This window comes from Mercenaria mercenaria, chromosome 19 (assembly GCF_021730395.1).
Source record: "Mercenaria mercenaria strain notata chromosome 19, MADL_Memer_1, whole genome shotgun sequence".
Lineage (NCBI taxonomy): Eukaryota > Metazoa > Mollusca > Bivalvia > Venerida > Veneridae > Mercenaria > Mercenaria mercenaria.
Window position 1 is genome coordinate 40,236,691 of NC_069379.1, and position 57,613 is coordinate 40,294,303.

General features: G+C 35.3%; 2 protein-coding genes across 2 annotated transcripts; both read left to right on the forward strand.

The window, feature by feature from the left end:
• The first annotated feature begins 8,079 nt into the window (after positions 1-8,079).
• Positions 8,080-40,275, forward strand: LOC123541702 (uncharacterized). The gene is made up of 5 exons (XM_053531315.1): positions 8,080-8,303; positions 9,106-9,733; positions 24,614-24,670; positions 29,702-29,891; positions 40,262-40,275. Exons 2-5 carry the CDS (start codon positions 9,488-9,490, stop codon positions 40,273-40,275), a joined length of 507 nt encoding a protein of 168 aa, XP_053387290.1. The 5' UTR covers positions 8,080-8,303; positions 9,106-9,487.
• Positions 40,276-40,617: 342 nt separating this feature from the next.
• LOC128551039 (uncharacterized) lies at positions 40,618-41,775 on the forward strand. Its single transcript, XM_053531316.1, has one exon. It carries the CDS (start codon positions 40,618-40,620, stop codon positions 41,773-41,775), a length of 1,158 nt encoding a protein of 385 aa, XP_053387291.1.
• Positions 41,776-57,613: the final 15,838 nt, after the last annotated feature.

The window sequence follows — 57,613 nt, forward strand, 5'->3', positions numbered from 1 at the left end:
GACGATTTTTAATTTTATTTTGCATATAGCATCGAACCTTGTGACGAATTTGAACTTATTTTGCATATAGCGTTGAACATTGTGACGAATTTTATTTTATTTTGCATATAGCGTCGAACCTTGTGACGAATTTGAACTTATTTTGCATATAGCGTCGAACCTTGTGACGAATTTGAACTTATTTTGCATATAGCGTCGAACCTTGTGACGAATTTTAATTTTATTTGGCATATAGCGTTGAACATTGTGACGAATTTTAATTTTATTTGGCATATAGCGTTGAACATTGTGACGAATTTTATTTTGTTTTGCATATAGCGTCGAACCTTGTGACGAATTTGAACTTATTTTGCATATAGCGTTGAACATTGTGACGAATTTTAATTTTATTTTGCATATAGCGTTGAACATTGTGACGAATTTTAATTTTATTTTGCATATAGCGTCGAACCTTGTGACGAATTTGAACTTATTTTGCATATAGCGTTGAACATTGTGACGAATTTTAATTTTATTTGGCATATAGCGTTGAACATTGTGACGAATTTTAATTTTATTTTGCATATAGCGTCGAACATTGTGACGAATTTGAACTTGTTTTGCATACAACGTCGAACTTTGGAACAAAATTAACTTATTTTGCATATACCATCGAACCTGGAAAGAAACAGGAATTACTTTGCATACAAGATTGAACATTGGAACAAAGGTGTACTTGTGCATATTCGTGACTAACCTTGGGCTAAAAGTTACCTTTATTTTGCAGACTGCGCCGACCTCGGAGAAAACTTGAACTTATAATGCGTTGAACCTAGGACCAGAAGTAGTCTTATTGTGCATATTACGTCGAGCCTCGGAACAAAAGTGTCGCCGACAAGCTCTCAAAAGCAAATAAGAACGTTCTTTGAATGACAAGTTATTTTTAGACTTGGAAATTTTGATTTGATTATATCGCATGTACAAGTTTTGATTATATCGCATGTACAAGTTTTGATTATATCGCATGTACAAGTTTTGATTATATCGTATGTACAAGTTTTGATTATATCGCATGTACAAGTTTTGATTATATCGCATGTACAAGTTTTGATTATATCGCATGTACAAGTGAAGAACTGTTGCATTCTCAGGCTTTAATTAAAATGCTACTTTTTTTTTATTTTACATAAACAGCCCTTCAACATCAACACAATTGCTGATATCGTATCTGTACTCGTAAAAATATTTCCTTCATCATAATCAAAATAAGATTTAATGGCTAACCTGTATTGCAAGGCTCACTCCTAAACTTAAACTACAGAATCCAAGAAAATAAATCATGTCATCTAGCAGGCAAAGCCGGAGTCGTCTGCTACACTGAAACCTGTGAAAACAGCTCAGTTTTTCTTTGATAATCAAACTTATCAGGGATTCTGAGACGAGCCATATCCAGAAACCTGATCGTAGGTATTCAAAACCGACAGTGTCCAGCTAGGTTGAGGGCGTCTGGACTGTGGTTTCCAGAAAACCTGATCGTAGGTATTCAAAACCGACAGTGTCCAGCTAGGTTGAGGGCGTCTGGACTGTGGTTTCCAAAAAACCTGATTGTAGGGATTCAAAACCGACAGTGTCCAGCTAGGTTGAGGGCGTCTGGACTGTCGTTTTCAAAAACCTGATCGTAGGGATTCAAAACCGGCAGTGTCCAGCTAGGTTAAGGGCGTCTGGACTGTGGTTTCCAGAAAACCTGATCGTAGGGATTCAAAACCGACAGTGTCCAGCTAGGTTGAGGGCGTCTGGACTGTGGTTTCCAGAAAACCTGATCGTAGGGATTCAAAACCGACAGTGTCCAGCTAGGTTAAGGGCGTCTGGACTGTCGTTTTCAAAAACCTGATCGTAGGTATTCAAAACCGACAGTGTCCAGCTAGGTTAAGGGCGTCTGGACTGTGGTTTCCAGAAACCTGATCGTAGGTATTCAAAACCGACAGTGTCCAGCTAGGTTGAGGGCGTCTGGACTGTGGTTTCCAGAAAACCTGATCGTAGGTATTCAAAACCGACAGTGTCCAGCTAGGTAGAAACCTAATCGTAAGTATTCAAAACAGACTGTCCAGCTAGGTTGAGGGCGTCTGGACTGTCGTTTCCAGAAACCCGGTCGTAGGTATTCAAGACGACAGTCTCCAGTCAAGATGGGCTGTCGAATCTAGAAACATACCAGTCAATAACAATTCCTTCCTAAAATCAAATTACAACTGGTCAATCTTGGGTCAAAATTATAGAGAAAGAAGCACGACGTACACACTTCAGCTCCTTTTTAAAAAGCCAAATGAAAATAGCCAAGAAACCCTTTCAGAGATATGGTCACGCGTCAGCAAAATTCACGGTATTATCTGAAAATAATGTGACCTCAACATTCCCGATATGTCCTTCCGGTGTCTCAGTCTTTAAGGTCAACTGCAGTATAGCTTTCTTCTGGATAACCTTATGCCACTGTATAGAACTTGAATATTAAAACGAGGAGAAAATGTGTAGGCGGTCGGATAGCTCAGTCGGTAGAGCATCTGGCTGCATCTTTTTCTCCCCGTTTTTCTATTCAAGTTCGATACCGTGACATATTTCCCCACTGTCTTAATATTAAAACGGGGAGAAAAATATGCAGTTAGACAGGGACTCGAACCCGGGGCCTCGAAATACCGTTCTGATGTTCTACCGACTGAGCTACATGGCCGCTTACACACTTCCTCCCCGTTTTAATATTCAAGTTCTATACCTTGACTATTTCCCCACCAATTTGAAATACGTCCTCGAATTTCAGCAGGTACTTTATATACAAGCAATTACAGGCGCAGGAGACAAATCAGTGTAATGCCTTCTCGGCCCCACGTTGGGTGCCAAATGTCATAGGGTGAGAAAAATGTGCAGCCAGACAGGGATTCGAACCCGGGGCCTCGAAATATCGTTCCGATGGTCTACCGACTGAGCTACCCGGCCGCCTATACAATTTCTTCCAGTTTTGATATTCAAGTTCTATACCGTGACACCTGAACTTAGATTAGCCTTTCTCCTATGACAGTTGATCAGAAACCCATTTGGAAATAAAACATGAAGTCTAGATATTTTCGGCCTAAGTCGGTATCTCATTGTACTTCGTGAATTGAACATCAACACGGGAAATCCAGTCCAGCCCACACAAGGTAATCAATTGTTCAGTACTAATTTGTCCTAACTGAGTTTGGAACTTATTTCTCCACTTCTCTACTTCACACCATACAGACCTCAACACCGAATGGAACATGTTTATAGCAGAAATAAACTTACCGATATAAGTAAGATGTTATACCAGCAAAAATGTGCATGTTACCCCATATCGTGCTGGAGACGACTGATAAGTGTAGATCATGATCAGCCTGCACATTCAACAGTCTGATCAAGATCTGCACTGTTCACCATTCTGTCAATATCTTTTTGATAAGATCCCCTTCTAACCCACAGTTAATGGTAATGTCCCAATTGAAAGATGGACAAGTTCGTTGTAGAAATTCAGCAGGGTTAGCGTTAATTAAGGGTGCATGACCTTTATTTACATTCGGCTTTCTCAGACTTATAAGAAATCGAAACAAAATATATTAAAACATGAAACAGCTAGGTAACATACCAACGACCGAGCAAACATTTAAGACCCTTGCGACTCCCAACCAGGCAGTAAAAAAAAGTTCTGCTTGTAGATTAAATTTAACAAAAGTGAGATCCCGCTGTAGTATAACCTTGCGTCTGGCTCATACCGACGCGGTTACGAAGGCAAACATCCTCGACGCACAGATTGAAAACGATTGTCCAAGTCCCAAAGCTTGACAAATAAGCTAGAAAACAATTAATTTCCAGTCAGCATAACATATATCAATGATCCTCATATTTGTTGAGGGAGGGTTTCAGAAGGGTCTTTTCTGAAATAAAGTGTCTGCATGGTTCCCCCAAGACAGTCTGGTTCCCCAAGACATCTAACTTATGATGAACTCCGCTAAGAGGTAGCCCCATCCATAACAAATCTCTTAAAACTGATTAAGTCACAAAAGACAGGAAGTGGAAGAGAGCAACCATTTCACCAGCCCAAATGAGAGTTTTATTTTTCCCGGTGGGGACCTCCGTTGCCGAATGGTTAAGGTTGCTGACTTCGAATCACTTGCCCATTACCGCTTTGGATTCGAACACACAAACAGACAGTGATGACAAAAAGAACACTGTTGGCACCGCCATGGAAGGGGCAGTGGTAACAACTTCGATGTTTTTCTTCAGTCTAAATTATATAAAGAAACAATTTTATTGATGAAAGCTAGTCCTAGTTTCCCCCCAGGTGCTCTTCCTTGCATTATCTTATCACGGGCGGACACCCGGTAGAACCAACGACCTTCCGTAAGCCAGCTGGATGGTTTCTTCATATGAAAACGACCCGAATGAGGCTCGAGTTCACATCTGTGAGGTGCAAGTGATTCAAAGTTAGCGACCTTAAATAACCACCCGGCCATAGAGGCCCCGAGTAAAGCATGCAAAGGGAGAACAAAAAAAGTCGCTTTAATATAACGTCAATATCGATGTGCAATTCAATCTAGTTCTGGTTTTGCACTAGGGCCTAGATCATTCTATTCCGTTTTAAAATATAATAAAAGATGAGCCAAAGGAAGCCTGCATAATCCACGGGAGACAACTCTTCAGGCCTTCTCTAAATTTAAAATTCGCGGGAAAATCTGTGTCTACGAATGCTTGAATCACTGATGCGAGGCGTTGATAAACAAAAGGCGAGTGAAAGTGAGAGCAGCCTTTTTTGGAGTTAATTTCTAAGTAAGGAGGTAATTTTGAATTTGACAGCTGATATTTTGATATGTATCCGGTATTACCAGCATTTTTTGGTAGTTATAAATTACGTAAGTCTAAAAATATGCTAGTTTGAAATCTTTTAAAACTTTCCTTTCATCTCGGTCAGCAAGGCGCTCATTAGCCTTACATATAAATTTGGCTTATCGGGATGACTTATTTTTATGATCTTCTTATAGTTGTCATCCCTATAAGCCTTACGTATCTGCATTTTATTGCTAGGAAAACTAAGACATTGAAAAATAGAAAAAAAAACACGTCTTAATATACTGGTCAGACCACAGGGGTCCGGCTCATGCCCAGGTCCAGGCCCTGCCTTATGTTTTTTTATAGGCAGTGGCTACAATTACGGTACCGTAACCCTAGCCTCCGGTTCTAGGATTACGGAAGTTCCGTATTCCTAGACAACCCAATGAGGATAGGCTAGGATTACGGAAGTATTTAAGAGGCATCAAATATATGTTAGGTTATGCAGAAATGACGTTGTAAACTTACTTATTTCACTATTATTTCGTGCTATCTATCTGCTGTTTTGGGTTAGAATAATCTAAATGGCGGCGCGAGGAAATATTATAGAATTATCTCTGTTTCGTATATACCTGCATTTTTTTTCATCAAATCAACACAAATGGTCTTTAATAAAATACAATATGGTTATAAATAAAAAAAAAATCAAGTATAGAATATTTTTTTAAACCTAACTTTGACACTCGTATTTCTGTAATATTTCCGCGCGCCGCTATTAATATAGCGTTTAAGATTATACTAACCCAAAATGGCGGATAGATAACACGAAAAAATAAGGCAGGCATGAAAAATCGCTATTGTAATTAAGTGAAATAAGAAGTTTTCAGCATCATTTATGCATAACCTAATATATATTTGATGCCTCTTAAATATTTCCGTAATCCTAGCCTATCCTCATAGGGTTGTCTAGGAATACGGAACTTCCATAATCCTAGAACCGGAGGCTAGGATTACGGTACCATAATCGTAGCCACTGCCTTTTTTATAGGGTAGGGCCTGGACCTAGGCATGAGCCGAACCCCTATGGGTCAGACTTACTTCCTTTTATAAATTAAACATTAGACAGTGGCTAGAGAACCAGAATTGGTTCCCTAGTCCAAATAATTGTACTTGAGAGTCAAATATCGTTTTATTTTTTGACTGGTCGATTATCTCAGTATCCTTCCTCTAGACATGCTAGACAACGTAAAATATCAAAATGTAAAATCGGTCTACCCAAGGTCTCATTATTTAGACTATCGGTTCCCTAGAGGCTAGACAGCAAACTAACTCGTCTGGAACTGATTCTGTAGCCAAGGTACCATGCATAGGCTACATGTAGGGAACCGGAGTTTTATTTCTATGCATAATACTGCCGAAATTCACTTTGTTTCTTTTGGAAGGTATCATGCATATTATTATCTTAAATAATTTTACCATTTCAGCAAGCCATGCCCTTGCATTTATCTGCTTTTACTGTGTCTCAAAAAGTGTACTCGACACATACTGTCTGCTATATTGGAATGATATAAACTAGTACTCGTGAGTGAATGCGGAAATCGTTGTAGGGGTCGGAGCAAGCTGAAATAATCTTACAAAAAAAGAAACAAAACAAATTAAGTAATTTCTGTTAATTAGTATCTCCATTATTCATTGTTATTAGTGGAGTAAATTAATTTTGTTAAAAAATGTTGAAAAGTTCCTGCGTTCAGCAATCAGCATTTTTTTCCCTTTCAGTTTTCATATAATATAAATTCCAGATTTTTTCACCCGTTTCATGATTTTCAATTTGTCATAACTTCTTTATTTATCAAGATATTTTCAAAATTTAAACTGTTATGGAAAATTGAAGATCTGCTCTTTCAGCTTATTTAAACATTTTGAATGCAGGTCTATTTTGAAAAATCAGTCGAAGTTGCTACTTTAAGTCAGTTGATATCATAGGAAGAATCCATTATATTCTGCGATAATATTTATTTTTGTTTTTTCTTACATCTCTTTTATACCAAACCATTTAGTAATTGCTTCTTCCAATTTTGTACTGGATCTAGGACACTGTCTTGATATAATAATAATGTAAGTGCAAGGTAAGCTGAGGCCAAAAAAACAAGTTCAGACAAAAATGACAGAACAGCAACCTTGCCTTTGAAGTCTGCAAGGCCCAGTGCTGTGACCAGGTGGGCTTGAAGTTTATTCCACAGTTGAATTCATACTGGAAGAGAAGATAGATGATTGGATGATAAAATTGTTTATTCAAGGATATAAATTAGCAGGGGCCCAGTAGCCCATGGTCCCTAGATTTTGGGCTTGGCCCCTAAATTGTTGAAGAAAATGCACATATACCTAATGTTAAACATTTATTTTTGACTGTCTAGGTCCCTAAATAAAAGCAGCTAGTTAATAACCCTGTTTATGTAAAATGAAACTTTTTGAAATGGAAATAGTGCCATATATGATTTCATATTTGCCTATTATATATCCTGTCATACTCTTATAACATTACTTTTAATTGCTTGCCCAAGTCTCGTAATTTATTTTTTAAGTTACCTTAAAAGTCTTAAGCTACAGTAACTAAGTAAAATACAAAATAGAAGGTAGATATTACAGTTAATAGAGTAATTGTGGAGAAAACTTATAAAGTGTAAACAAAAGTTTAAACACGACAAATGAAGATTTATTCTATTTCTGCATGGTACCGATATATAATATCAAGAATCAGCAAACAAATCTTGAAAAATAAATTCTATAATTTTCAGTAGCGGAAACTTCAAACTTGTTATCGATATGAATGTCTACCAGTAAAACTTAAAACCTATATGAATAAATATTCATATTCACAATTTTAAGTTTATTTGTTGATACATTTTTTCCCAATTTTGTCAATTTATCGTGTAAAAAAATTCCCAATTTGACCAGTTGCCTTCTTCCCAAAAAACATACAAAAAGCCCTGATAAAGCATAATCGTTGTAATGAATCGATGGCCACACTTTTAGGCAAGTGTACAGCTGTCTCACAATGTTTGATGGTAGCAGTATAGGAGCGTGGAGGTATTGAAGCTGTGCGCTTTTTTGATAAGGGTCGTTAAATTCAAGTTCAAAGTTCATTCAGGCAGCATGTGTGTTGAGGGAGATAAAAAAATAATTGCTAAGGTATGTTTTATATTTGTGTGAAAGATAAGAAATGTTTATAAAAAAGTGTTTGACATGTCTAAGACTTGGAATCAATTTAAATGTGTTGAATAAAATATTAAATAATAAATTAGACTAATTTTGATACATGACATACAAAAAGTTGGGTTTTTTTTTTTTATATAAGCACGTCATTTTGAGGATTTAAGTTTAGAACTAGGAGAAAGTTCTCAAGGAGTTGTATTGTTTTGAGAGACTGTGATTTCAGGAGCATTGAAATAGGAATACATATGAGCCGCGCCATGAGAAAACCAACATAGTAGAGGGTTAGCTGTAGTTAATTTCTTGGTTAAACTTTATTTATTACTAATAAGTTTATGGATGCAATGGGAAAGATGGCCAGATATTGTGTACAGGAGTAATTTATTTCATTCAAAGTGATGGGGGTATAATATTATATTTTTTTCATGTTCTTGAAAAAAAATATAAAAAAATTTATGGAACATAGCAAGTTTAAGGGTAAGGGCTCATTTTTTTGTCATGGACGTAAAACATGTCTATTTCTTGTTAAAAACCTATCTAAAGTTATTAATTTCTCATATGATTCCAAAAAGATTGAATGGTGATTAACACATAGTAGAAAATATTACTAAATCCATTGTTTATGATTACCTCCCTTTATGACCCTAACATTTACTGTAAAAGCTAGTTCATTGTGAAATATTGTAAGTAGTTATTTTTTAATGATAAAATAATTATGCAAAACATCTATTTTGACATGAAGTTAAAAGCCCTATATGGAACTTTAAATGAGCCATGCCATGAGAAAACCAACATCCCCGCAGTCTGGTCAGGATCCATGCTGTTCGCTTTAAAAGTCTATTGCAATCAGAGAAATTGTAGGCAAACAGCATGGATTCTGATGCGCAGGCTGGTCTGGATCCATGCTGGTCGCAAATGCTCTATGTTGGTTTTCTCATGATGCGGCTCAAATATGAAAAATGGTCTTTCTGATAATTCATTTATGAGATATATAGCATGTTTGATTGTAATTTTTTCCCTGGAACATGATATTGTTGAAATATAATTTTGTAAATTGTTTAAAGTGTTTTTTTGTTTTTTTTTCAGAAAACTGAGGTAGACCAGTATGGTATACTATTTTTAATCTGGACGAGGCTGGAGTTTAGCTGATAATCATGATAATAAAATTACCATTCGGAGGTTAATAGAGAAAATAATTCAAGGTTAATAGTTACGGTAAAGATTTTAGAGGAAATAATTTGAAGTTAATAGTTATTATACTAATTTAGAGGAAATAATTTGTAAGCAAAATAGATGGAAGATAGTTAACTCTTTGCTATGTTGAATACAATTAGTTGGATTAAAATACATTTGGACAGCTGTTGTGCCAACTTCAGGAAATGCAGGGATTAATTATAACGTAACTCTGTTCAAGGACTTGAAATATATTAATTCTAGGAATAATGATCAAACTTTTCAAATTTACAACATGGCAGTATCTAACGGCTACCCATATCCAGGCTTTACAAATCCCTACGTACGTGGAAAGTTACCTTCAGTGAAAACCCAGCGCAATCGGAAAATGTGTGCAGGACGAATTTTCATCTTTCTTATCCTTGGAGTAATTCTGTTTGTCCTCGGGCTCGTGTCTATGGGCGTTTACCTGAATGTAAATGGATCAACAAGTTCCAGCCAGTATACAGAGATCATGCCTTTATACATCACCTCTGGAGCAGTAAGTATATTTAAAATGTTTTGACTGTAATTTTTTCTGTTTATATTTTTTCTTTTAGCTCACCTGAGCCAAAGGCTCATGGTGAGCTTTTGTAACCGCTCAATATCAGTGGTGTGTCCGTCAACATTTTCTAAAAAAAAGGGTAAAATCGTTCTCAGTTTTTAGGCAATTTTTTTTTTCTCTTGAAAATCATTATGTTGGTGCTATGAAAGTGACTAGGTGAACAAACTTAATGACGTATGAATTTTGCAAGATATTCTTTAAAAAAATGTCAAAATAAGTGCACTGAAGGAAGTAAAATAATTGAAACGCTTCGGAAATAATGGAGAAAACGTTCTTCTTGCAGTTCTACCTACATGTATATCTAACACAGGGTCATTTACTGTGAAATCATTAATATTTGTGGGGGACTAATTTTCGTTGATTTCGTGGTTGAGTCAATCCACGAAATTTCATCCCAATGAACAAGTAAAATTCTTATTCTCATTTTATGTTCAGAAGTTGAAATCCACGAATTCATATCCCTTTGAAATTACTGTTTTTACCAAAACCACGAAATTTCATGCCCACGAAATTAAATGATTTCACAGTATACATTCTTTGCGAAGTTTGGTGGAAATGAACATGTTGAAAAGTTTCACCCCAGCTATGGGCAAGTAGTAGCTTTAAAAGAATTGGTTAAAGCCACATGGACTCATCTCTAGATCTTTACAAAATGAGGAGGGTCTTGTCACTTGATTCCCACTGAGTTGAATGGCATTACTACAGGCCTTTTTTCATCATTTTGGGAATACAACCAGCACTGTATTTGGGAAAAAGTGCTCAGAATTTGTCTTCATTGGGAAAAACTGAAACATAATAATACATATTAAGACATTTTTGTGGGGATCAAATTTGCAAAATGTGAATTTTTTTGGCTTTGGGACTGCCTCCATTTTTGCACAGTCGGCTATATAGGGAAAAACCCTGACCTGTTACGACAGTTAATTGATATCTAAACCTTCCTGCTAATTTATCATATAAAATTCTAAATTTAAATGGAAAATACGGAAGTGAATGAATAAAAAGAAACATTATTTATATGTTGTCCAGAGGAAGTTAAAAAGCAATAATTATCATGATTATTCTGTATAAAATTCTATTTAACATCCTCGTTCTGAATTCTTTTCTTAATGGTCCTGAAGCATGCAGATAAAACAAAGTGAACACAAACAAAGGGACTTGTCTATACTGCAGTCATTTGTGTAAAGAGACTTCCTGAAATGGCTTTGAAACTGTTGAAATTAACCACTTGGCTTCACAAAAAAATGATCTTTTCTTGCCAAACAATCTGTGCATGGCTTTCTCACACACCCACTTGAAGACTAATTCAACAACTATTTTCCCACGCTCTCAAGTCAGAGAAATACTGCAAGTTCTTAAACATGAGGGGGTGGTTCAAAAGTATCCATATATTGAAGAACACCAATTTTACATTTTCCTGTCCATGTTTTGTAATATGTTCATTTGTAAAAGGCTTGTGTGGAAGGCTGTGTCAGCTCCATACTGTGAAATCATTCATATTCCCGGGGGGACTAATTTAGTGGATTTCATGGTTGAGTCAATCCACGAAATTTAATCCCAACCAACAAGTAAAATTCCCATTCATTAATCTTTCTATGTTCGAAATTTGAAATCCACGAATTCATATCACCATGAAATTGCCATTTTGACCAAAACCACGAAATTAAATGATTTTACAGTAATTAGGGTATTTCTTCTTTTACTGTGTAAGTGGATATATTCACGGGTCAGAAAGTTAAGCAAATTGCCATTTCCAGATATTTTGTGTGCAGAAATATTAGCAAATCACCAAAAAAGCTTGGTTTATATGTCTTTACTTGACCAGGGCACTAGACAACTCTTGGGGACAGGTACCCATACCCTTAGGAAGGGGAATTTTTGGTCATTTTAAGACAAAAAAGGGGAATATAAAATTATGTTACAACTTTTCACACTTTTTAATACTGTTTTTAATCATTTCTAACTAATGCAGCAATAACCTTCCTTGGAGGCACTATAATATAACTTGAAAGGGAGTTCATATCTAGTTGTGTCAAACAACCCGTTATCGGGAATTTTCTTCTGAGAAAGGGGGAAAAAACATATTATTCTATGAGGGGAATTGGGCCCATATTCGGCCACAAAAATGGTCAAACGAGTGCCCAGTTGACAATAATGAAATGTCTTTGTGACTATAGAAATTTACGCAGGCTGATATATTCGCGAATTTCTTTAGTTGTGAAATTGGACGACATTTCTGCAGGCTGATCTTAGTATGAACTGTCCGCTATTTAGTCAGGAGATTTCAGTGAACACCCCTTAATATGCGGTACTACTGCCCAAATTGAATGATGGATCGGTCCATTTTAGAAATTTATTAAGGTAAAGGTTAAACAAAATGGGCAAGTCAGACAATTGTTTTTTCCACCTCTGATCTTTTTATGTATTGCATGTTGGCCCTCATTGGCCTGGACTCAACCATTTAGGACTGCTCTATTACACAGGGCAGGTAAAAGCGAAATGTGGGCAGGCAAAAAAATCATACGCAGTTGACTGTTAGGTGAGTGAAATTTATGAATAGTTCCAAGAAATACTTCTTAGAAAATCATGTACTACTGTTTTTTGATGTTATCATGTGTTGCAATATCTCATCACAATGTTCATGTTACATTTTGGGCAACCAGAAATTGGGTTCGTGCAGTTAAAAATATAGTTGAAGTTCCCCTATGGGCAAGATTACCCGTGCTCTTCAGAGTTCAAAGTCGAGTCCTTTTGGCTCAGGAACTGTACAGATTATTCATACGTTAACCCTTACCCTGCTAAATTTCTGAAATGGACTGGTCCATCATTCAGTTTGGGCAGCATCACTTACTGTTTAAAGGGGTGTTCACAGAAAATTTACTGTCTGAGTAGTGATCGGTGCAGACCATGACGTTCAGGCTGATCTTGGTCTTAAAGGCAAAATCACTTGCCGCCAGCTGGCTAATGGTATAGGAGAGAACTCTGCTGACCAGCCCTCACACAGTAGTAGATTTATTTCAAGGCCAGATGTTGGTCTGCACTGGTCTTAAAGGCAAAATCACTTGCCACCAGCAGGCTAATGGTTTGTAGGAGAGAACTCTGTTGACCAGCCCTCACACGGTATTAGATTTATTTCAAGGCCAGATGTTGGTCTGCACTGGTCGCAAAGGCAAAGTCACTTGCCGTCAGGAGGCTGAGAACTCTATTGACCAGCCCTCGCACAGTACTAGATTTATTTCAAGGCCAGATGTATGTTGTTCTGTTGCCTTCAGACAGATAGAAAATTAAGTTTTAGATTTCCCACAAGGAACAGTTGCTTCATTTCTCAAGAAATTGTTTTAATTGCTGAAACTATCAAATCACACAGAGAAGACTTTTGATTGCTGACACAAGGCTTTTAAGTGATTTCTTCTCCAATTTTTTTGCTTTTTAAAAGGGCAGTGAAGGAAATTATATTGGAGAGGAAATTTTTTTCCTCCAAGGCTATCATTAAAAAATAAACAACAGTTGTTTGTCGTAACATGAACTACCCGTGAATATCACTGCAACCCAACTTTTATTTCCTGGCCGTTCAGATGAAATCATTTTCTTCTCTACTGGTATATGGTTATAATAATATGCCTACCTACAAAATGTACCTACCTACCCACACCCAAAAAAACAACAATCTTTTAATTATGGCCAAAGTTGAAAATTAAACATGCTGCTAGTGACCAGTTTGTTGCATTCCCCTTGGGTGCTGCACAGCTTTATGGGACCTTGTAAAAAGAAAAAAAAACAACATCAACAATGCAGCCCTGAAAACCTTAGCAGATTTTTTCTTTCCTTCTATAATTGGGGCCGTTAAACAGGCTCCAATGTCAACTCAGAATTTTTTTTCTAAATCATGCAATTTTCTCCAGAAATTGACTTTACATCAGGGTTTTATCCCTTTGCCCAAATACCGAGCTATTTTTTCCCCAAATCACAGGCCTGGGCCTCTTTGACAAAGTGAATACTTTTGTGTTGATCGACTGAAAATATTACATTCTGTCCTCATAATATGAGTCGTGCCATGAGAAAACCAACATAGTGGGTTTGCGACCAGCATGGATCCAGACCAGCCTAAAGTTCCCATTCATTTTTTTAGCTCGACTATTTAAAGAATAGGGGAGCTATCCTACTCGCCCCGGCGTCGGCGTTAGAGTGAACGTCACACAAATGTTAAAGTTTGCGTACCACCCCAAATATTTTCAATGTCCATTGAGATATTGCTTTCATATTTTGCATACATGTACTTGTTTACCATCATGACCCCAGTCTGTAAACAGGAGCAGGCAACTCTATCAAGCATTTTGACTGAATTATGGCCCCTTTTCGACTTAGAATATTGTAATGTTAAAGTTTTACTCATAGCTTATATTATTTTTGGTAATCACCACTTTAAACAGTTAATGGTACTTGTGATACTATCATGAAACTATACAAATTACCTGACATTTAAATGATAGTAAGTTGACAAAAGCAAAGTGGCTTTTAAATTACCATAATGCAACAGAAAATTTAATATAAAATTTTGGGAATTTTTTTTTCTTAGTTTTAGCACTTAATCATCTACAATTTTTTTTGCAATATTATTCTCTTTATTTATTTTTCAGGATCCATACTGTTCGCTAACGGTTTCTCTAATTGCAATAGGCTTTGAAAGTGAACAAAATGGATTCTGACCAGACTGCGTGGATATGCAGGTTTGTCTGGATCCATGCTGGTTGCAAAGCCATTATGTTAGTTTTCTCATGGCACAGCTCATATATGAATTCATGGATTTCAACTTTTGAACAAAAAAAAAAATGAATGGGAACTTTACTTGTTCACTGGGATTAAATTTCGTGGATTGTCTCAACCGCAAAAAATCCACAAAATTTAGTTCCCCACGAATATTAATGCTTTCACAGAAAGTTGGGCAAGTTTTACAGTAATTATGTCTCCCACCACACAGTGGTGTGGGAGGCATATTGATTTACTCCAGTCTGTGTGTGTCTGTCTGTGTGTGTGTCTGTCACAAAGCTTGTCCGCACTCTTAAGTTGAACATTTCTCATCCAATTTTCACCAAACTTGAACAAAATGTGTTTGACCATAAGAGCTCGGCCAAGTTCGATAACTAGCCAAATCGGTCGAGGCGTCTTGGAGTTATGGCCCTTGAGTTACCAAAAATTGGCAGTTTTACTCTTGTCCGCACTCGAAGTCGAACATTTCTCATCCGATCTTACCCAAACTTGAACAAAATGTGTTTGACCATGAGACCTCGGCCAAGTTCGATAACTAGCCAAATCAGTCCAGGCATTTTGGAGTTACGGCCCTTGAATTACCGAAAAATCTGCCTTTTTACACTTGTCCACTTTCTTAATCCAACATTTCTCATCCGATCTTCACTAAACTTGAACAAAATGCATTTGGCCATAAGACCTTAGCCAAGTTCGATAACTAGCCAAATCCGCCCAAGCACTTTTGATTTATGGCCCTTGAATTACTGATTGGATCCACTCATCCGTCTACCATATAAATGGATCCACTCGTCTAAACCGTCTAAAGAAACTAGACATTTTACATAGGGGCAGTTGTGGGAGACATGCGCTTTTCTCAAAAGCATCTCTAGTTTTGATTTTGTCACCCCTGTCTGGTAACAGAAATACAATACCAGAGATATCTCAGGTGTTTTTTTTCGGTTGTTTTTAGTCCCCTACTGGTTGAAAACCAGTTTCGGGGACTATAGGAATGCGCTTTTCCGTCATTCCGTCCGTCCGCAATTTCGTGTCCGGTCCATAACTCTTTTATCCATGAAGGGATTTTATTATTACTTGGCACAAATGTTCCCCATGATGAGACGACGTGTCATATGCAAAACCTGGACCCCTAGCTTAAAGGTCAAGGTCACAATTGGAGATCAAAGGTCAACAGGGCTTTTTTCCTGTCTGGTCCATAACTCTCCCATCCATGAAGGGATTTTAATATCACTTGGCACAATTGTACCTCATAATAAGACGATGTGTCATGCACAACTTTCAGACCCCTAGCTCAAAGGTCAAGGTCACACTTAGTAGTCAAATGTTAACATGGCATGAACAGGGTCTGTTTCGTGTCCGGTCCATAACTCTTTCATCCATGAAGGGATTTTAATATTACTTGACACAAATGTTCCCCATGATGTGACGACGTGTCATGCGCAAACCTGCACCCCTAACTCAGAGGTCAAGGTCACAATTGGAGGTCAAAGGTCAACAGGGTTTTTTTCCTGTCCGGTCCATAACTCTCCCATCCATGAAGGGATTTTAATATCAATTGACAAAATTTTATGTCATAATAAGACGATTTGTCATGCACAACTTTCAGACCCCTAGCTCACAGGTCAAGGTCACACTTAGTAGTCAAATGTTAACATGGCATGAACAGGGTCTGTTTCATGCCCGGTCCATAACTCTGTCATTCATTAAGGGATTTCAATATTACTTGGCACAGATGTTCTCCATGATGAGACAACGTGTCGTGCGCAAATTCCGGAGCCCTTGTCAAAGGTCAAGGTCATACTTAGAGGTCAAAGGTCTAATTCAAGAAGGACTTTGTCTGGAGCATTTCTTCTTTATGCATGGAGGGATTTTAATGTAACTTGGCACAAATGTTCACCACCATAAGACAAATTGTCTTGCGCCAGAACCAGGTCGCTAGGTCTAAGGTCAAGGTCATACTTAGAGGTCAGAATGACTTTGTTCAGAGCATTTCTTCTTTATGCATGGAGAGATTTTGATGTAACTTGGCATAAATGTTCACCACCATGAGGCACACTTTTTTAGAATTACGTCCCTTTGTTGTTACTATAAATAGATTACATTGTAACTTTTTTATTACTGGCCGTAGGGAAAAATCGAGACCGCTTTTCTGTGGTACAACATGCATGTTACATCCAGTATTTAGGTGTATTTTGATCTATCTCTACCTGGTAAAGATTTTCTTGTGGACTTACATTTTATAGATTTTTTTTTTTTTTTTTTTTTGTAGGATTAATTTCACTTTGTTGTTACTATAAATAACTTTTATGATAACTTTTTGTATAATCGGCCAAAAAAATTCCAAATGAAAACAACTGTACGTTTTTATATATGCAAATTTTAATCCAAGTGCTTTGTTATATTATATTGTATATATAGTACAATATTGTTTATACATCATTGACAAATATCAGTTCATTATGTTATACTGCAGTAGAGAAAATTAGGTGCCTTCCAGTAGGGGACTTTGTATTGCATGGCAGTACTTCATTCACTTGTTATAGCTGTTATTCGGCTATATTCCCAATGCCAAAAAGTATGTATTTTTCCCAAAAAGAGTGCAAAAATTCCCAATCTAGCTACGTTCTGAAAAAAAAAATCATCAAAATTGTACAAACATTGACCAAATTATGGACAATTTTGTAATGGAAGTATGTTAAAGAGGTTCTACAATGTGAAACGAGTGTATGAGAAAATGCTTAAACACATCCTTACTATATCCTATGGGACAAAATATTTCCTAGTTCGGAACATTTACCCATCAAAATTCCCAATTTTTGGGCTATAGGCTGTTTCCAAAACAGCAAGAAAAAACTGTATCTAAATTCAATTCTGGCCTATTAAACGCATTATTTAGAACTATCAAATTCTGAGACGGGATAGATTGATTTTCAAGAGCTTTTTAGTGTTAGTGCATTCAAAGAGGGTTATAAAGTTGCTTCCAAAATTCTGTGAGAAAAACTCAGAAAGTGGTTTCTCAGAATCAGTTTTTTTGGTAATTGATGGAAATCTAACACCGAAGGTTTATATGCTTAGAAAGTTTTTGAGGTATGAATCATGAAACTTCTGATATAGTGGCAGAAATGAGATAAGCTAATATTTACTTGAGCATGGGGAATGGAATAATAAATTGTTTGTTTAATTTAATAATATAAAGATATTGTGTTTCACTTGTTTTTGTATTTGTTTTTTTTTCGCTGTTTTTATTTTTGTTTTATCAGGTTTTAAATGTTAAATGTTGAAGATAAAGTTACTGCATTTCAGTTTTGCCATGAAATGTTATGTCTTAAGTGGTCTAGATAAAATTAATTAGATTTATAAAATGAATATGATTAATGTATTTCCATTCATGGGCTATTAAACTGAATTCATTGTTTAAGTTTCAGTTTTATTCAATTAACCCTTGTCCTGCTAAATTTCTATATTGAACTTGTCCATTTTTCAATTTGGACAGTACCATTAACTGTTGAAAAGAATACTAATTAACCAAAAAGTTACCGACTGCGTGGCGAACAGTGCAGATCATGGTCAGACTGCACAGATGTATGATCTACACTGGCCGCAAAAGCAGAATGATAAGGGTTAAATTATACAAGTTTCTAACACCGAAGCAAATAATTAAGTTTCTTTCCCCCGTCTTTTTCAAAATTACCTGCAAACATACAAATCAAAACATAAATTAAATGTGTTTACAAGTCATACCTCTTTAAACTTAAATTTTTATGGTGTATGATACATAAAAGAAAAAAAAAATTCTAGGGTTAGGGTTAGGTGTTTTTCTCCGTAATCTTGTCATTACAATGTGAAAGGCCCTGTCCCTAGCTATTCCCCCAAAACTGAAGAAAAAAAAACTACTGGGTGTACAATCATGTATTTTGTTTGTGTCAAGGTATTTAATCTTAAATTGTCGATCCTGTCACCCATTTAAACGCACCAACAAAAGACGGACAAAAGGCACAATTATCTTATGGCTGCATACTGATGTTAACTTCCGACAGTTGAAAAAATGCGACAGTATTTGATTTCAAGATTTTGAAGATGCTTGCTTAATTTTGTATTAAAGCTGTTTTAAGATTGTAAGGTTGAATAAAGCTATTATATATCTTAAATGACTGTTGATGAAACAATAGTTTTATCTAAAGTTATTAATCGTTTTATTTTATTTTTTCGACAATAAGTTTGTCTTACATTAAATGATATAATGATTTTAAGATATTTTGATATCTTACTGTGGCTTAATTAATCTGGCGGTAGCAATGTTTACATTAAAGGCTCGTTATGAATTTGTTGATAATGTAGCTGCATTTTTTGACATTTTTGTTAGGAACATTTAATACATGGAGTTTTTGATAAATCTTTCTTTCAATAGTTATTTTCTCAAATATTTGTCATGTTTGTCAGAGGTTTGAATATTCAGTTCAATGAATAGGGAGTATAATTCAATCTTTTGTTTTTAATTACCTCCCTTTATTGTGCTGTAGATAATGTGCGATATTGGAGGTGGTATAAATTTATCACGATACTATACAAATTACCTGACATTTAAATGATTTTAAGTTGACAAAAACAAAGTGGCTTTTGAATTACCATAATGCAACAGAAAATTTAATATAAAATTTTGGGAAGTTTTTTTTTTTACTTGGTTTTAGTACTTAAATCATCTACAATTTTTTTTTGCAATAATTCTCTTTTTATTTATTTTCGCTCTGTGCCTTGTTATACTTAAAAGTTGTTATGATGATGTACATTTTTGTATTTATCTTTTGAAGCATTTTGGGCAATTACTTTTATCATGTAAATAACACAAAATATTTCTGCCTTTGTCAAATGCACCTGCTGTTGGCTTGGTCATGTGATCAGTAATTTTAAAGGTGCGTTACCTGTGTTTAACCCTTACCTTGCTAAATTTCTATAATGAACTTGTCCATCTTTCAGTTAGGACAGTACCATTTAATTTAACTGTTAAAAGGGGTGCTTACCGAAAAAGATACTGACTGAATGGCGAACAGTGCAGATCTTGATCAGACTGCATGGACATGCAGGCTGATCATTATCTACACTGGTCACAAAGGCAGAATCAGTCATGTCCAGCATGGTTAACACTAAAAATGAAATTGCTAAATAAAGTCAACAGAAAAATGACCTAGATATTGACTGAATGGTCAGCAGTGCAGATCTTGATCAGACTGCATGGATGTCCAGACTTATCATGATCTACACTGGTCGTAAAGGTAGAATTAGTCGTTTCCAGCATTATATTTTAAAACACAACATATTTGATATAACTTGTGACTTTGTTGATCTACCCCAGTGTACTTGAATCAGTTACAATTTTGATTAAACAATATATTCCCTAAGGCGCAAAAAAATGTTTGTTTCCGGTATCCCAACCTACCGTAAATTTCTGGCCCGATCCTAAATGTTTTCTGGACTTGGAGAATATTTTTTTTCAAATTTTTAACAAAAACTTGCAAAACTGCACAATTTATGCTTTAAACATGCTCAGTGATGTTAGAAATCAACTTACTAATGCTCTAAAGGCATAACCCCCTTATATGTATTCATTTTTTTGACACAAAAATAATTTCGGAAAAGTCTCACTTAATAAAAAAAAACCCAAAACATTTTCCGACCTACCTACCTTAATTTTTAGCTCACCTGTCACATAGTGACAAGGTGAGCTTTTGTGATCACCCTTCGTCCGTCGTGTGTCCGTGCGTCCGTCCGTCAACAATTTCTTGTCTGCACGATAGTGGTTTCATTTATGATTTTATTTTAACTAAACTTGCACACAACTTGTATCACCATAAGATCTCGGTTCCTTTCTTGAACTGGCCAGATCCCATTATGGGTTCCAGAGTTATGGCCCCTGAAAGGGCCAAAATCAGCTATTTTGACCTTGTTTGCACAATAGCAGCTTTATTTATGATTTGATTTTTACCAAACTGGCACACAACTTGTATCACCATAAGATCTTGGTTCCTTTCTTGAACTGGCCAGATCCCGCTATGGGTTCCAGAGTTATGGCCCCTGAAAGGGCCTGAATTAGCTATTTTGACTTTGTCTGCACAATAGCAGCTTCATTTTTTATGATTTGATTTTAACCAAACTTGCACACAACTTGTATCACTATAAGATCTTGGTTCCTTTCTTGAACTGGCTAGATTCCGTTTTGGGTTCCAGAGTTATGGCCCCTGAAAGGGCCAGCATTAGCTATTTTGACTTTGTCTGCACAATAGCAGCTTCATTTATGATTTGATTTTAACCAAACTTGCACACAACTTGTATCACTATAAGATCTTGGTTCCTTTTTTGAACTGGCTAGATTCCGTTTTGGGTTCCAGAGTTATGGCCCCTGAAAGGGCCAGAATTAGCTATTTTGACCTTGTCTGCACAATAGCAGCTTCATTTATGATTTGAATTTAATCAAACTTGAACAAAACTTGTGTTGCCATAAGATCTCAGTTCCTTTGTTGAACCGGCCAGATCCCATAATGGGTTCCAGAGTTATGGCCCCTGAAAGGGCCAAAATTAGCTATTTTGACCTTGTCTGCACAATAGCAACTTCATTTATGATTTGATTTTAACCAAACTTACACACAACTTGTATCACCACAAGATCTTGGTTCCTTTCTTGAACTGGCCAGATTCCATCATGGGTTCCAGAGTTATGGCCCCTTGAAGGTCCAAAATTGGCTATTTTGGCTTTTGCAGCCATATAGAGACTTCATTTATGGTTTTATTTGATACAAACTTCCAAAATATCTTCAACAACAATAAATCTTGGATTCCATGACAAATCAGATCCAATCGTAGGTTCCAGAGTTATTTTATATCTGATTACCTCCCCTGATTGTAGTCAAAATGGATTTATATCAGTAAGTTCTTATAGGACTTATTTGAAATTTCATTATTATCATTAGTTGGACTGAGTCAATCAGGGTAGATAACTGTGGACTGATTTTATGTCAAATTACCTCCCTTTATTTCAAATTAAAATGGGTATATCTCCGTAACTAATGAAGATACTGATCTGAAATTTCATTTATGTCAACAGATTTATTTGGCAGATCCTTCTTTTGTTCACTTACAATAATTTTCTTTTTAATTACTTCCCTTTTACGTTAATATAAATAGCTTATTTTTAGTAACTTTTTTATTATTGGCCGTAGGGAAAAACCGAGACCACTTTTCTGTGGTACAACATGGATGGTACCTCCAATTTTTAGGTGTATTTTGACATATCTGTACCTTGTAAGAATTTTTCTTTTCTTTTTGGTTAAATTTCTTTCCTTTGTTGTTCCTGTCCTTTGGACTTAGATATTTTTTCTGAGGACCTTCTTGTCCTCAAGTGCAGTGATAACAGGTGAGCGATATAGGACCATCATGGCCCTCTTGTTTTTAGCATGTTACCAGAAACAAAGAATTTTTTTAGGGCTAATTAATGCTCACCATGTTAAACACCAGAAAAAATGTGCAGAGGTAATTAAAGTGTTTTTCACAAAATATGGTTTTTGTTTTCATAGACCTGTTACCTTTTGGCCACGATTAAGCCAAATGGATAGCACTTGCACTATACGACTTGAGGTGACCAGAACAAAAAAAAAACTGAACACATTTTGGTTGCACACCTTTATACAGAAGTCAGACTTATCCAAAATTATTTTATGGGAGAAGATGAAATTTTATCTCATCTGGCAACAGGTTTTTTATTAGCCACGCTTCAGTTCCCATCCAAAATGTTTGACTATTTGATACTCTATACTTCTTACAAAAAAAATGTGGCAAAGTAGAATTCATCAGTTGGAAGTAGTACCACTTATGATCGAAGTATGTAACAAATCATAACACACATCCAAGGTAGCACAACACTGGAAACTGCTTTAAAGTTGACGGTTAGCCCCATATCTTTAATCCTTATCCTGCTAAATTTCTATAATGAACTTGTCCATCTTTCAATTTGGATGGTACCATTAACTGTTAAAAGGGGAGCTTACCAAAAGATTCTGACTGAATAGCGAACGGTGCAGATCATGATCAGACTGCATGGATGTGCAGGCTGATCATGATCTGTACTGGTTGCAAAGGCATAATCAGTCGTGACCAGCATTATGAGTTAAGGAAACAATTCAAACAACACCAAATCAAAGTAAGTAAGGATTGTTGTTTGAATTTTGTTTTTTTACATGACAAGTGAACAGAATATTTTATAAAACATGTTGCTACTCAGCCTGTTGTTAATTTTGCTTTAAAATGTCATTAATTCATTGTTACTCGGGCAGCCTTCGTTATACTGGGGATTGTAAGCCAGGGCCCTAGGGCCCAGTAGGAGGGTAAAAATACTAAAATTGTGTCATAACAACTAAAATAGGAGAAAAAACATGTTGTATTATTGAAAAAGTTTTTGATAGAAATGTGTTTATGGTATTGTTTGAATATATACTAACAGTTTGAGTTGGAAAAGGCATATTTCTAACTTTTTCTTTAGGTGTGTGGGGGTTGGGGTGGAGGAGTATTGTCCAAAACAGTGAGGAAAAATACATACCTTTTGGAGAGGGGAAAGATACTTCCAAATTTAGCAGCTTATTTTTGTAATGAAGAATAATGCATACACTGTAAGTTTTCTATTCGCGTGCTTGACACGCTCAGTTCATGTGCCATTTTACTCTATATGGTAATGTCGTAAACGACATTGATAAAATTCACATTAAACTTTAACAGAGATATTATGTATGATCTGTCATGCATAGAAGCTACCAAGATGAAAAGTAATTATATATTTACCTTTGCGTTTAAAAGAAAAATACTTAAAAAAGAGTCGTATAACATGTATTTATGTCCCTTACAGTGTCTTGTTTTGACGTATAATGCTGTCTGTAATTTCAAAGAGTCTGTAATGTTTATGCTTATTAGCCATTTATACCAATATTAAACAAAGATATTTCATTAATTCATGTCATTTGAATAAGTTATCTTATTTTATTAATTTTCATACCATTGAGTGAGAGGTTTGTAGAAAAAAGGTTTATTTCATACAGTCAAATCTGTATTAACCCAAGGTTATCATGCTGGATACGACTGATTCTGCCTTTGTGACCAGTGCAGCATATTATGACCTGCACTGTTCGCCATTCAGTCAGTGTCTTTTTGGTATGCATCCCTTTTAACAGTTAATGGTACTGTCCAGATTGACAGATGGACAAGTTCATTATAGAAATTAAGCAGGGTATTAGGGTTAAGATAGAGGACCAGTTATGATGCTTGGCAATTTCCTTGCAAATATAATGTAATCTCTAAATCCTTCTTCGGCCATTAAAGTAGCTCAGACAAATGCTCCACTTTCTGTACCAGCTGAGAAATGCTTAAGTTGCATTGTGGGGGGCACATTACCAATTAGTGGTACGAAAGTACTGATTGATGTACAGTACCTTGCGCCATCAGCCTTGGGAACAACATAGATTCAGGGCCTCCCTTGGGTCTTGTAAAGTTGTAGCCACTTTTTGAAAGAAAGTTCCAGATTGAATCTGAATTGCTGAAACTTGGCTACATTTTTAATAAAATTATTTAGTAGTCACTTTCAAAGATCTATACTAAGCCAATTCTTTGAAGTTGTAGCATTTGGCTACATTGGCGGCATAGCAGAGGCGACCCAGAGATTAAGGAATGGGTACATTCATCTGGCAGCTAATAAAACCCCTGCTAAATTATTGGAACTGAAAGATTTGTTCCTTTATATTTTGTTGACTGTTTCTCTTTGTGTGGTGGCTGATTTCTGCCAACATTACCTTTTCCTTTTGTCATCTTTTTTTTGCCTGCAAAGAATATGACGTTTTGTTGTCATTTCATCTTTTTGTTCTGTTGTTGTTTTGCATGAAAAGATGACTATTATCAAGCCATTATTATAAAAGACAATTTTGGCAGAAATCAACTACCAGACTTTGTTTAAGTATTAAAGATATTTGTATTGGTATTATTGAGAAGGAATGAATAAATTTTTTGTATGTTTTATTTAAGGTGATACTGGCTGGGATGTGTGTGTGTGTCTTATTCTGGAAAAGATTGAAAGCATTGGTAAGTTTTGAACTCCATATCGTCTTATTTGTGTATTTGTGTTACCTCAACATTCATTGAATTGGTAGAATTACTGCACTTGCACATTTTTCAGCATTTGCAGCCCAAAATTATTAACCTTTTTCAACTGAGTAATTTTCGGTTGAGTTTGTATGTGTAAGCTGATATCTCAGTGCCAACTTGTTGGAATGTATTAAAACATCACATACATGTCGGCTGTGATGAGCCGACTTGCAGTGCATTAGATAACATACAAATTTTATAGAATTATATTGCTTTTTATGCCTTCGTTTGTTCTTCACAACCTTAACTTTTTGCATGAAGGCACTTTACTTGTGAACCACTACACCCAGGACCTTCAAACTTCACATGCTGATAGTACTTATTGACTACACGACCCCTACTGACTTAGGGATCACCAGGTCAAGGTCACAGGTGCCAATGTTAACTTCTTGCGTGAAGGTTCTTTACTCACAGGACCCAGGACCTTCAAACTTCACAAGCTGATTGTACTTATTGACTACACGACCCCTACTGACTTCGGGGTCACCATGTCAAAGGTCAAGGTCACAGGTGCCAATGTTAACTTTTTGCCTGAAGGCACTTTACTCCTGAACCACTGCACCCAGGATCTTCAAACTTCACGTGCTGATAGTACTTATTGACTGCACGACCCCTACTGACTTCGGGGTCACCATGTCAAAGGTCAAGGTCACAGGTGCCAATGTTAACTTTTTGCCTGAAGGCACTTTACTCCTGAACCACTGCACCCAGGATCTTCAAACTTCACGTGCTGATAGTACTTATTAACTGCACAACCCCTACTGACTTTGGGGTCACCAGGTCAAAGGTCAAGGTCACAGGGGCCAATGTTAACTTTTTGCATGAAGGCGCTTTACTCGCAAACCACTGCACCCAGGACCTTCAGACTTCACATGCTAATAGCACTTATTGAGTACATGACCCCTATTGACTTTTGGGGAACCAGGTCAAGGTCACCAGGTCAGAGGTCAAGGCGCTGTGGGGCATTTGTCACCATTAGTGACAGCTCTTGTTTGAATTATTTATTAGTCCAGTTAACTTTTCTTCAGTGTCAGAAAAAGTGAGTGGAAAACAGAGTAAATGTAATTTAATGGTTACAGCTGAAGTCAGGAGTAACTGAAATGTAATGGTTACAGTTGAAGCCAGGAGTAATTGTTACATGTAAGTAATGGTTACAGCTGAAGCCAAGAGTAATTATAATGTAATGGTTACAGTTGAAGCCATGCATAATTGTAATGTAATTGTAATAGTTGAAGGCAGGTGTAATTGTAATGTAATGGTTACAGTTGAAGACAGGAGTAATTGTAATATTTAAATACATTTAGTAATGGGTGTAATTGTAATGTAATGATTGCAGTTACATGACAGGAGGAATTGTAATGTTGATGAATTCAGAACTTTGAAGAACAGAAATGTTTGTAATGTTAATGTATACAACTGAAACCAGGAGAAATTGTAATGTTAATTATAATGATTACAGTTGAAGCCAGGAGCAGTTGTAATGTAATGATTACAGCCTTAGCCAGGAGTAATTGTAATGTAATGAATATAAGAAATGGGAGTAATTATAATGTAATGATTACATTTAAAAAACAGGAGTTAATATAGTAATACAATAATTACATTTGAAAGCAAGAGTATATAATTGCAGGGCTGGACAAGTCCAGTCATCTGCTCATTAATGCGAGTAAAAATCAGCTCCAGGCAAATAGAACTTGCTGTAATCAGTCAGGGGTGTAACTGTTTCAAGTTATTGCAGTTTATAACCCATTTGAGTTATTGGTTAAACTTTGATAACTTGTTTCAGTTATCATAAAATATTACAAAGCCCTCCTGTGCCAATTCCTCATTTTGAATGAGGCTAATGCAATTATTTCCTGAATCCTTGACCTTTTATCTTTCCAGCTATGCAGTAAAAAAAATTACAGCAAGGCTGATAAAGTTTTACGCAAAAGCTTTAAAGTTATAAAACTCTTAATATCTCATTATTATCCCATTATGCTTATCAGGTCATGCTCAGACTAAAAGAGAATTTGATTAACCATAGTTTGCTACTAATTTGACTTTAAAGGTCACTTTGTGAGAACAGCAAAAAGACTTTTTTTGAATAACTTACCTGAGTTAACTATATCTTATAACTAATACAGGTTATAAAATGCTTGAAAAAGTAACTGAAATAGGTTACATAACTTAAAACAGTTACACCCCTGACTGGTAATGCTCATTGTACAAAACAAAATGTAATTTTGACCAAAAATAAATAAATCTCATTCAGATGGAGCCGTGAAAAAGCTGGATAGCTAAAAGGTCTATACGAAAATTAATTTGTTGTTCACAACTCTAAAATCCATCTGATTGGGGTAAGATAGTATCTTTAACAGAAAGCAGACAATTTATTTTCTTTATTGTAATGAGGGGCCAGCGAAAAAAAAAAGAAAATACATAAAGAGACATTTAATGCTAAGTACTTTGATAAATGGATAAATAAATTGAAGGCAACAGATCTACCATCTTTTAAAATGGAGAAATGTGATAACCAGTCGTTTAATTCACTTTAAATACTTTTGTGATTGCAGGACAACAAAAAGTCAGGTCATATGGCGAGCATCCAATTTTGTCACAGTTTTGTGGGTTTAGGTTTTGTTGCCATGGGAACCAAACTGGCTTTATAAAGATTTAATTAAATCGTCTTAAAAACTTGTAATTTGTTTGAGAAGATTTATGGCTTTCTTCAGAAACTGTCCTTTGTGTAGGGTTGAAAAGCGTTTTGTGTTGGGATAACTTTGTGAATTTGAAAATAAAATGATGATGATATTAGTCAAATACATAGAAATTTCATTAAAAGAATTTTGACTAGATATATTATTATGTGATTAAAGATGTAAAATTAATGTCTTGTTGTGTGTGTGAGGGGGTGGGGAAGGGGTGGGGTAGCAGACATTCAACCCTTACTCTGCTAAATTTTTATAATGAACTTGTCCATCTTTCACACACACCACTAACTGTTAAAAGTGGTGATTACCAGAAATATACTGACGGAATAAGGAACGGTGCAGATCATGATCAGACTGCACAGATGTGCAGACTGATTATGATCTATACTGGTCGCATAGGCAGAATCAATGTTCAGAGTCAGGGGCAGTAAAATTTTAATGCAGAAACAACCTGTTTCTGTTAGGAAGCTGTCCAGATGGCTTACGGAAGGACAGTGGTTCTATGCAGTTGCCAACCCGTGATGAAATAGTCCATGGAGGTGCATCTGGGGTCTCCCTCCACTGTCTTTAAGTTGGAAAGTCTCTTTATGATCTATAATTGTGTAAATGTGACGGTATTTAACCCTAGGTATGTCTTCAAAATGGTTGCAAAAAACAGTATGTCGGTAAAACAAAACACAAATTCTAAACTAGACTATAAAGGCATCTGAGGGATATTCGTCTTAACTAAGTTGCCAAACACTTAATACAGTAAACCACAATCGGAAATGTACCATATCAAATTACTATGATCATAGAATTACGCTGTGATCTAAGCACAGAAAAAAGCACAAACATAAAATGCAGTGGAGAATTTTGATGGGTCAGCCAGCTTCACACACTCCACCTTAGGCATTGCAGGGAATCTTGTCGATCGTCCTTGCCGCCAAGCAAATCACTTGTCGATAAGAAAACCATGTGATCGTAAAGCAAACCAACTAGTTAACAGTCAGGGGTGTAACTGTTTCAAGTTATCGCAGTTTATAACCCATTCGAGTTATTGGTTAAACTTTCATAACTTGTTTCAGTTATCATGAAATATTACAAAGCCCTCCTGTGCCAATTCCTTATTTTGAATGAGACTAATGCAATTATTTCCTGAATCCTTGACCTTTTATCTTTCCAGCTATGCAGTAAAAATTTTTACGCAAGGCTGATAAAGTCTTACGCAAAAGCTTTAAAGCTATAAAACTCTTAATATCTCATTATTATCTCATTATGCTTATATGGTCATGCTCAGACTAAAAGAGAATTTGATTAACCTCAGTTTGCTACTAATTTCACTTTAAAGGTCACTTTGTGAGAACAGCAAAAAGACTTTTTTTGAATAACTTACCTGAGTTAACTATATTTTATAACTAATACAGGTTATAAAATGCTTGAAAAAGTAACTGAAATAGGTTACATAACTTAAAACAGTTACACCCCTGACTGGTTAAGATCCCTGACTTCGGTTCACTTTCCCGTCACCGATGTGGGTTGATTTGAGCCTCACTTAGGGTATAGAATTTTCCATGTGAGGATGCCATCCAGCTGGCTGACAGAAGGTCAGTGGTTCCACTACCCAGGTGCCTGTCCAGGATGAAATAATGCAAGGAGGGGCACAGTCCTAGTGTCTTCCTCCACCATGAAAGCTGGAAAGTGGCTCTTTGAACTATAATTGTCAGTGTATAATTATGTTATTTTTCCGAATGTGCAGTGCTCAAACTTGTTTTCATCAAATTTTACTTTAAATATGCTGAACAGATTTTTTTTACAAGATCTTTGATATATAATACACAAAATTATGAAAGATATGTTTTAAGTTAGGTTTTAATTTCAGTCTACATTTTAGTCTGTTGTAAATAATACCGTTGACAAGGAAAAGTATACGTTACACTTTTCATCACCAGGATGTTTTGTAAATATACATTATTAAAGGTTATACCTAAAATTTATGTAAGGGAAACAACCAGTTTTGATAGTAAGTGTATCACAAGAGTCCTCTCCCTTTAGCATCTTTGTCAGTATTTCTGATGCTGGTTGTATTGTCTTTGTGTATATATCTTGCGTGTATTGTCATTCAGAGGTGTATTAAAATAAATTGCAAATTGTGTTTGAAAGAGGACAACAGGAAATTGAGCAAATTATGATGATGATGATTATTATTATGATTATTATTACTCCCTATATTAAAATGTAAACAAATTGTTGAGGATCCATTATCCATGTACAATTTTCTTTCTTGTATTTTCAGGTTTTTGTGTCAGTGATTATCTGTGTAGCCACAGGATTTCTGTGCGGGATCACAGCTGTTCTTACCTGCACGCATGTTCTTCAGCCGCTTCAAACATTCCGAACCTGCCGCTACTATATGTCGCAGAAACTGTGCCAGTGCTTATCGCCGTATAAGCGAGATATGCTTACTTTAGAATACTCTGAAAAAGGTTTGTTGTACCCTCGACAACAAAGTTATAAGAGGGGTATACTGGTTTCAGGTTGTCTGTCTGTCTGTCCGTAGACGCAATCTTGTGTGCACCATCTCTCCTTATCCCCTTGACAGAATTTAATGAAACTTCACACAAGTGATCAGTACCAACAGTAGTTGTGCATGGGGCATGTTAGGTTCTTTTAGAAAAAAAAATTTGCAGAGTTTCGGGACTTTGTTTTTTTGTTACTATACTATATACATAGACACAATCTTGTGCACACCATCTCTCCTCATCCCCTTGACACAATTTAATGAAACTTCACACAAGTGATCAGTACCAACAGTAGTTGTGCATGGGGCATGTAAGGTTCTTTCTGCGACAAAAATTGCACAGTTATGGGTCTTTGTTTTTTTGTTACTATACTATATACATAGACACAATCTTGTGCGCACCATCTCTCCTCATCCCCTTGACACAATTTAATGAAACTTCACACAAGTGATCAGTACCAACAGTAGTTGTGCATGGGGCATGTTAGGTTCTTTCAGAAAAAAAATTTGCAGAGTTATGGGACTTTGTTAGCTCACCTGTCACAAAGTGACAAGGTGAGCTTTTGTGATCGCGTGGCGTCCGTCGTCCGTCGTCCGTGCGTGCGTGCGTGCGTGCGTTCGTGCGTGCGTAAACTTTTGCTTGTGACCACTCTAGAGGTCACATTTTTCATGGGATCTTTATGAAAGTTGGTCAGAATGTTCATCTTGATGATATCTAGGTCAAGTTCGAAACTGGGTCACGTGCGGTCAAAAACTAGGTCAGTAGGTCTAAAAATAGAAAAACCTTGTGACCTCTCTAGAGGCCATATTTTTCAATGAGATCTTCATGAAAATTGGTCAGAATGTTCACCTTGATGATGTCTAGGTCAAGTTCGAAACTGGGTCACATGGGGTCAAAAACTAGGTCAGTAGGTCTAAAAATAGAAAAACCTTGTGACCTCTCTAGAGGCCATATTTCTCAATGGATCTTCATGAAAATTAGTCAGAATGTTAACCTTGATGATATCTAGGTCAAGTTCGAAACTGGGTCACGTGGGGTCAAAAACTAGGTCAGTAGGTCTAAAAATAGAAAAATCTTGTGACCTCTCTAGAGGCCATATTTCTCAATGGATCTTCATGAAAATTGGTCAGAATGTTCACCTTGATGATATCTAGGTCAATTTCGAAACTGGGTCACGTGGGGTCAAAAACTAGGTCAGTAGGTCTAAAAATAGAAAAACCTTGTGATCTCTTTAGAGGCCATATTTCTCAATGGATCTTCATGAAAATTGGTCAGAATGTTCACCTTGATGATGTCTAGGTCAAGTTCGAAACTGGGTCACGTGCGGTCAAAAACTAGGTCAGTAGGTCTAAAAATAGAAAAACCTTGTGACCTCTCTAGAGGCCATATTTCTCAATGAATCTTCATGAAAATTGGTGAGAATGTTCATCTTGATGATATCTAGGTCAGTTTTGAAACTGGGTTACGTGCGGTCAAAAACTAGGTCAGTAGGTCTAAAAATAGAAAAACCTTGTGACGTCTCTAGAGGCCATGTTTCTCAATGGATCTTCATGAAAATTGATCAGAATGTTCCTCTTGATGATATCTAGGTCAAGTTCGAAACTGGGTCACGTGCGGTCAAAAACTAGGTCAGTAGGTCTAAAAATAGAAAAACCTTGTGACGTCTCTAGAGGCCATGTTTCTCAATGGATCTTCATGAAAATTGGTGAGAGTGTTCAGCTTGATGATATCTAGGTCAAGTTCGTAACTGGGTCATGTGCGGTGAAAAACTAGGTCAGTAGGTCGAAAAATAGAAAAACCTTGTGACCTCTCTAGAGGCCATATTTTTCATGAGATCTTCATGAAAATTGGTGAGAATGTTCACCTTGATGATATCTAGGTCAGATTCAGAAGTAGGTCACGTGCCTTCAAAAACTAGGCCATTAGGTCAAATAATAGAAAAACCTTGTGACCTCTCTAGAGGTCATATTTTTCAATGGATCTTCATGAAAATTGGTCAGAATTTTTTATCTTGATGATATCTAGGTCACATGTGTTCAAAAACTAGGTTACTATGTCAAATAATAGAAATAAAGACGTCGTACTCAGTTCAACACTGGGTCATGTGGGGATAGGTGAGCGATTCAGGACCATCATGGTCCTCTTGTTTTTTTGTTACTATACTATATACATAGACACAATCTTGTGCGCACCATCTCTCCTCATCCCCTCGACACAATTTAATGAAACTTCACACAAGTGATCAGTACCAACAGTAGTTGTGCATGGGGCATGTTAGGTTCTTTCAGAAAAAAATTTGCAGAGTTATGGGACCTTGTTTTTTTGTTACTATACTATATACATAGACACAATCTTGTGCACACCATCTCTCCTCATCCCCTTGACACAACTTAATGAAACTTCACACAAGTGATCAGTAACAACAGTAGTTGTGCATGGGGCATGTTAGATTCTTTCAGAAAAAAATTTGCAGAGTTATGGGACTTTGTTTTTTTGTTACTATACTATATACATAGACACAATCTTGTGCGCACCATCTCTCCTCATCCCCTTGACACAATTTAATGAAACTTCACACAAGTGATCAGTAACAACAGTAGTTGTGCTTGGGGCATGTTAGGTTCTTTCAGCGACAAAAATTGTAGAGTTATGGGACTTTGTTTCTTGTTAACATACTATGTACATACAGTCTGCATATGCAATCTTGTGCGTGCCTAATCTACCAAACCCTTGCACACAATTTAATGAAACTTCACACAAGTGATCAGTACCAACCCTAGTTGTGCATGGTGCATGTTACATTCTTTTTGATAAATATTCTGCATAGTTATGGGACTTTGTTTTTGTTACTATACTGTATACATACAGTCTATATACATACAGTCCACATAATTATGCAATCTTGTGTGCGTCATATTGCAATGTACTGTGTCAGTGCATGCAGGGGGTACATTCATCACCTTTAGTGATAGCTCTAGTTTTGTTAGTTTGTTTTCATTGTGTTGGTGCCATTCTTAAGCAGGATTTACTGGGTACCATATATTTTCGCTTATTAGACGCACCCGCTTATAAGACACACCCACACCCTGTACCTATCCACACAAAAAAGTTTGGATCGCATTACCACAAACACACTTCTTAAATTCTTTTTTTAATTATGGCCTGATATAAAAATATATATTATTAATAACATTTTCAGTATTTTGACATGGTTTTAAAATTCTTCTCATAGATTTTGAAATGCAACTGAAGTTTGTTTTATTTAAGTTAGTTTTTTTTATGCCCCCAAAGGGAGGCATATAGTTTTTGAACCGTCTGTCCGTCTGTCCGCAATTTTCGTGTCCGGTCCATATCTTTGTCATCAATGGATGGATTTTCAAATAACTTGGCATGAATGTGTACCACAGTAAGACGACGTGTCGCGCGCAAGACCCAGGTCCATAGCTCAAAGGTCAAGGTCACACTTAGACATTAAAGGATAGTGCATTGATGGGCGTGTCCGGTCCATATCTTTGTCATGGATGGATGGATTTTCAAATAACATGGCATAATTATGTACCACAGTAAGACGACATGTCGCGCGCAAGACCCAGGTCCGTAGCTCAAAGGTCAAGGTCACACTTAGACATTAAAGGATAGTGCATTGATTGGCATGTCCGGTCCATATCTTTGTCATCGATGGATGGATTTTCAAATAACTTGGCTTGAATGTGTACCACAGTAAGACGACGTGTCGCGCGCAAGACCAGGTCCGTAGCTCAAAGGTCAAGGTCACACTTAGGCGTTAAAAGATATTGCATTGATGGGCGTGTCCGGTCCATATCTTTGTCATCCATGGATGGATTTTCAAATAACTTGGCATGAATGTGTACCACAGTAAGACGATATGTCGTAGGCAAGACCCAGGTCCATAGCTCAAAGGTCAAGGTCACACTTAGACGTTAAAGGTCATTTTTCATGATATTGCATTGATGGGCGTGTCCGGTCCATATCTTTGTCATTCATGCATGGATTTTAAAATAACTACGCATGAATGTGTGACACAGTAAGACGACGTGTCACGCGCAAGACCCAGTTCCATAGGTCAAAGGTCCTAAACTCTAACATCGGCCATAACTATATATTCATTCAAGTACCATCGGGGGCATGTGTCATCCGATGGAGACAGCTCTTGTTTTTAGCTCACCTGTCACAAAGTGACAAGGTGAGCTTTTGTGATCGTGCGGTGTCCGTCGTCCGTCGTCCGTGCGTGCGTCCGTGCGTGCGTCCGTAAACTTTAGAGGTCACATTTTTCATGGGATCTTTATGAAAGTTGGTCAGAATGTTAATCTTGATGATATCTAGGTCAAGTTCGAAACTGGGTCACGTGCGGTCAAAAACTAGGTCAGTAGGTCTAAAAATAGAAAAACCTTGTGACCACTCTAGAGGTCACATTTTTCATGGGATCTTCATGAAAGTTGGTCAGAATGTTCATCTTGATGATATCTAGGTCAAGTTCGAAACTGGGTCACGTGCGGTCAAAAACTAGGTCAGTAGGTCTAAAAATAGAAAAACCTTGTGACCACTCTAGAGGTCACATTTTTCATGGGATCTTTATGAAAGTTGGTCAGAATGTTCATCTTGATGATATCTAGGTCAAGTTCGAAACTGGGTCACGTGCCTTCAAAAACTAGGTCAGTAGGTCTAAAAATAGAAAAACCTTGTGACCTCTCTAGAGGCCATATATTTCAAAAGATCTTCATGAAAATTGGTCAGAACGTTCACCTTGATGATATCTAGGTCAAGTTCGAAACTCGGTCACGTGCCATCAAAAACTAGGTCAGTAGGTCAAATAATAGAAAAACCTTGTGACCTCTCTAAAGGCCATATTTTTCATGGGATCTGTATGAAAGTTGGTCTGAATGTTCATCTTGATGATATCTAGGTCAAGTTCGAAACTGGGTCACGTGCTGTCAAAAACTAGGTCAGTAGGTCTAAAAATAGAAAAACCTTGTGACCTCTCTAGAGGCCATATATTTCATGACATCTTCATGAAAATTGGTCAGAACGTTCACCTTGATGATATCTAGGTCAAGTTCGAAAGTGGGTCACGTGCCGTCAAAAACTAGGTCAGTAGGTCAAATAATAGAAAAACCTTGTGACCACTCTAGAGGCCATATGTTTCATGGGATCTGTATGAAAGTTAATCTGAATGTTCATCTTGATGATATCTAGGTCAAGTTCGAAAGTGGGTCACGTGCCGTCAAAAACTAGGTCAGTAGGTCAAATAATAGAAAAACCTTGTGACCTCTCTAGAGGCCATACTTGTGAATAGATCTCCATAAAAATTGGTCAGAATGTTCATCTTGATGATATCTAGGTCAAGTTTGAAACTGGGTCACGTGCCATAAAAAACTAGGTCAGTAGGTCAAATAATAAAAAACCTTGTGACCTCTCTAGAGGCCATACTTTTCATGGGATCTGTATGAAAGTTGGTCTGAATGTTCATCTTGATGATATCTAGGTCAAGTTTGAAACTGAGTCAACTGCGGTCAAAAACTAGGTCAGTAGGTCTAAAATTATTAAAATCTTTTGACCTCTCTAGAGGCCATATTTTTCAATGGATCTTCATGAAAATTGATCTGAATGTTCACCTTGATGATATCTAGGTCAGTTTCGAAACTGGGTCATGTGCGGTCAAAAACTAGGCCAGTAGGTATAAAAATAGAAAAACCTTGTGACCTCTCTAGAGGCCATATTTAATGAGATCTTCATGAAAATTAGTGAGAATGTTCACCTTGATGATATCTACGTAAAGTTCAAAACAGGGTCACGTACCTTCGAAAACTAGGTCAATAGGTCAAATAATAGAAAAACCTAGAGACCATATTTTTCAATGGATCTTCATGAAAATTGGTCAGAATTTTTATCTTGATAATATCTAGGTCAAGTTCAAAACTGGGTCACATGAGCTCAAAAACTAGGTCACTATGTCAAATAATAGAAAAAACGACGTCATACTCAAAACTGGGTCATGTGGGAAGAGGTGAGCGATTCAGGACCATTATGGTCCTCTTGTTTTTTTAAGTTATGCAGTACTTTCCTGGAATAACTAAAACACACAAAGACATGAGGATAACTAGTACTTTCAAACCATTAATATCATGGAGTCCTAATTTCACGAATTTGATGGTCGCAGTGATCCATAAATATTTAATCCCATTGAACAATTAGAAATCTCAGGAAATGAAACAGATAAAAACATTAATTTTCTTATTTATTCCAGTTCTCTTTTACCAAAAACCCATCAAAATAAATATATTTAAAAGGTGGTTTTGATATACAGTATGTGAAGAGAATAATTTTTTGTCCTTCAAATCTTTCTAGCAATATTGATTGGTTACAAATTGTGCAACTGATTTTGATAAACAGGAGTATGTAGAGAACAAATTTATCCTGCAGATTTATTCTCCCATTTTAATTGGGTGCTAATTATGCAACTGACTTTGATTAACAATATGTGAAGATTACAATTTTATCCTGCAGATCTATTTACCCATATTGATTTGTGAAACCCTATTGCAGAAGAATTGTGTCCTAATGAATTATTTACAACAGTGATTTTCTTATAGACAGATGTTGTTTAAGTCCTTCAATATACCGTAGTTATCCTACATAAAACACTGATGATAGAATGAGGATCTGAAAAAAATTAATTTCATGGCCACAAAGAAAATCCACAACCTGCCATTTTCATGGGGAAATAATTTCCTGGATTTTAACCTTTGATGTGGCCAAGTGGTTTAGGTTGCTGACTTCAAATCACTTGCCCCTCACCAGTGTGGGTTTGAGCCTCACTTGGGGTGTTGAATTTTTCTTGTAAGAAAGCCATCCATTAATGGTTCTGCGTGATGAAATAATGCATGAGGGGCACCTGGGGTCTTCTTCCACCATCAAAGCTTGAAAGTCACCTTACAACTTATAATTGTGTCAGTGCTCTGTTAAACCCAACACACAAAAAAAAATAGATAAAAATAAATCTTTGAGCATAAAATGAATGGGAATTTTGCTGCCTTGTTAGAAGAGAATTTCACAGATTGACTGAACCACTAAATTCACAAAAATGAGTCATCAAATAAAATTACTGAATTCACAGTATTTCTTAATAAAGGATGAAGTGTCATAGAAAGTACTGTGAAATCATTAATATTCGTGGGGGACTAATTTTCGTGGATTTCGTGGTTGAGCCAATCCACGAAATTTAATCCCAACGAACAAGTAAATTTCCATTCATTTTATGCTCAAAAGCTGAAATCCACAAATTCATATCCCCACGAAATTGCCGTTTTGACCAAAACCACGAAATTTCATGCCCACGAAATTAAATGATTTCACAGTATGGGATTTAATGCTACCAAGGTGCCCACCAGTGCCATTAACCTTGAGCCTGCTGGTGGCAATTGATTCTGCCTTTGCTACCAGTGCATACCATGCCGGCTGATCATGGTCTGCATTGTTTGCTATTCAGTCAGTAAATTTTCAGTAAACACCCCTTCAAATGATAAATGGTACTGCCCAAATGGAATGATGAACCAGTCCATTTTAGAAATTAAGCAGGGTGAAGGTTAATAATTCCCAGAAGGACACCTTGGGATCTTCCTCTGCCACCACAAGCCGGAAAGTCACAATATTACCTATATATTTGTGTTGGTGTGATATTATATAGCAAACAGGATAAACAAACAATTTCCTATTACCGTCCTACAGAAGCTTTTACTGAGATTTGATTGGTACAGTCAGATTTTAATGGTGGTCATTCAGTTAGTAGACATTTTGGTTCTGGTCAATGAATGGAAGGCTAGGGTCTTCACTTGTCAGGCTGATTACCTGTGGTCAGTAGATGAACCCTATAGTGTTTGGATATTCAGGTCTTAAAATCAAGGTCATAGAAGAGACTGAATTACACACACAGCAGTTCCATGCCATTAAATAGGAATTTATTTCTACTCTATACAATGAAAAATACTATTTAATTTACTTAAAACTGGTAAGAAATTAGATCTGAATAGTGTTTAAATAGGCTTGTTTCACCTACTGTATAGATATCAGACAAAGAAAGTGCAATTTTTGTCTACAAATGGCACACATTATAAGGAATGTGTACGGTAATTGATTGTTACAACATAATTCAATTAACTACCTGTGTTTTACTGTTTGTTGATTAACTCTTTCTCAAACTGTTTAGTTTGTTTTGAAGAGCCTATTTGTGGATTTATATACTGGATATTTTTCTAATCTAAACCAAAATAAGAATTGTGTTTGACGTTTTCTGTTGATATCATTAAACTACATTACTGACAAGATAAATGAGGATCAGAAGGTGTCCAAAGAAGTTCACCTTCATAGGAAAAACTTGGCACCATCTGTGACAGAATGTTTTGCTAGGATCATATTTCTTTATAATGATAATAATTGGAAAAGTGTTTATTTAGGGATGGATTACATAACTTTAGGTCCATTAAGCTCCAAAATAAACTTTAGAAGATAATTTTTGTTGGATAATATCAATGGTTGAACACAAAACCTAAGTAAAGGAGTGATTACCGTTTTGGCTCAAACCACGAAAAAGAAGAAGAAAAAAGTATTTTCATCATCATAACCTGCTAATATTGTGAAATCATTAATATTGGTGGGGGACTAATTTTCGTGGTTGAGGTAAGCCACAGAATTTAATCTCAACAAAGAAGAAAAATTCCCACTCATTTTCTTTTCAAAAGTTTAAATCCCCACGAAATTGTCGTTTTGACCAAAAACCACGAAATTTCATGCCCACGAAATGAAATGATTTTACAGTACACATGTTGATACCCTCCTTCTAAGAAGAGGAGCAGCTGTTGTGTTATATTGTTTTACTCATTGTCTCTCAGTTGGTCCGTCTGTCTGTCAATCTAAAAAGCTGATTTGTTCCCCTGAATAACGTTATGTTTACAGCTCATTATGTTGATGAAGTACTACGGTTTCTTCCTCGTGAAATAGAGGTATTATGCTCTTGATTATCTTAAAGAAAGTTCAATTTTTGTCACAGGTCTAGTAGTAGCTTCAGTAATAATAAATGCAGAAAAATAAATAAATATATCAATAAAAAATAAAACAATAATTTTGATAAAGGTTTATGTAAAAGTAAAATGATGTTTAAAACGATAAAGCCAATCACACAAAAGCTGTCTTTGTAAAAATATTTCGATTGCTCATAATCTTCCGGGTTCAGATTTTACAAAGTTTAACGTTATTTTTTTTTGTAATTGTAGTTGCGTAGACATTGGAGATTGTGATTTAGAGGCTGCTGTTGCCGAGCTGTCAAGATATTTTTACTTTGCCATTTATTAATATATGGTGCAATTTGGAAGTGGGCCGTATTTTTAAAACTGACAATATATTTATAAAAAAGTTTAACAATTTTTTGAAGTGTTTGAATGATGATCTGAAAACAGAAATTAAACCATAAAAGAGATATAAAACTTTCAAATTATATCTAAAAAGATAAAAAAAATAAGATAACAAAGCGCGACCGGTCACCAGTAAGGGTAAACTTGAGATATTTCAAGGTGACAAATAAAGGTAAGCATAAATAGCTTCACAATAGTTTTTGCTGCAAATATATGTTCAAAATTAATAGTTATATTATGCGCTTATTAATTTTTTGCATCAACACCCCGCACTTAAGGCGGACACGTCGCTTTATAAACTAGCTAACATAGCAAGACATTGCGATTATATTAGCCTACTACACAATTAAGTTATCACTGGTAAAGTTAGCTGACGGTAAATTAATTTAAAATTGCATGAAACTCAACAAATGTGTTGGTTATATATATCATATATAAAGCCAAAGAAATAAAAAGAAATAACAGAAACATATTCCTTGTATAGACCTTTCTTCATTTTGTTCAAGCGGTCCCGATTAACTGCACTAGACATTACTACCAGAATTGAAAAAGAAATACATTTATAAGACTTTTAATGAACTCTTTGATGAATATTTACCTATCCTTCCTTCCACCAAATTGTTCACATGATATTTTTTTTACTGCCTCTTTTTTGCAGGTTAGGTCATAGTCCGAAACAATAGTGTGATATTTTTTAACTAAATAAATGTATATTCTTCGAACAATGTGTTATGGCATGTATTCAAGGTCAAAATGGCCAGTTGAGGTGAGGTGAGCGACTAAGGGTTATGATGACACTTTCTTAGTGTTGCATATTGTGTTGCTAAAGTCTTGTGAGAAAACAGTTATCACTAAGGGTTTTCTTACTCAGAATACGGAAAAATAACAGTATATATTCTTATTCTGTAGGTAAGGAGGTCTAATGACGAATGAATGTTTGTTTCATGTCAGTCTTGTCCTAATGTAGGTGTTAAAGTGTATAAAAACTGTTGTTTATAATATTTGTCGGTAACGATGTATAATACAGGAAATAGTTCCCTATTTCTTTAGGCCTAATTTATTAAACGCAGTGCATACATTTTGATGAAGAAATTCCAGTACTCAGAGCAAACATTTACCTAGTGTAATTTTCGGCAGTGTCTCACTGCCTTCTTCAGCATGACTGACCGGTTATGGTAGTAAACTGATACTGGTAATTAGTATCATATGACGTTTCTGCACTTTTTACCAGTATACCTGTAGAAAAGGCACTTGAAGTCATTAGAATGAGACTAGAGAAAGATAAGAACTTGAATGACAGATGCGAACTCAATGTTGATCAGGTCAGTGAACTTTTAGAACTTTGTCTTACAAGTACGTACTTTGTATACCAAGGCAAGTACTACCAACAGAAACAGGGAGCGGCCATGGGGTCTCCAGTCTCCCCTATAGTTGCTAATCTGTACATGGAGTTCTTTGAACGCCAGGCACTAGACCGAGCCAAGAACCCCCCATCACTGTGGGTAAGATATGTTGATGATACCATGACAAAGATACATGAGTATGACATTGACCAGTTCACGGAACATCTGAATTCCATAGACCCGCACATAAAGTTCACTTCAGAACAAGAAGAGGATGGGAAGATACCATTTTTAGATACTTGTATTCATGTAGAGGACGATGGCTCAACAAGAGTAACAGTTTACAGAAAGCCCACAAATACTGACCAATATCTTAATTTCAATTCAAACCACCACTTGGAACACAAAAGGTCAGTGGTAAGAACCTTGTTACACAGGGCCAACACACTTGTGACTAACGAATCAGACAAGAAGAAGGAAATTGAACACGTAAAAACAGCGTTACGTGCGAATGGATACCCTGAGTGGATTTTTCAGCTTCCCAACAAAAAATCTCAACAGGACAAGACTCAAAATAGTGCGACAAAGGAAAGAAGAGTAAACGTGGGTATGCCCGATATTCGTGGAACTTCGGAAGTTCTGGCGAGAGTGTTTAAGAACCACGGAGTGAACATGTTCCACAAACCATACAACTCGATAAGGAGTCAGGTCACTCGGGTGAAAGATCAAACCGACAAACTGAAAAAATGTGGAACTATATACCATGTGAAATGTGAAAACTGCAAAGAAGATTACATCGGGGAAACTGCCAGAACATTGGAGACTAGACTTAAAGAGCATGTGACCAGAACAAATTCAGCCATACATGAACATTGTCAAAACACCGGACATACCATCAAATCTGAAAACACTAAGATTCTGACCAGTGAAAGTGGACTTATCAAACGCAAAGTCAAAGAGGCTATAGAAATAAAACAGCGGAGACCATCGCTCAATCGAGACGAGGGCCTGGAGCTTCCCCCCGTCTACGGACCTCTCCTCCGATCACGTGACCTTCCTACGTCACGTGACCTACCATAACCGGTCAGTCAGTGCTGAAGAAGGCAGTGAGACACTGCCGAAAATTACACTAGGTAAATGTTTGCTCTGAGTACTGGAATTTCTTCATCAAAATGTTAAATCCAGAGCATGGGAACAACATAATCAGTTGCAGTGCATACAGTTCATTACGTGGATGAATGTTTCCTTATGATTATTTTTTCAAAAGAAAATAACATATTTTTGTATAGTAATGGTTATAGTAGTAACAAATGAAGAGAAAGTATTAAAATAAATTTCATGCGATCCGATTCATTTTCCCTTTTTAAAAAAGAAGGCTGAAAATTGTGTTATTATTACAACAATTTTTCTCTGACGTCACAATTACAATGTCAAAGCGTCAAGCAGCATAGCGGCGCGCTGGAAAGGAAACCAGCGGAAAACAGTCTAATATCTGTTGTATGTCGTCAAGGATATACTGTAAAATCCTTGATAACGTGTTATAATCGACACAATGTTTTTCATTTTCATCAATAATTTGCTTTGAATAAAATAATTGTTTTGTCGTTCAGATGCGCCCATTTGAAATATTTCTTTCGCATCCGAACATCTAAACAATAATTTTATTCCGCGGTAAATCACAAGATGAGATATAATAATTCTTAAATAAATGAATGAAAGAATAAATAGAAAAATAAATAAATAAACAAATAATTAAGTAAACTTTGATGTAAGAGTTAGATAGTGTTAAAGCAAGAAAGCTTATCACACAAAACCTTTCTTTAAAAATGCGCAGTTGCTGAAATTCTTCCGGGTCCAGATTTTACAAAATTTAACATTACTGTTTTGTAAATTTAGTTGAGTAGACTGGCAGTTTTAGTTTAGATGTATCTGTGGTTGAGCTGATAAAAGATCTAGACTTTTTTGTTGGATGCATTAATTACCATTTGTGTTTGTTCTTCATTACCAGATTACTACTGCGTTCTTCATGAATATATCAAGGGTGTCAAAGGTAACTTTTTACATATCCTCGCATTCGTTGTAACTCTATAACATTTCAAGGCTGTAGAATATATTAAAATGAGCACCACGCAATTAAGTTTTACAATACAATTCCTGTTGAAAAAAAACAAGAAACCAAGAACATGAACACTTCAACATATGCTTAAACTGTTTGCACATAAACCTTAATTGTAAAATGCTTATGAAAATTCGAAATTGCAAGAGCTAGCCGAAAAAGCAATTAAAACTCCCCTAATATCATCAGAATCATGGAAGAACTATTCTTATCCTTCTTAATACATCGCATTAGCATTTACTTTGAGCTGAACATCTGACTACAGTGATGAAATAGGGGCTTCAGAAGCCGAGTGGTTAAGGTCGCTGTCTTCGAACCACTAGCCCCTCGCCGATGTAGGTTCGAGCCTAACTCGTGGCGTCGAGTTTTTCATATGAAGAAGCTATCCAGCTAGCTAAAAAAAGGTCGGTGGTTCTACAAGGGTACCTGTCCGTGATGAAATAATGCTCGGAGAAGCAACTTGGTTCTTCCTTTACAATCTAAACTGGACAGACGACATATGACCTATGATTGTGCCGAATACACGTGACACCCAACAAAAAAGGATAAAATCCAAATGAAATGCAATTATAATTTGCTAAGTCAACAATTTTTCAGATAACTACCCATAATCCATTTTATTCATTGATGGTTTGCTCAAAGTTAAATTGATTGCCTGTAATGGATTTTCTTTCAGGAATGGGCTTGATTTGCAAAAATTAAGTCGTTACTTTATGCACATATCTTTCGTTTGTATATAGAAAGATTTGTATTGGACAATTGAAACTATTGAACTATATCATCATATCAATTACCATTTTTATATTGAGACTTAAAATATTTATATTGATGAATTATACCATACAGTAACAAGACTGTTGGCTAGTAAAACCTCCATATACGGAAACGGCATATATAACTTTGGCAAGTGTAAGAGAATATGGATATGTTTGCCATAGCAACTACATCTTAAGATGCAAAAATAAAAAAGACCAGTGATTTTTTTTCCAATTTTACCGTCTACGTATTAACAGGATGTAAATTTAAGATGTTAAAACGATAAATCATATCTCGCAAAACCTGTGTATAAAATGCGTGTGATTGCCCATATTCTTCCGGGTCCAGTTTTACAAAGTTTAACATTACTAAAATATAATTGTTGTAGCGTAGAATTTGGACATTTTGATTTAGGAGTTTTTGTTGTTGAACTGATAAGAGATCTAGCCTTGGGCATTTTTATTGATTTGTAGGTTGGAATAATTTACCATTTGTGTTGGCTTTTCAATACCAATTTATTATTGCATTCTACATGATTACACAAACGTTGCCAAAGGTGCCTTCTTTACGTTTCTAAGAATTCGTTTTAAAACTATAACATTCAAGAACATAACAGGGAAATGAATCGCATGTACCATATAATAATTATTAGTCACATACTTAATTTGTCTAACATTCAAAGTTTGAGTAAGTGAATATGTAGAGAATCAAAAATTGATAAAATACTTATACATTGTTAAACATTTCTTTTACCTTATTGCACGCTATTCCTCTTGATGCGAGCTTCTTTAAGCGCAGAAAACGTCAACGTGTAATTGATAAGGCGGAAGATATGAGTTATTTAAGAAAGGTTTAAGAAAGATTCGAAAAAATCACAATCACACTGAAAGCCTTTATAGTTATAACCTTTATGAATGTGTATTATGATTTATTTTTAGGGTCAATGTAAATCAGTAATAGATATATACATTTACCTGTTTCAACAAAATAAAAGTTTGGTCATGTTACACAATGCTATGTATATAAGCGAATCCTGATTTATCACGTCTTAATCAGCGAATTTGAACGCAAATATAGCAAAGTCAGAGAATTTATATTCTTCGCCGAATGAATTGTTTTATAATTGAAGGGACTGTATTTTGAAAGATATATAATTCCCAGACAAACACAACTTATGTACCAAAGGGTAATGCAAAGATTTGTTGTATCCTATTTTTGTTACAAAAAATCAATGGTCTAAAGCTCTGCACTATTATAATGTATGTACTAGTATATTTGTATTAAGGTTTAATGAATTATTTTGTTGATGGGAATTCATGAATTTATAACAAAGGACAATAACTGTGCAGTCACTGAAGACATTCTGATGCACCGTCGTACTATAGTGACCTTTATTAATGTATGAAGATAATTGAAATAATTTGCTATGTTGGAGCTCTGGTAAATGAAGGTTTCCTGACACAATATTACGTTCACTATCATCCTTTAGTGGTCTACATTACGGATATCAAAAACAAACGCTGCTGTATAATATTTCATTGTGTAGAACCAATTACATTTTTTTCCTGATGATTTAAAAGGTACAATTATAGTGGTTTTAGTCAAGTTTGAATGCCATGCGATAAGTGGTAGAAATACTGTGGTATTCATTATTAATTGCACGTTATCAAACATTCATATACTTAACGTAAGGTTATTTATTAATTTATGTTCTTATGTTGTTTCCGTTTCTTATGCATACTGTACAACAGAGAATTACAGATTGCCGTAGAATTGACTCATGTTCTGCTTTTACCGGATAAAGACATGTCGCACGAACATTATTTCGCTTTCTCTACATTGATAAACATACTCAACAGACCCTTTACAGACACCGTACGATTAGATGATAAAACCTTCTCTTTTGATAGGTTCATAATTTGTTTCCTTTTCCATATGTTAATTGTTATAAGTTGCCTAGCCTTCAATCTGTAATCATAATTAATCAGTGCGCTGTTCATCCCATTAAAAATTATGAATGCTATCTGATAAACACTTCCTGTGTTTGCATGCATTTTTACCTTATTGTTTATCACTCATGGTGTTTAGCAAATATGGATGAGATGATAAATCGATATAAATGTTTCACCGTGACAGTATGACAGATATACGCTTTCTTCACATTATCTGTTTGTGCAAGTCACGTGCCAATTACTTTTCCCCCTTCTTGCATGTACAGGTTGGGTTTGTGTAATTCTTTATGAACTTTACCACCATGTCTATGCTTGTAATTTCGAGGTAAATTTTGACACGAAATTAATATTTTATATAAAAGATTATTTTATCTTTTTCCTCGAATTAGGAGACAAAATAATGACTGTAGACATGTATGGTGTTCGAATTGATGAAGCTTCACGGTTATTACTATCTTGGATTTAAAAGAAATGACAGCAAAATGCGTCGCATATAACAAATTAGTCACAGACTAAATTTGTCTAACATAAGAAGTTTTAGTAAGTGAACGTGACGATTATAGTATTTTACATATATTAAAACATTGCTATTATAAATCAGAATACGAGCTCATTTCGCGTAGAAACATGTCAACACCTAGTTAATAAGACTGAAGATATGAGTGATTTACTACGTTTCGAAATTCACAAAGGTTCATAATTAGTCTTTAAAAACATCGCATTGGCTCATATTTTTAATGTGTGCACAAGTCACTTAATTGAGAAAATCCGAAAATTTGTGTTTGGCGTTCTGCTAACTACACCAATGGTCATCCTAAAGATCCTTCAAATGTTTTACAATGCTAGCGATGTTAATATTGATAAAATATGAAATTCTTTTTCTTTCTGTTTCATAGAATGTATCAGGACTTTTGAAAACATGTATTTTTCTATTATTCTTAATCTTAAGTAGCAAACAACTCCAGACAAAAAATTAATTGCGTTATAAAAGACATAATTGAAGAAGAACAATGATCAACCAGAGGATTGAGTTTCTGTTGTCCATATAAAATGTTCTTAATATAATGTACATGCAGAGGTAATTTGCTTTTAAACAAAATTACCTCAAGTTTTTTATACATGCATTTAGCAAATACTGATATATAGACGAACATTCTAAAGATTTGCATCCGTCAAATCTCAGCATTTAACGGATGGATTTGCTTAGTAATTTCAGCCTTATATTATAATTGCTAATGAATATGGACTGTGCCTTACATTTCTTGTTAAATCAAATGGCTCATATGTCATAAAACCCATAATTTTCAGAATCCATTTTTAGACTGACGGATTGGAAGATGGTGGACTATTAACTATTGCGGGTTTCCAATGAGATAAACATACGAGAAATGGACAGCTTTGGAAATTTATTTAAAGGCAAAAATTTCGATAGACAAATCTTGCCAAATGTAATACAAATGCAATACTGGGAAATTTTAAATATGTTTCATGCATCAGAAAAAAAAATAGGAAAAGATATCTTGAGATATACGTATACCACTTGATGGGATTCTTCCGGGTACGGACCTTAAATCGTAAAATGTATTTACACGTAATTCAGAAGTGTTTGAATGATGTTCTAAATATGGAAATTAAACCAAACAAAATAGATATAAAACATTTCATCTAATGTGTAAAGAGATTTATGATTTTTTTTGACAACTCTTGGTGCAGGTTAAATCAAGGATATTTCAAGGTGATAAATAAAAGTAAGAATTTATTTTATATAAACTATAAACTTGCGCTCAAAATAAAATATACCTACGAATTTTCTATCTCAAATATTGCATATATTCACTAACGAATAAAAAACCCTGAATATAACTCTTATCGAACATGAAAATCGTAAATAACGTGATGATGGCGTCTCGACGTTCCATGCGTCAAAAAATTCGCCCTTCAAACGTGTTTTCAACCTTATTTTTCTCCAATAATAGTCACTTTTAAAATATAGCGCCTGCAAAAAGGGTATGTATATAAAAAAGAGCCATTTTAACAGTTGATCAGCAGTGATGCATTCGACTCTCGCCTAGTTTACTAGGCCTGATTACATGCGGCGAAAGAGCCTCGTGTGATACATACCAGTATTCACGCCACTTGAATTAATCCTTGTGCATAGATGTTTTAATAAATCCTTTTTATGCGCTGATAAACGTCTACCCATTCTTGCGTCAACATGCACACACAAATCTTACTGTGCTGTGACACACAAACACATTTTATTCTACTCGAACATGTGATGTAGTAATCACTTTCTTTTCATTTCTGTCTGATATTCTGTGGACGGTCGGACCGTAAGGGGCGGTAACTAGAGTGATGAATTGGGAATTGCTTTATTCCTACTTCCTACATTCTAAGCTCTTCAAAACCCATTTTATAATTGCATTCTTCTTGAATATACCGAGGGAGTCGAATGTAACTTCTTTAAGTATCTTAGAATTCATTGTAAAGCTATAACAGTCAAGGCTGCAATATACATTGAAATATTGACTACATAATAACGTCTTACAATACAAGTGCTGTTAAAACATTAGTATATGTGGACTATTAGAAAGGTGAAATGCAGCTATGTCATTTAATAATAATTTGTTACTAAGCAAAGGCTTAAACATTTATAAAAAGAGCAGAACTAATAGAAAAGGATTGCATTTAACGATTAATAACATTCAAGATGTTAAATGGTGTTTAAATAAGAACGATTAATTGAAATGGATACTATTTATTGATTATCGGTTATTATATCCATTTATACTTTATTGCAACAATTTAAATATACAGTAAAAACATGTTTCGAATTTTAAAATGCGAGCAGATGATGCAATCTATATTACTGTACTTTCAAAGTTACTATACCTGCGAATACCGTTATCGATTTTGCATAATATCATTGGCCAAAGACATTTATTGGTAATCTATTTCGTTTTTTATTTGTTTTTATCTATTATCTTTGAAAGCAAGATAACATGCACTTGTTTGCAGAACGGCTCATTATAACTGTAGAATACACCCTTTATTTGCACAAATAAGTGCTGCTCCCTAATACGGTAGTTGAAATAAATGTATATCGTACAATTACATGAGAATATAAGTTTTGATGAAGTGCACTATAAATCTCATAAAATAAATGTTCTTAAACATGTGTACGTACTTCCGAAAATATTTTTCGGACAGGTTGAAGTCTTCTCTGGAATTACTCGAAAGAATCCGATCATAACTTGCTCAGTCCAACAATTTTTCAGATGAATGTCTTTAATCCCAACGGTCAAGCCTTTCATTTATTAATGGTTTTCCTATAGTAAATAAGACTGCTTGCCTTTAAAGCATTTTTGTTCAGAGAGTAATTTGATTTGCGCAAATTAAGACGTTACTTCATGCATATAACTTGTTTCTATATGGCAATCTTTGTATTGGACAATTGAAACTGTTGAATTAAGTCTGTCGTATCAATTAATTTATAAGCAAAACTGTCGAGGAAAAAATATTTGTTATAGATAATTGAAGTGTGTAATACTGGGAAACTTTATGTATGAGTAAATAAACAGAAACTAAAATGTTTATATGTACGTTTAACAATTGGTGCAATTCCTCCGGGTTCAGACATTTAAAACCATAAAATATATTGATACAAAAGTTGTGCAAGTTATTTTGAAGTGTTTGAATGATGATATAAATACAGAAATTAAACCAAGCAAAATAGATATAAGACACTTCACCCAACATTTAAAAATGATTAATGTATTTTATCTGTTGAAGAGATTACAAAACGCAATTGATGAGCTTTAAAGGTAAAATCGAGGATATTTCAAGGTGACAAATAAAGATAAGAATATATATCTAGATATCTTAACAATACTTTTTTTATATATTGCAAAAAATGCGTTCAGAATTAATAATTATATATGTGTTACAGGTTTTTTCTTAATTTAGGCATTTTGTATAATGCTTGAAACTTTTAGGCATTTTGTAAAATGACTGTGAGTTTTAGTCATTTTACAAAATGACTGAATTTTCAAGGCATTTTGCATAATGCCTGAAAATATTTGTAGGCATTTTGTAAATGACCTAATTGAGATAGAATAAAAATAACACAGTTTATTAAACAAGAGTGTTTATTTACACACATTTCTCGACTTTGGATACTGTGCTATTAAAGAGTCACTTATTTTTACATGACAAAGTAGGATGACACCTGCTGTTACAAAGCTGTCCTGACTTCCGACATAAACACCGTTTAGTGTTACACCGAGACTTTATATTTGTACTACATCCACATTTAGCAAAGCCTTGTCCATAGCATAATGAACCGGACTTAACAGCCTGTCTCAGAGAAATTTCATTGTGCATATTCACAAATGTAGGCGTCAAAAACATACTATCAGCGACATCAAATTGATTCCTAGTATAATTTCCAATCAATTGACCTTCTTTCGTACCAAGTTTATAACCTGTTTCAGATTTTGACAGAATTATAGCCATCTCATTCTTTGGATCACATTTACCGCGACCGACCGAAGGTATTGGAATTAGAACATTTCAACGTCTGATATGATTTTTTCTGACATTTTAAGCATTCTATTAGACTGCTGTTCAAGTGAATTGGCAGCTACTGATCTTTCAGATAAAATAATTTGCTCAGCAGCGCAAAGTTGACAAACAACTGAAGAACCGTAACATATTGTGACACATCGAACACTTATGCGCACCATCACTTGACTTACTGCATACTGCGCATACAAGTTCATTCTCTGCATGAATTTCGATTTGTGCTTCATCGTCAGTTGTATGCAACTCAGTCTCTCCTTCACACTCTGATTCTGTCCTAGAGCTAGTGCAAGACTCTGGCTGAGATTCGTCAAGCTGTGCCTGAAGATCTTCTTCGCTTTCCAGTGAAGACAGAATATCATTCGGAAGTGACGATGTGGTTAAACCTATTTTGGCATCACAACGAAACATAGCTTTGTATGGACTGCGTTTAATTCCGGAATGATAACTGTTGTTTTTCATAAACTGAACAAACTTCAATCCAATAGTCCAGGACTTACTTTGATTTTCTCGCATCCAAGCTACAAGCATGTCTTTGATATCGGCATTTGTACGTTCAACACTTTCTTGTGTCTGTGGATGGCGTGGTTTACCATGAACAATACAACTATCTGACCAGAGATCATTTAGTTCAACTTACATATTGTGCTGTTATAGACGTCCCGCACTTAAGGCGGAAGCTAGCTTATATAGCATGACAGTACAAGTATATTAACCTACTACACAAGTTAGCACAAGTAAAGGTAGTTCATTGCTAATTGAAAATGGCAGGAAACTTAAAATAACAGACGATTTAGGTAATACTATATATATCATATTGTGCCAGAGGAATAACAACAACACGATCGTTGTATTGACCTTTCTCGAGTTTGTTCAAGTGTTCCCGCTTAACTGCACCAGAGACTCCCGGCATTGAAAAACAGACTTCTTTTTTATGAACTTTTTAATGAAGTTTCCATCCATCAAGTCTTTTTAATGGTTTCACTTCGTTACTTCTTGTACAGGTAATATTTGTTATAATCCTAAATGAAGGTTTTCTTCCTGTTAAACTAACGTGTTTTATTGAAATTATGTGTAATGAAATATATTCAGGGTCAAAATGACCAGGTGAGGTGTGCAACTTAGAGTTATGATGATCCTTTTGATTTGTTGCATATTGTATTAATTCGTTTGAGAAAAACTATTATCACTAAAGATGTTCTTCACTCACTTTGAATATAATGTAGACTTACACTTAGCCGTTTTTTACACAAAGAGTGAAATGGTTAAGTGAGGACCGACCATCAATCTCAAGCCTGTCTATGTTTTATCAATGTAATGAAAAAATGAGCTGTCTATGTTAGTCCTTATATATAGGATAATACAGTCATGCTTCTAACAGTCCTTCAATTGTTTTCTTTGATTTTCTCATATTTCTAGATATTTTTTCCAATAACTTGACACTTATATATGGGTATATATGGGTAGCAATAGCTTTCTCAACATATTTTACATTGCGAAGTTTTGTGGGTATGTTTGTTGACAAATTTTACGACAGAAATATCTCACTTTCCCAAGAACATTAAATGATTTGATTTTATATATTCGTTTTACAAAGTCCTGATCATTGCAGTAATAGTAATTATACATGTTTTTCTCATGCTTAAAAGGTGAAAAGTGCATGTTTTGCATGAGGTACCTTGCATCACCTCAGCTATGCGTCACCTCAGCATACAATAAAGTTTTAGCTAAATTGTCTCCATTTTTCCAGCTCAAATAACTTTTTTCACAAATTGGTATTTCTAAAAAATTTCAGACTGTGTACATTGACGCAATTAGCTTCACATATATCTAAAATAGGTAGTGCCTGCTTAAAGTTTGTATGTAGTTCCAATGCCTATATAACGACATACATTCTGATACTCTAGGTAGGGAGGTCTAATGAAGAATACATGTTTGTTTTATGTCCATCAGGTTCTCATTCAGAGGAACAAATGCAGGTGTTATTGTATACAAATTTGTTGCTTTAATCGCTTATTGGTAACAATGTATAGTACATAAAATAACTGTTACGTGAGTTAACTTCCCTGTCTATTGAAAGTCTTGACTATTGTGGTAAACGCAGTGCATACAGTTCTTACCGTGGATGAACTATAAGGTTTTCTTGCTCTTGATTATCTTTTTAAAAGAAAGTAACATTTTTTGTCACCTAGTACTGGTTACAGTTGTGACAAATGCAAAAATAAATAAAGAAGTAAATAAATAGATAAACAAATACACAAATAGATAGGTAGATAGATAGATAGATAGATAGATAGATAGATATAATTGAAAAAACAAATAGAAAAAAATAAGTAAACTCTGCATTTTTCATGAGGTTGTCAAAGCTAACTTCTTTACATATCTTAGAATACTTATTAAGTTGGACTATAACATTCATGACTGCAATGTATATTAAAACGTACACTAAACATTGACGCTTTACAATACAAATGCTGTTAAAAATTAGTATATTTGGGATCTAGATATTTACTTCAAATGTAGAACATCCTCAGTATCAACTAGCCATTGGATATCTGTAAAGTCAGAATTTTCAACCATATAGACCTTTCGTTTCCAAAAACATAACAGGGAGATACATGTACAAAATAAAATATGATAATTTGTAGGTTCAAATGTGTGAATGTATATATCTGTTTCAGTACCAGAGACATAAGAGAAACAAGATCTTTTTTTCGACACTTCTCTAGTTTGTTCAAATGGTCCCGCCTCACTTCAACTCTGAGGATTACCTGAACTGCTAAAGAAAACATTTAAACGATATCTGCTTGTTCCGTTTTCAAATTGTACAAATGGTTCCTCTTCATTGCCCCTTTAAAGGACTGAATTCTACTACACACTTAATGTTTCTTTAAACCAGTGGTCAGGAGAATCAGGTCATCCGAGAGACTTAGAGTGATCATGACCATTTTGTTATTGTTTTTGAGTAAACTTTGCATGTTATATTATTATATTACATTTACTCTGATTGCAGGAAGAAAATACAATTTGAATAAAAATAGTATACATTCTTATTCTATAAATAGTGAGGCCTAACAAAAAAGTTTACAAACTTCGTAAAATCTTGGGTCATGGTAATTTTCCAAATGTATTTGGTAAAATTATAAAACGTTTTATTAAAAGAGGTTACGACCCAACTGTTATGAGACATACCGCATGTTTAGTGTTCAACCCGTTTACAGTTGGACACTACGCTTCCCTCTTTGATTGTGTCTGACGGAAGAGGGGGAGGACTCTATGATAAGCAGTTTTTAAATCCTACCACAGGACTGAACTGTTTTGATATCTGTCTTCTGGCCTGTTCCGTCGGGCCCTTAAGGGTGTTTCTCTTGTTGCTCTGTCTTCTGAAAAGGCATTGAGTACATACGTGTTTGGTTCTAAAGGTTTGCTTTTTCTATTTTTATACACGAGCATGTTTGTGTTTTACATGCCATGCCTTTTTGTTTCCATTGTGTTAGAGATTCACCTGGAGGGGATTACTTTTATTTACACTGTCCCGTGTCTTTGGAACATGGTGGGGGTAAGAGTGAGGTTGGGTGCGCACCATAAACCGGTTTAAGCTCCCCAGTGGTGTTTTTGCCACTGACCGTTCCAAGGCTGTGCCCCACTGTGTTCCTTTGTTTGTTCGTTTTGTCCTCTTGTGTAGGCTTTGTGTGTGTGCGCGTGTATGTGTGTGTGTTCCTTTGTTTGTTCGTTTTGTCCTGTGTGTTGGCTTTGTGTGTGTGCACGTATATGTGTATGTGTGTGTGTGTGTTTGTGGTGTGCACGTCTGCGTGCTGTAGGTTTCGTTTTGGGGAGGCTGCGATTTTGGTACGTGGCATTCCCTGTTTGATATTTGTCTTTGTTTCTAACTAACAAATACATTTTGTTGTTTGTTTTGTGTCCATTTGGTCTTAAGATGGAGATAAAACGATAAAGCTATCGAACAAAACCTGTTTATAAAAAGAGTACAATAATTGTTCATATTCTTCCGGGTCCGGATTTAACAAAGTTAAACAGTATTGTTATGTAGTTGTACCTGAATGGATTTTGTAGATTCTAATTCAGAAGTAATGTATTAACGGTTGAGCTTAAAATCACGCGATTTATCAATTTGTTTGGTGGAATAAAATCACCTTTTAAATTAGTGTTTTAATACCATTTACTTAGAGCATACTTCATAAATATATAGATTAAGGTTGCCACAGGTAACTCTTTGCATAACTTAGAATTCTCAAATATAAATTTAATGCTGTAATTAATATCAAAACGCTATATTTCACAATATAAATGATGTCAAAAACATTAAAATAGTAGTAAACATACATCAGTGTAATTATGGCAATGGTTAATTATGGGTCACCTAGTAATCTGTTATCATGTGTGGAAGTTTTATTTGGTAGTTACTTGCATAGAACAGGTATGTACTGGTACAGAATAAAGAAACGCTGATTAGGTTAATTGCCCGCCGTTTCATAAATGAAATACTGTTGACAAACGGCGTTAAAATCCAAAACCAACAAACGAATCAACTAACAAACAAACAAGTCTAATGTCTTAAACAACACGAAATAAATGGAAAGGATATAATATGGTATTATATGATTAGTAATATTCAAAAGAAGATACAAATTGTTAAATGGTGTTTGTATATGAAAGAATGATTTGAATGGCTACTATTTATTGTCGAACTGATTTGAAGTAAACATTATAAAAGATAGCTCCTCACCAGGGCCAATAGGTAACAAATACTGATAGTTTAAGAAGGTTTTTTACCTTTTTTGTCAGCAATGGTCCGATAGAAGAAAATGTAAAAACGTATGAATGTTAAAATTCTTCCAGGTCCACTTATTGAAACATATAAGTCACAGTCTAAATTTGTCTTACATAAAAATTTCGAGTAAGTGAATATATGAAAAAGTACTTTATTATATGATAAAAACACTGCTATAATTCATCAAAAGAAGAATACGTCAAAGCGTAATTAATAAAACGTAAGGTATGAGTGATTTAGAAAGTTTCGAAATACACAACGGTCTATATGTGTTGATGATTCCGTCTTTAAGGCAATTCGAGTACACCGGTTGGCAAATCATTACTTTCAATACGCACATTTTTATAAGTATAGATACATATGTTTCAATTTTGATATCATATTTGTGCAAATATCTGTTTGACACTATGTTCGTGCGAACTACAACAATGGCCATCAGGTGATTTGCCGGGTCAAAGCCATTATAATTTAGATCTTTTATCTGAAATGATCTAGCTCGTAAGGAGTGTACTCAAAATAGTTGAAGCTATATTCATCTTTTGATGAATCGTGATGTTATGGCTAAAACAAAATATTACGTCAACACAAATATTCATTTTATCGGTATATTGCATCTGTATATACTTTACGACTTTCCCTTTTCTCTATTAAAAAGAAGTTCTACAGGTGTTTGTTGAGATAACTGTATAATCTAGTTGTCGCATTTTAAAACAACTTAGTGGCAACGACCGTATTTATTCATAAAAGACCCTTTATATTCAGTGTGCGATAAAAAATTGCTCAGGCTTACTTATATGAATAAGCATACTGCATTACGATATTTAAAACGCCTTTAAACGCGTTTTAAGGCAGTAATGTTCGGGAACATTCTCATACTAGTCACAATATATCAGGAGTTTTATTGTCTTAAAACGCATGTTTTAAGATTGTCATGATGAATAGATGCGGACCATGCCATGCAATTATTTTCTGCAATGCACTTGGAAAAGTTTGTAATTGACATTGCAGTACATAGTTTTGATATAACACAATCGCTGAAAAGATAAAATTTAAGTTTTAGTGTACAGGTTGTAATTCAGTAATTCAGAATATATTCCTGCTTAAACAAATAAAACTTTGCTCACGTTATATTATCATGCGATAAGTTAATCATCCCGACTGATCAGTAAATCGTGTTGTTGATAACCACCAGGATATGAACCCTAACAGTGTGTCTTATCTTATTTTGTAGAGCTTGTCACTTCGCATTTACCCTGTTTTCAACAAGCTTTACGAGACAGTATAAATAATGTTTTTACCCGTGGAGAAAAGCTCTGACATAAGTGACATAATACCATATTGTTTTAGAGTTAAACATATAATTGGTCAATCAAACGTATCAGTACACCAATGCACTTAACAAGTGGTCTTAAGTCAGAGCACCAAGAGCCTTACTTTTAAGGGCATAACTGAAGAATCTGCAAAACGGATTCCGACGAATCATAGTCTTACACTTGTGTTGTCATCGCAGCATAAAATAGGAAAGCATAGGGACTAGCTGTAGGGATGAGGTAGGGGCAGGGGACAATGAGGGGTCAATCGCCATCCTGCAAAATATTTTTCTTGTTCATATCGGTAGTGGTATGAATTTACTATCAATAAGATGTTTTCTTTCGCTGGGCTCGCATGGTGGTTTTCTGTTAACACGTGATTATAAGATGACCTCAGTTATATTGGCCATGATCTGAATATTGCTACGTCTATATATGTTTGCATATGTAAAAGTTATACCTTTTATGCTTTTTGATATTTTTATTTAGTCGGAGCGGCAGAAGTGTCGCAGCGTCTTAAAATAAATTTACACACTTTATTTTGTTTTGATATCAGGAATCACATTGTGTACATTCTCATAGTGGAAGAGGCAAATGCATCTTCATGTTTTAACTAATGTCGTAAAAGTTTTGAAGTAATACCGAGATCATTGTTAATTTAGTTATATTTGAAATTGGGGAACATGATGTTAAAGCAACAGTTAAAGAGGGAAATCATAATTCGTATGTTAGAGAGACATTGTTTGAAAAGAACATTTCATCGTGAGTAAAGTTACCGTTCGTGATTTCGAATGTATTGTAATCAGGGGGTTCCATGACTTGCTTTAAGGTTTAATGATAAAAACCTTAAAAATACGAGTAAATATTTAAACGTCTGCGCGAGTTAATCTGTTGATAATAGAATATTGTAGAGTTAGAATATAAGAAAAACTGTTGTATTTGTTAGGGTTACAAAGATAAACATTTAACTTATTTAGTGATTGATTGTTTAATTATATTCTTATTTAAATCTAAATGATGCTGATGCTATCATTAAATATTACATACATCTGTTATGTTTCGTCTGAAGTGAAAATTACAAAACTATTTATTTGCCAACTTAACATGGTAAGTGACAGTTTTGTTTTCCTGTCAGTCAAAATCCATTACATTTTAAAAGTCGATTTTGTCAGAATAATTTGTATATTTAATATATTGATAACGTAACACATAAGCACAGGTAGTGCTTGACTCCCTTTTCAGGTTGTCATTGCTATAATTATTGTTGAATTGCTGTAAATAATAGAAATTGGGTATTTGTGATTGATTTGGGTTCATTATGTGGATAGCTGGATCCCAGCATCACGCATTATGTCATATACGAAAGTTAAAGGGAACCAGATATTTGATACAGCAAGTACTCGTTGTAAAA

Bases quoted from the DNA above. Each gene is read 5' to 3' on its own strand.
- LOC123541702 (XM_053531315.1), top strand. From the start codon at position 9,488: ATGGCAGTATCTAACGGCTACCCATATCCAGGCTTTACAAATCCCTAC. The intron at 9,734-24,613 runs GTAAGTATATTT...GTTTTATTTAAG, and splicing joins TATACATCACCTCTGGAGCA to GTGATACTGGCTGGGATGTG. The intron at 24,671-29,701 runs GTAAGTTTTGAA...TTGTATTTTCAG, and splicing joins GGAAAAGATTGAAAGCATTG to GTTTTTGTGTCAGTGATTAT.
- LOC128551039 (XM_053531316.1), top strand. From the start codon at position 40,618: ATGAGACTAGAGAAAGATAAGAACTTGAATGACAGATGCGAACTCAAT.